This window comes from Triturus cristatus, chromosome 4_2 (genome assembly GCF_964204655.1).
Source record: "Triturus cristatus chromosome 4_2, aTriCri1.1, whole genome shotgun sequence".
In the NCBI taxonomy this organism is placed as follows: domain Eukaryota; kingdom Metazoa; phylum Chordata; class Amphibia; order Caudata; family Salamandridae; genus Triturus; species Triturus cristatus.
In genome coordinates this window covers 73958726-74030814 of record NC_140586.1, presented here as the reverse complement: position 1 = coordinate 74030814, position 72089 = coordinate 73958726, and the positions used below count along the sequence as shown (strand labels likewise).

General features: G+C 47.9%; 1 protein-coding gene across 4 annotated transcripts; it reads left to right on the top strand.

Annotated features, from left to right (window-relative positions):
* Positions 1-15857: 15857 nt before the first annotated feature.
* ELOF1 (elongation factor 1) lies at positions 15858-35992 on the top strand. 4 transcript variants are annotated; one of them, XM_085600578.1, is made up of 4 exons: positions 15858-15995; positions 16166-16290; positions 34061-34131; positions 34708-35992. In XM_085600578.1, exons 2-4 carry the CDS (start codon positions 16175-16177, stop codon positions 34770-34772), a joined length of 252 nt encoding a protein of 83 aa, XP_085456704.1. In that variant the 5' UTR covers positions 15858-15995; positions 16166-16174; the 3' UTR covers positions 34773-35992. The 4 variants fall into 4 exon arrangements, with proteins under 4 accessions (XP_085456704.1, XP_085456705.1, XP_085456706.1 ...); XM_085600579.1 differs by having other exon boundaries at positions 15860-15995; positions 16169-16290; XM_085600580.1 differs by having other exon boundaries at positions 15865-15982.
* Positions 35993-72089: the final 36097 nt, after the last annotated feature.

The following is a 72089-nucleotide window of genomic DNA, read 5'->3' as shown; positions in this document are numbered from 1 at the left end:
CTTCGGGCTAAGTCTCAGAGGAATGTAAAGCAGCTTGTTTTACCTTATAATCTCTTGAATTACCACATGAAAGGACACCACACAGGTATATAGATCAAATATATATGTATTTATTACTAGACACACTCTACCAATCTCTTTATGAGATTAGAAGCCAGATACACATTCAAATGTCAACGTTTCACAATAAATTAAGCACAAATATGGCTGGAGCCCTAGGGGCGTACCAGACCATATACTAAAAAAATGGTATAAGGATGTCGACTTGCAAAATGACAAGGCCTAGGGCCTGGGGAATCGCTGGGGCTTCACTACTGCAGTGTTAGCAGGTAGGTAACAGGCCCACGGGAGACGCGTGCAGTGTGTGAACACAGCTGTGGGTTCCCTATTGATTATAATGGTGCAAGTCGTGGTTGGATTTTTAAAGTTCTAGGGTACTTCGAGGAAGTGTACAAGCAAGCCACTTACAAGGTAAGTACTTTGAGGGCCAACACACACTAGGGCACCGTAGTGCATGAGTTACCTCACCCAGGGAAGCCAGGTGCATAGGTGTCTTTTGGTGTCGGGTCGCGTCGCTGTTTTGTATGGAGTCCAAAGAAGACTTGCTGCTTGCGTCAACTGAAGAAGTGTCCGGTGGAATCCAAGGGTGGATTCAAGATGGAGTCGACCTGAAAATTGAAGGGACAGTGTTAGACCTGTCAGCCCTTTGGGTGGTCCCTCCTCATCATTATTTATTTTGTCCCACTTTTGCCTCAAACCCTGTTTGAATTTTTCCTTTTTGGGAACCACCAGACTTTTTCGTGTTGCTGCAGATTCAGGGAGCCATTTTAGCTACCCCTGAAACTTCTGTCTGAGGGCCTGGAGCACAAAATGGTGGCCACCTGTGACATCACCAGCATCCACGGGAACCTACCAGCACCTTCCAGAACATTCCAGAACTCTGTGACAGTTGGAGGCGGTTTAGAATGTTGGGAGGTTAAGACAGAGTGTTGGCAGTTGGAGCTGGCAGTTGGCACCTGACTGGTGAAGAGAGAGGAGCACAACAGTGAAGGAGGAAGGAGTGAAGCAGCAGGGGTGGAAACTTGTGCCTGGAGTGGGGTCCATAAACCCACCCTTGATACTTGTCCCTACTGATGGATCCCAGCCTATAGCCCTGTGTGGGAAGAAGACAGAAGAAAACCATCCTAAGGACCTGGACAGCAGGAACAGGCCTTAGAACCAAGAAAACAGCAAGATTCTGACCTGAGAACTGGTTTCCCTGGAGTCCGGCGTCGAGTAGCCTGAAGACCTGGAGCCCGAGGTGGAGAAGCGGCGCTGACTGAAGTAGCAGACGTCGTACCCGGAGCCGCCTGAGGTCGTGAGAGGGTGCCGACGGGGGTCGAGAGGAATACCAGAGGTCGAGGAGGAAGTGAACCGAGGTCGAGCGAGCGGCGTCATCGGAGGAGTGAAGTCCGCCCTCCGGAGTCGTCGGAGACCGAGGTAGAGGTGAACCGGAGGTCGGGAGTGAGGATCGCACTCCGGAGTCGCCCGGAACCTGAGAGGAGGAGCACCGGAGGTCGGGGGTGAGGATCGCACCCCGGAGTCGCCGGAAGTCGACATCGAGGCCAGGCCGGCCGACGTCATCGGAGTCGAGAGCGCCATCGGACCGGAGCCGCCCGAAGTCGACATCGTGAAGAAACTGCCCGACGCCGTCGAATCGGAGGCCGGGATCGAACCGAGGCCACCGACATCGGACCGGAACCGCCTACCGGCGTCGACAAAGAACTGACATTGTGCCGAGGCCGCCGAGACCGAACCGGAACCGCCTCACGGCGTCGACACGACTCCAGCGGCGTCGGAACATCAGAAAAAGGGCAGTAAGTGGAGTAGAGGGCGCCTAAGGCCCTGTGGAGACCTGAGAGACTGCTCTAAGGGGCTAGGGAGGTGCTGAAACCCACCTGACTGTGCCTGGGGTGAACTGGGACTAACCTAGAGAGGTTGTGTGGAGAAGGAAAGCCAGGGCACTGGTATTCCCCCCTTTGATCTACCTCAGTTTAGGCCTCAGCCTTGTCCCAGCCAGGGAGTAGCCCCCCTCAAGCCTTCCACAACCCTACAAGCTGTGCCTGGGCCAAATCAGCCCTTAAGAATTGAAGTGTCATCTGATTACATGAGTGTTGCTGTATACTTTTAATTATTTATTGGGGGTACTGTATTTATTGAATTTTTACCTATTTATTGCTGCACTATATTTATAGGTCCACAGGACTTGATGGTGTACAATATTTATTGGTACAGTATTTATTGCCTCAAAGTATTTAATTGTCTGTATATATTGCACTTGTATTTATGCCCTGTTATTTATGATCACCCCTATTTATTTCATCAAACAGCCAGTATTTATTTGACCTGCACTATTTAAATTTGTATATTGTGATTGTCTTATTTATTTTTCCAATCAGCAACTAAGAGAAAAAGATAAAGAAGAATATTTTCATAATGTTTACGGTGTAGAGTCGTTTTTGGAACGGATGCACGCATGGTTATTGTATGGGTATATTGTATGCTTAGCACTGTGCCTGTTTCCTGACCACTCGAGCCAAGCTACCCCATTGTGTTGGGAAGGTCCACCGCCACCCTTTCAGAGTGGGAGTGTGGTTTTCCAACATAATTTGGTGTTCAGTGGTGGGATAGAGCTGTGCCTACATATACTCAACAATAACTGTGGGTAGTCCATAGGCCTACACCGGGAGTTTTCTCAAAGCGGCCTTCCTAATTGTGGGTTTTTGTTTTTTCCAAATTTACTCTGGTGGTGGGAGGAGGTATTATTAAAGGTACCCCCCTGCATTGTTACTGCACAAAACCTGTCCTCTAACCTGAGTGGGCAAGATGGAGTTTGTACTAGAGAATCTAGAAACGTACACTGTGGCCCAACTCAGGGAGTTTTGCCAGCGGGAGGGGGTGTACTGTCCCCCAGGAGCAAAGAAGGGTGCACTCCAAACCAGCTTAAGGGCTTGGGGGGAGGCACGCCGAGAAAGCAAGGCTGAGGAGGAAGACAGGGATGGAGAGCCTGACCCCGAGGGGGCTGAGATGTACCAACCTGAGGTGGGGAACCTGTCAGCAGGGCCCAGGACACTTTCTAGGAAGGGCAGCACTGTCTCTAGCGGGGGCTTATCCAGCGTGGAGTTAGCAGATCGGAGAGAGAAAAGACAGCTCACATGGGATTTAGCAAAGCTGGAGAAGGAGAAGGAGGAACAGAGGTTGGCTCATGAGACGGAGAAAGAGAGGATGGCTCATGAGATAAGACTGAAAGAGATAGAGCTTCAGATCTTAAGAATTGGGGCACCAACTGTTCCTAATGGTGGCAGCCAAAACCAAGAGGTCACCAGGGAATCCAAACCTTACCTGCCAAAGGACATAGTAGCTAGCTATGGGGCGGGTGACGACATCGCCAAGTGGCTAGCAGCCTATGAGGTCTCGTTGAGGGCCCATGGGGTTCCAGTGAAGTATTGGGGAGGAGGATTGTATAGGTACATGCCTCCAGCTGGTAGGGATGCTTTATTGGCCCTCGAAGAGGATGAGCAGACCCACTACCCCACCATGAAACTGGCGCTCATCAGAAAGTTTGGACTAACACCTGAAAAGTACAGACAGAAGTTCAGGGGTAGTCACAAACTGGGCACACAGAATTGGGTGGACTTCCTGGACTATGCAAAGAAGGCACTGGAAGGTTGGATTCAGGGCAGTGAAGTAAGGAACTACGAGGAGCTGTTTGACCTAGTACTGAAGGAACACCTACTCGAGAAATGTTTCCCTGAACTGCGGCAACACCTGGTGGATAGCAAGCTGACCAGCCCCCGGAAGCTTGCTGAGGAGGCGGACATTTGGGCTAGTACCCGGGTGTCCACAAGGGGGACTGGAGGGGATACTCAAAAGGCCGGACAGGGCGCCCCCCAGAAGAAAGAAGGAGGGGAAAAGAAAAAGGAGTTCTCCAAAGGCCCCCAAAATAACTTCCAAGGGAAGGGAACAGGATTCACCTCTAAGGCTAACCCACCCAGAAACCCTAATCCTGGCCAGAGTCAGCAGCCAAGGGTTGTCCATTGCTATGAGTGCGGTGGCGTTGGACACTATAAAGGAGATCCGAAGTGTCAGAAACGATCACCCCCTCCCACTGGAGGAAAGCCCCCCGGAGTAGCTAGTGTAGTGCTCGGGGAGGAGATGCCCTTAACTAAGGGAAGGGAGTGGGCGGGTGTCACTTTAGTGTCCCTGGGAGAACGGGAGATGGTTCCTAAGATCCAGGTGCCCGCAAATACCGCAAAGTATGGGCAGTGGATCACCATCAACGGCCAAAGAGGGGAGGCTCTGAGAGACACAGGAGCCAGTATGACTATGGTGCGTAGCCAGCTGGTGTCTCCAGAGCAGGTAATTCCCGATGTACTCCACCCAGCCGCGATGGCTGACGGCAGAACAGGTCACTATCCAGTGGCCGAGGTTCCCTTTGAATGGGGGGGGGTTGCAGGTTCACTTCGAGTTGCCGTAAGCCCTGCCGTGCCAGTCGATTGTCTGCTGGGCAATGACATGGAGCACAACGCTTGGAAGGAGGTGGAATACCGGACTCATACCGAGATGCTGGGTACACCTGACTGGGCCTGTGTTAGCACAAGGTCCGTGACTACCCGAAGAGGGAGTTCATTCCGGCTGGAGCCTGGAACAAAGGCCCAGCCAGCTGCCAGTCAAGGGAAGAACCGAGGACAGGAGGAGCCTGCCTCGGCGTCTCCACCCCGTAGGACGGATAGGCCACCGGAGGTGGTGGACCAGGAGTCTGCGGAGGGGGACGTTACCAACCTGGAGGACCTACCCATCCCGGCCGAGTGGCACGTGGAGGGAGGCCCGTCCAGGGAGGAATTCTGCCAGGGCCAGAGGGAGTGCCCTACCCTTGAGGGGCTGAGGCGACAGGCCGAAGCCCAGGCAGCAGGGAACGTTGAAGGGAACTACAGTGTTTACTGGGAGGATGGCCTCCTCTACAGTGAACCCAAGGCACCCCTACATGGATCGTCACGAGCCTTGGTAGTTCCTCAATGTTATCGAGCCTTCCTTTTGGAGTTGGCTCACGAGATACCATTGGCAGGACACCTGGGGCAAGACAAGACCTTCGCCCGTCTTGTCCCACACTTTTATTGGCCTCAGATGAAAGTGTCGTCCGATACCTACTGCCGGACATGTGTGTCTTGCCAAGCCAGTGGGAAAACAGGAGTGAAGCTGAAAGCTCCCCTGGAACCACTTCCTGTCGTTAGCACCCCCTTTGAAAGGGTGGGCATCGACATTGTGGGTCCATTAGATCCGCCAACTACAGCTGGTCACAGGTTTATCCTGGTTCTGGTGGATCATGCCACACGGTACCCAGAGGCAATACCTCTGAGGACCATAACGGCACCTGTTGTGGCAAGGGCCCTGATGGGAATCTTTACCCGAGTGGGTTTTCCCAAGGAAGTTGTGTCCGACAGGGGGACCAACTTCATGTCAGCATATATGCGGGCAATGTGGAAGGAGTGTGGAGTGACCTACCGGTTCACGACTCCTTACCACCCCCAGACCAATGGTCTGGTGGAGAGGTTTAACAAAACCTTGAAAGGCATGATCAGAAGTCTGCCTGAAAGCCTGCGGAGGAAATGGGACGTCCTCCTACCCTGTTTACTTTTTTCTTACAGGGAAGTGCCACAGAAGGGAGTGGGCTTCAGCCCCTTCGAGCTTCTGTATGGGCACCCTGTACGTGGACCTCTTAACCTGGTGAGAGACGGATGGGAAAGAACTCCCAGAAAGCTCCCCCAGGATGTGGTGAGCTACATGCTGGCCTTCCGGAGCCAAATGGCTAAGTTGTGGAAGCAAGCTTCTGACAACCTGGAAGCCAGCCAAGCAGTGATGAAGGCGTGGTATGACCACAACGCTCACCCGGTGGAGTTGGAGCCTGGCCAGAAGGTGTGGGTGATCGAACCCGGAGAGCTTAGTGCCCTCCAGGATCGCTGGTCAGGACCCTTTGAGGTGTTGGAGAAGAAGGGTAAGGCTACCTACTTGGTGGACCTGAAGACCCCTCGTCAGCCCCTGCGGGTGCTGCATGCCAACCGCCTCAAACCCCACCACGAGAGGCCCGAAGTCATCTTGATGATGGTGACTGACGGAGGAGAGGACGTGGAAAGCGAGCCTCTCCCTGATCTGTTTGCGTCTCAAGAAAAGGATGGGTCGGTGGAGGGAGTGATTCTCTCCCCATCTCTAACTCCTGAACAGCAGGAGGACTGTCGCCAGGTCCTGGGGCAGTACTCTTCGTTGTTCTCCCTTGTCCCGGGTAGGACTCACCTGTGCGTCCATGACGTGGACACAGGGGACAGCCCACCTGTGAAGTCCAAGATCTACCGGATGTCAGACAAGGTGAAGGCCAGCATTCATAGTGAAGTCACTAAGATGCTGGAGCTAGGAGTGATTGAACCTTCTAGCAGCCCCTGGTCTAGTCCGGTGGTGTTAGTACCGAAAGCTGCACCACCGGGTGCCCAACCAGAACTGAGGTTCTGTGTGGACTACCGGGGACTGAATTCAGTGACAAAGACTGATGCACATCCGATCCCTAGGGCGGATGAATTGATTGACCGGCTGGGAGCTGCCCAATATCTAAGTACCTTTGACCTTACTTCAGGGTACTGGCAGATCTCGTTGACTGATGGAGCAAGGGAAAGGTCAGCCTTCTCCACGCCCAATGGCCACTACCAGTTCTGTGTGATGCCCTTTGGGCTCAAGAACGCACCTGCCACGTTTCAGCGCCTGGTAAACCAGATCCTCACCGGAATGGAGAGTTTCTCTGCTGCTTATCTGGATGACATAGCCGTCTTCAGTAACAGCTGGGAGGATCACTTGCGTCACCTGCAAGCTGTTCTCCAGGCCCTGAGACAAGCTGGATTGACGATCAAGGCCAGCAAGTGCCAGATCGGGCAGGGGTCGGTAGTGTACCTTGGACACTTGGTGGGTAGGGGAACGGTGCAACCCCTCCAGGCGAAGATCGAGGCCATCATGGCCTGGGAACCCCCCAAGACACAGACTGAGGTCCGAGCATTTTTGGGCCTCACGGGATACTATCGCCGCTTCGTGAAGGGGTACGGTACCATCGTAGCCCCTCTCACGGAGCTCACGTCCAAGAAACAACCTCGACGGGTAGTCTGGACGGAGGCTTGTCAGCAAGCCTTTGAGAGATTGAAGAAAGCCATGTGCGAGGCCCCGGTCTTAAGGGCCCCAGACTTTTCCAAGGAGTTCATTGTCCAGACAGATGCATCAGAACATGGCATTGGGGCAGTGTTATCGCAACTCAACGAAGAGGGTCTGGATCAACCCGTGGTCTTCCTATCCCGGAGACTACTTCCCAGGGAACAGAAGTGGAGTGCAATAGAGCGTGAAGCCTTTGCAGTGGTATGGGCTCTGAAGAAGTTGCGGCCATACCTGTTTGGCTCGCACTTCCTAGTTCAGACCGACCACAGACCCCTTCGTTGGCTGATGCAAATGAAGGGGGAGAATCCCAAGTTGTTGAGGTGGTCTATTTCCCTACAGGGGATGGACTTTCAGGTGGAACATCGGCCTGGAGTGGACCACGCCAATGCAGACGGTCTCTCAAGGTATTTCCGCCTTAGTGATGAGAACTCCCAAGGGGTTGGGTAGCTCTCCCCACTTTCAGCTGGGGGGGACGCGTGTTAGACCTGTCAGCCCTTTGGGTGGTCCCTCCTCATCATTATTTATTTTGTCCCACTTTTGCCTCAAACCCTGTTTGAATTTTTCCTTTTTGGGAACCACCAGACTTTTTCGTGTTGCTGCAGATTCAGGGAGCCATTTTAGCTACCCCTGAAACTTCTGTCTGAGGGCCTGGAGCACAAAATGGTGGCCACCTGTGACATCACCAGCATCCACGGGAACCTACCAGCACCTTCCAGAACATTCCAGAACTCTGTGACAGTTGGAGGCGGTTTAGAATGTTGGGAGGTTAAGACAGAGTGTTGGCAGTTGGAGCTGGCAGTTGGCACCTGACTGGTGAAGAGAGAGGAGCACAACAGTGAAGGAGGAAGGAGTGAAGCAGCAGGGGTGGAAACTTGTGCCTGGAGTGGGGTCCATAAACCCACCCTTGATACTTGTCCCTACTGATGGATCCCAGCCTATAGCCCTGTGTGGGAAGAAGACAGAAGAAAACCATCCTAAGGACCTGGACAGCAGGAACAGGCCTTAGAACCAAGAAAACAGCAAGATTCTGACCTGAGAACTGGTTTCCCTGGAGTCCGGCGTCGAGTAGCCTGAAGACCTGGAGCCCGAGGTGGAGAAGCGGCGCTGACTGAAGTAGCAGACGTCGTACCCGGAGCCGCCTGAGGTCGTGAGAGGGCGCCGACGGGGGTCGAGAGGAATACCAGAGGTCGAGGAGGAAGTGAACCGAGGTCGAGCGAGCGGCGTCATCGGAGGAGTGAAGTCCGCCCTCCGGAGTCGTCGGAGACCGAGGTAGAGGTGAACCGGAGGTCGGGAGTGAGGATCGCACTCCGGAGTCGCCCGGAACCTGAGAGGAGGAGCACCGGAGGTCGGGGGTGAGGATCGCACCCCGGAGTCGCCGGAAGTCGACATCGAGGCCAGGCCGGCCGACGTCATCGGAGTCGAGAGCGCCATCGGACCGGAGCCGCCCGAAGTCGACATCGTGAAGAAACTGCCCGACGCCGTCGAATCGGAGGCCGGGATCGAACCGAGGCCACCGACATCGGACCGGAACCGCCTACCGGCGTCGACAAAGAACTGACATTGTGCCGAGGCCGCCGAGACCGAACCGGAACCGCCTCACGGCGTCGACACGACTCCAGCGGCGTCGGAACATCAGAAAAAGGGCAGTAAGTGGAGTAGAGGGCGCCTAAGGCCCTGTGGAGACCTGAGAGACTGCTCTAAGGGGCTAGGGAGGTGCTGAAACCCACCTGACTGTGCCTGGGGTGAACTGGGACTAACCTAGAGAGGTTGTGTGGAGAAGGAAAGCCAGGGCACTGGTATTCCCCCCTTTGATCTACCTCAGTTTAGGCCTCAGCCTTGTCCCAGCCAGGGAGTAGCCCCCCTCAAGCCTTCCACAACCCTACAAGCTGTGCCTGGGCCAAATCAGCCCTTAAGAATTGAAGTGTCATCTGATTACATGAGTGTTGCTGTATACTTTTAATTATTTATTGGGGGTACTGTATTTATTGAATTTTTACCTATTTATTGCTGCACTATATTTATAGGTCCACAGGACTTGATGGTGTACAATATTTATTGGTACAGTATTTATTGCCTCAAAGTATTTAATTGTCTGTATATATTGCACTTGTATTTATGCCCTGTTATTTATGATCACCCCTATTTATTTCATCAAACAGCCAGTATTTATTTGACCTGCACTATTTAAATTTGTATATTGTGATTGTCTTATTTATTTTTCCAATCAGCAACTAAGAGAAAAAGATAAAGAAGAATATTTTCATAATTTTTACGGTGTAGAGTCGTTTTTGGAACGGATGCACGCATGGTTATTGTATGGGTATATTGTATGCTTAGCACTGTGCCTGTTTCCTGACCACTCGAGCCAAGCTACCCCATTGTGTTGGGAAGGTCCACCGCCACCCTTTCAGAGTGGGAGTGTGGTTTTCCAACAGACAGTGTTCAAAGTCACTTGCCAGTGACCGGTGGCCAGGAAGATGGCTGACCACGGATGTCGGGTGATTTCAGGTCGTCGATGGTGTTTTGACTCTTCGCTCACGAGGTCCAGGAGAGTTTGACGATGACCAGCAGCTGGATTCGGAGTGTCCCACGACGTCTGCGGCTGATGGCGGTGTCGGCAACCGGATTGGAGCCAACAAGCCTTGGCAAGTGCAAGTCTCGTGTAGACTGAAGAAAGTCGATGGTGCAGACCAGCAAGGTCTGAGGGACTCAGCCAGCGAGGGTGAGTGAGGGCAGGCCTGGAGCAACCAGGGGAGCCCTTTTAGTCGATAAGAAAGTCTTCGGGTGACCCACAAGCCAACGGGCAAGGGATCGCGAAGGCGCCTCTTCAGGAAATGCTTCACAGGAGCCCATGGTCAGTGGAGATGGGGTAAGCCTCTGATTTTCGCTGCAAAACCTGCTGGAGGCTTGGGCCACAAATGATTCCAATGCACAAGTCCGTAGGACGTTGCGAAGGGTTTGCACTCGACAATGGTGCACGGTCCACGGGTATTGCTGTTCCTCGTCACTCGTGGGCTCCACTCGCCACAGCTCTGCTGGGGACTCACAATGGCCATCGAGAAGTCAGGAAATCCACTTCCGGGGCAGCAGGGACTTCGAACTCCGGCGGGAGCGGGAAAGTTTGCAACCGTTGATTAAGGTTTTTGGTGCCTGCCAAGCAGGGGAGTCACTCCTTGACTCCAAGGGAGATTCTTCTGTCTTCCAAAGGTACTGGAACGTCGAAGGGCCAGGATTCTTCTTTGTAGAGCGTCGTCCAGGGTTATCTGATTTGCAATGGCAAAGCTTGCTATCTTCTAGTGAAGATAGGGGAGGGACTAGCCCTATGACCACTCCTCTACGAGGGTCAGGGGAGGGGGTGGTTAGACCCACTTCCCTTTGTCCAGTTTTGCGCCAGAGCAGGGACAGGTAGCCCCTGAACCGGTTTGAGCTGGCATATGCACAGAGGAGCCTACTGCTCCCCCAGTGCAGGACTTCAAAGCACTCTAGGAGTGCACCCACCCAGCCCCAATACACTAAATCCTGTCTGGAAGGTGGTGACGCCTCCCTGTGACAGGATGCCTTTTGTTGGGCTTCCTCCACTGCGAGTTTCAGTCAGCAGCAGGAGGGCCGCCCAGTGTCTGTGCTGGTGGCATCCATTTTGTGATGCCAGGGCTCTATAGGATTTCTATCGTTTTACATGTCGTCCCCTCTAGAAGGGTGGGATCATGCTCCCACATCATGGACTGATGTGGGGGTATGATTCCAAGTTGTTTGACACCTAACACGACATGTTTTGATGCAGTCATTTCAAATTTAACATTTTAATGCACTTAAGAGTATATGGTTTAACCGCATCCACAAACAGCCACAGAGAATAGACTCTGGTAGCTGCAGAGGGGCCCTGCTCAGGCAGAGGCACCCCTTCACATTGTAAACCAAGCACCCTGCCCTCATGATTGATAGGGCCTTCCATAGGGGTGGCTGATAGGTTTATATGTGTGTGTATGGTGAGATATAGAAACCTATATCTCAGTGAGGAGTGCTAACACAACCTCACACAGGCTGCAGTAGCAGGCCTGTGGTGTCAGATTGAGAATGCTTCCCAGGGGTGGCATAAGACATGCTTCAGCCCCTGGTAGGCCTGTGAAGTACCTATGCCCTAGGTACCATATACTAGGGGCTCATAAGGTACCACAGTATCCGATCACTAGTGCATCTAATATGCACACCAAGTCGTTTAGAGAGAACAGAGAGACTGGGGCCCTGATTAGCAGGGACCCAGCCTGACTATAGCCAGAAACAGATTATGTAAACACTGGCCACTGCACGCAACCTTTCCCAGAATGCTTTTGATGTGCACAGGCTCAATAAAGTGTCCTTGTGTAATGTAACTAGTGCTCATGTAAAGCGAATAAACTTTACAGTATTGAACACAGTGGCTACATTGCTCTACAACATACCTTAAAAACATTGGCAATAGCTCTGGCTAAACACGGAAACAAGCATCCTAGGACTGATTTCGGGGTTTCAGCCCTCATCAGCCAGGATAGCTTGACTCCAGTGGCATGGAGAGCACGGGACCCATGTCTGGGCATACCCGTCCCACTTGGGTGACAAATGCAAAAAGAACGTGGGTCCTGGGCTCACTGTGCCACTGGAATCAAGCTATCCTGGCTGAAGAGGGGTGAAACCCCCTAACCAGTCCTAGGATGCTTGTTTCCGGTCCAGGGAGGACCTGGCTTGGCAGTTCGGACTGGACTGTTCCCATGAGACACAGGGTCAAGACTGATTTGCATCTGGCCAGGTCTAAACTGGGGTGGCATGGTGAGCAAAAGGATGATGGATTTAACACAGATCTTTTGACTGGGGGTGAATGTTTTGATTTGTTCTGCATTCTGTCCATCAATTGTGTGTCTTCTGCTTATTAATTTATTAGGCAGCTGGCAAGATGAGGCCTCTCACATCCTGGGAGACTCGGCTCCGGTACAAGTGTGACAGAGAAGCCCTGGAGTAGATTGATGCTACTTGATTGATTGCCAGCGAGGAGCAGGGAGGCCCAGACATTTACACAATATGCTTATCATTTACCTAGGATAGTCAGACGTACACACTGCGACCTTTACTTTACTATTCGTGCCCATTGCTGAGAGCAGACACACAGCCTCATTCACAGCACTTTGTAGCATTGCTGAGTGCAGGCATGAGGCACAGACACTGACTCTAAACGAAAGGCTGATTTCATGTTGTACACAGTACAAGATAACATACAGGAAGAGATTACTGTATGGAAATGCGCTGCACACCTAGATTATATTCAGTTAACACTTAGTTATTTTTAGCATTTGTTCAATCTACGTAAACTGCTCTTCATTGCTTAATTCTGCTCGCGAGTGTCTCTCATAGCCGTTGAATTGTCATTCATATTTACACCGAATTTATAAAAATGTCACACATAACAATCTGAATCCTTGGCAGCTATGCAGCTGAAAGTGAGGTATAATTCCAAATTGTACGCTTAGATCTATTGCTTTATCCATTTCGAACATCTATCTACTTTGCGACTCGTCGCTCTGTAAACAAGCATTGGCATAGCCAATAGGTATCGCCTTTGGGACCTTATAAGTGTTTAGCCATGCAACACTTGATGTTGTTGCACCAAGGATATTGTACTTGATAACTAAACACTTATAAGGTCCCAAAGGGGAGACCTATTGGCTATGCTAATGCTTGTTTTTTTTTTTAAAGGACAAGCAGTGCTATCAGGCTCCGGCTGCCACTCAGTCCAGCGCATCCCATGTAGACGCTGAAGCCATCTTTGAATGGTTTTAAAACCAATTCAAAAGCGGTCGCCAGTGTATGTGAATCCCTATCTCAACTGTGAGACTGTTCTCCTGCTTCCCAATTCTATTAAATACAAATTATGTAAAAAGAACATCCCTTTCTGAGCTGCACGGCTCATTCTACCCACGTTTCACATGCAGATATGAAATACTGATGGGTTGGGTTTCCCGGAATTCAACTGGTTGAGAGGTAGAGAGGTGTCGAGAGGTGGAGGTGTAGAGAGAGGTAGAGAGCGAGGTAGAAAGAGAGGTAGAGAGGTGTAAAGAGGTAGAGGTAGAGAGGGAGAGGTAGAGGTGGAGAGGTAGAGCGAGAGGTAGAGAGAGATAGAGATCTAGAGAGCGATAGAGAGATAGGTAGAGCGAGAGAGAGGTAGGGGGTAGAGGTAGAGAGAGGTAGAAAGGTAGAGAGGCAGAAAGGTAGAGAGAGGTAGAGCGGTAGAGAGAGAGATAGAGAGGTTGAGAAAGAGGTAGAGAGAGAGGTGTAGAGAGAGGTAGAGAGCGAGAGGCAGAGAGAGAGAGGTAGAGGTAGAGAGAGAGGTAGAAAGGTAGAGAGAGAGAGAGGTAGAGCGGTAGAGAGAGAGAGGTAGAGAGCGAGAGAGAGAGGTAGAGAAGTAGAGGGAGAGAGGTAGAGAGAGAGAGAGGTAGAAAGGTAGAGGTAGAGAGAGAGAGAGGTAGAAATGTGTTCATTGATTAGAATAGGCCTGGCAAACAGTAAGCTGAAGATTGTATTTTGAGGTTTATTTATTTTGCGTTTTTTGCAGTGCCACATGACTTAGGCCATTGAATAGGGTGATGCTGCATTAAAAAACGACCTTCATATTTATAGACAGTCAGGGTTAGGAACTTTGAGGTTTTGCTATAGTTTCTGACTGTGATTTTCTATAATACACCGGTTTGAACGTTGAACTTCATTAGCTGTGTAAACTTGCTAGTGATATTCCATCTGAAACCGGTCTTCACACCACCCCTTGAGTAAACCTTGACTGCTCGGTCGCCAGTTCCAAATGAGAGCCAAGGAAATCATGAGTACAATATCGAGAACCCAGAAGCCGTAGAGAGAACATGACAGCAGCCTTTGGTATTGCAAGGTCCTCCCTAGAACAACAGGATCTGGATGGACAACCCGACTGACAGGAGGGATTAAGAAGCGAAAGAGAGGAGACAGAGGAAGGAAGAAAGTGAGAGGAGGGAATAAGAATAAAATAAAAGAGGTAATGGAGACGGTAAGAAGAGGTGGGTAGAGTCAGGAAGGGAGGAAGGGGAAATGGAAGGAAGAAAGGGTGCAGAGATAAAGCATGAAGTTGTGAATGGCTGGAGAAGAGGAGGAATATGCAGAAGGCGAGATCGTGGAGTGAAAGAAGACTGGTTGACGAAGGACAAAATAAGAGGGAGGGTGGGAGGAGAATCGAGGACAAGGAGTGATGGAGAGAGTGGGGAAATGGAAAGAACGGGTGAAGAGGAGGGAAGGAAAGCGTGAGGGGAGCAAAGGAGTGCAGGCGAGAAAGATGACAAAAGAGGAAGAGTAGGGGAGAGGCAGGGCAGTATAAAGGGTGATTGCGTGAAGAAAGGGGGTGACCAAATAAAGATGGGAAGAGAGACATGGCTGTAGAAAGCAAAACATGTTATGACGCTTGAAAGTGTAACCAGTGATCGAAGCGCATTAAACAAGCACAAGCGAGGCAGGCTGCCGGCAGCAGGGGGAGGAGCGCGCGGCAGCAGGGGGGAGGAGAGGGCTGTGCGATTCCCTTGCGAGAGCGATAATTGCTACCATATGGCGGCGCTCGATCCCGCAAGGGAATCACCACACGTGCACACGTTGCCATTGAAGGAAATGGAACGCGTGCACTTTTTAGCCTGAAAAAGGCCCTCGATGGCTCTTTCCTATGCAGCGCATGCGCGGGCGAGACCTAAGAACTCCAGGGTTTATTTACAGGCCCCTTGTGGTGCCAGTACGTCACTTTAAAATGGCGAAAAAGTGACTTATCGGCGGCTCAAACATACATGCCAACCCTCCCGATTCAGGCTGGAGACTACCGATTTCAAGGCTAGTCTCCCGCCTGAAAGCAAAAACCGGAGTCCTCGGGGGTTTCAGCTGACAGGGCTTGGTATTGTGTAAGGTGCTAATTCTTCCAGCAATAGTCAGAGTGGAGATGCAGGGGCTCTAGAAGGGGTGAAAAACCAACAGAGCCTCATTAACAAGCCAATGGTCTTTTAAAGACCTGTGAAGTACTTGGGGGGGCGGGGGGGGGGCTGCGTGAGTGCCCGTGAAGGGGGGGGGGGGTGTATGCACTGCCTGCACCCTGCCAGGTCAGTGCACAACACTTACTTGCATCACCCTCTCTCCGCCTGCCGTGGCGCTCCATGCTTCTGAAAGGTAAGAAAAAAACGTGTATTTGCGTTTCAAATGTCCGATCCTGCAGCAGCACACTTCCAAAGCCCATACATAACAGTAACCCGATTCAAGGCCCCATTCTCCCGATTTTCTTTTTTAAATCTCCCACTTTGCTCTTCTGAAATGTTGGCATCTATGCTCAAAGGGCTTGTAGAATAGCCCGCCCGCCGCCTCGAAGTGACACTGAGTTACTCCATTTCTTATTTATTTATTGAGTTCTGGGCGGCACAGGGCCGATTTGAACATTACACGAAATAGAATTCGGATCTTTCGCGACCTTTCTTCCGCCCCTTGCATTGGGCCACAGCCAATCACGTGTTAGTTACTTGAACCACTCACAGGGCATATTGAAATAAGCTGCTCAGCTGCCCTTCAGCCAATCGGATCTCAGAGACAACACAATCCGCGGCTCGCCTTTCGGCCAATAGATGACTCCGCGAATAGTGCTCGTGGTCTTTGCGATGTTCTCTGTTTCCGGTTCCTGTCTCGCGTCGTACGGAACGTGGACTTGTTGTTTTTGGAGTCCCGGTGGCGAAGAAAATCACACGTGAGGCCCAGAGGTGCGTCGTCGTGAAGAGAAAGAGTGTTTTGTTTTGAGACACGGTGATGCGTTTGAGAGTGTGTGGAGAAACTGAGGCAGTAAAGCTTTAAAGTGTTTTGATAAGGGAGTGTTGTTGGCGTGGGGAGGGAAGGGGTGGCTTGTTTGATTTATTTCTGGGTTTTTTCTCAGTAGGTCAAGATGGGTCGCCGTAAATCAAAACGAAAACCCCCTCCCAAGAAGAAGATGACCGGGAATTTGGATACTCAGTTTACCTGTCCCTTTTGTAACCACGAGAAGTCCTGCGACGTAAAAATGTAAGAAGGTGGGAATTCTTTTAAATGTAACCGGGCCAGTGAATGTTTCATGTTCAGCCACTGACTGCTGCCTATAGAGACTTGTTCACAGAATGAGGCAATGAAGAGCGTCTCTAAGACCAGCTCTCAACATTTGACCCACCCATTCTATGTTTGTTTGACTTGTGTTTGTATGGGGCGAAAATGCATATGCATTAGGATGTTTTCAAATGTTTTTGTGCAAGGCCACAAAATACACATATAATTTCCCATGTGTGGGATTATTGTTTCGTCTAGCAGTGTAAGGTCGCCAACAGCACTTTAAATGCCTACGGTTTCTGAAGTTTGAAAGCAATGCGTAAATGTGGCGACTGTGCTGCCCACTTAGGTTACATTCTAGGCTTTCTACTTTCAACAAGAAGATGGTATCGCCAACTTATATTTCTTTAAGAAAGATGCATTCTTTTTAAGGATAGTTATGTCAGTGTATACCGTCTATATTCAAGGCTGCAGTCCTTGCTATCTTTTAGGCACCAGATTGCTTTGGCTAGAGTGCCTGATGCTTACGTTATGAAGCATAATGTTGTTGATGAACAACTGATTAACTGCCTAAACAGCCGAGGCTTATGAAAGTCTGTGTCTTAGCGAGCGAACCTTTATTCGCATATACATTTTGTAATTTTTCACAAATGTAGATTAGCCAGAAGGAATGGTCCCAGGTAAAAGAAATATTCAGCACTTTTATTGAGTGATCACTCGCACGCAGTGTGTGAAAGCTTATAAGGAACTGCACAGGTTAAAATGTCCCAGTTAATTTGATCCATGGCATCTATCTAGATACATATGCAATATTTAAATAAACATGATGCAATATGGATTCATATCATCATTGCATGATTACAGTAGCAGAGTAGTTGGTGCTGCATTACAACTCAGTCAGTATGTAGTATTATGCATGCACCCGGGAGAGATCAAGGATGCGTTTGTTAATTTACCACTGTAGATATATTTTCACTTTAACGGAGAAAACAATACTTTATTGTTACAGCAGTTGTAATTGAATGTAGCAGTAGTTGTAATGGAATATAACAGCAGTTGGCCCCTTCACATCACTATAGATAGAAAAAGAAAAACACACCCAAATTAAATTTCGGAGGCAGGAGAGACAAGTGTTTGGTGCTATTTTCTTATGTGAAATCCAAAGCCAATCTGTTATATATTACAGAAGCGGTTTATTAAAATATTCAGGCTTCCAGCCACTGTGCACAAAATAACCTAACAAGACACGTCATTCTCTCTAAGTGCTGTAATTGGTCCGAGGGTAACATGATCCATCTAACAAGAGCACTAGTGAGAATGTTCCTTTTTTGCTCGCCTCTCGGACCTCGATATCTGGTTAACAAAAACTCACTACTATATGTGTCGCACAGCTAACAAATAATTCTCTGCCGTCCTTGGTCAAAAGGTGCAAGTTTCATCTAGGCTAGCAAATGAATGGGTGTGGCCACTGTTGAAGAAGGATTCTTTGTGGAGAGAGCGAAGGGGCCTTTGCTAAAGCTGTATCTGTGCTCTACAATTTCTGACGTCTCCTCTTGTGCGCCTCTGGGTCTTAGGACTGCATATGATATCAAGGCTTCTGACGTGCAGAGAAGGTCAAAGGTGTCGGTGAGAGCAATTACCCTTTAACAAGCCTCTAACAATTGCCGCAGTGAGACTTGAGAGGGAGTGGGGGCTGTTCGACACCGAATGGAGCAGATGAAGTCTGTTGTGATGTACAGCTCCATCCAGTATCCTTGACCTCATGGTGACAATCACAGTGCCTGTCATAATACCGGGCGTGAGCGGGGCGTGGCATGGAACTACCATACCTTTCTCTGTGAGGTTGAGAAGGCAATACTTTAACACATAAGTAAGTCTGCCTATCACACAGCAGAAGGTTTGGCAGAGGCTAAAGTTAGATATAACCTTACTCTCTAAAGTGGTAGCTTGGTCGAGTAGTAAGGCAGTATCAGAGAACAGTGTCAAGCATTTCTTGTACACACTCAGTCAGCAAATGGTCTCTCACACTCCATAACTGAACTCTAGGCCAATGGTTTATATAAAAAATGTGTTTTATTTTAGAACCAACAATAGGTATTAAAATACTTTCTCAAGATGAGAGGCTTTAGTTAAATACTTTTGCAATGTGCAATTGACTTTTGTAGATAGTTACAGGTTGTTGCAATAGGCAACACCATTTTCAAACACAATAATACATTGAGCTCAATGGAAGCTTTAAGTTATTTGCAATAGATTACTTTCAGGATTACTTTTCTAACTCCAGGACTGGATTCTAGATTCAGTCCAGGGACAGTTCTTGGAAACAGGTGAGTAAAGTCGACTTAGTTACTGTTGTGATTTTTAGGCAATATTTTGCTATTTTAAAAGTTGACACTTAAAAGAAATTTCATAGAACACAGTGAATGATTCCCTATGGGAGAAAATTCAAGTTACAGGTAAAGTATGTTCTCGTTACTTTAGTAATCCAGTACTGGGCTCCTAGGCTCAGTACTGGGACCTCAATCTAAAACAGGTAAGCAATTACGTTTTCAGAGTTGGTACGATTTTTAAAGAATATTTGTAGTTTGCAAAATTCGACAGAATAAATTTCACAGAAAAACAGTCAATGATTTCCTATGGAAGAAAATTGGGTTAATGGTACGTACGGTTGTGAGTACTTTTCAGGGTCAGTGCTGGGCACCAAGATCCAGCACTGTGATCTCTCCTAATAGCAGGTGAGTATTTTCTTTTCCGTTACTCTGTTTGATTTTAGGTGAATATTTTAAGTTTTATGAACTCCACACTTAGAAGAAACCAGTCAATGTTACCCTATGGAGGAACATTGGGTTATCGGCTTTTGGGTAAGTACTCGACTGGCAGAGTTAAGGTTCTGGGCACACTCTGGGGTCTCCCAGGGTCAGGTAACTACAGTTGTTACACCCTCAGCGGCACAGGGGCAGCCGGGTGCAGAGTGAATTAGGCCCAATGTTATCCTATGTGAGGCAGGGGGACCTTGGTTGGTGGCTGTTGACTAGCAGGACACGCGGCTGTGGGAGCTGGGCTCCTGGTCACTTGCTCAGGGCAAATGGGGAAGTAGATAGGTGTAGAGGTTACACTGTCAGGCCACTCGGGCGGCTGGGCGCAGGGTGCTTTTGAGCCTTCGGGCGCTCAATGGATTTCAGTGGGAAAGCTCCTGGTTGAACAAAGGCTGCATGCTCGGGGACGAAGATTCTTCAGGTGCCACCACCACATCGAGAGGTAAGTTGGGTAGTTGGAGGATTGATAGGTACCCAGGAGTTGGGCACAGTGGGCTGCCGGGTGCAGGGGTGCCTTTTGGTGTTGGGAAATCTTACCCTCTGATAGCGGTTGGGGGGGGGGGGGTACCTGGTTCTGAGGCTGCAGGCGTTGTTAGGAGCATCAAGGTGAGTCCTTGGGTGCAGGATTCGGGGTCACAGTCGCCGGTGGGATGTCCTAGGGAGTCTTCGTTCACTCTGGCACAGGCCAGGTTTGGCGGGTGCAGAGTGTGCAGGGTTTGCCGTTCCGGGCTGATGCCAGGGGTTAGAAGCTGGTTTTGAGCAGAGCCTCTGCTCATGGGAGTCCCAGGTGCTTAGAGCCAAAAGGTAGCCAGGTCCTCTGGGGTTTGTGAGGTTGCTGGCCACAAGAGGTGCCGGGATGTAGCAGGTTCGAGGGTCGACAGGCCGGTAGGGCTGGGGCCAAAGCAGTTGGTGTCTTCCTCTTCTTAGCAGCTACACGGCAGGGCTTCTTTCTTCTTGCTCTTCTTTGTTTTTCGGAAACTGGAATCTCAGGAAGGAAGGTTAAGGGTGCCCCTAAATACTAGAATTAGGGACGTTACAGGTAGGTAAAGGGCAGGGACCAATGTGTCCCTGCCCTGGGGTGGGTACACCCCCTATCCTGCCACACTCTGTGGGAGTGGGGCAGTAGCCTAGTTCTGATTGGGCAGGGCTTCCCATCTTGAAGATGGTGAGTACCCGGAGATGTGCTTCACCTCACCTCCCCCAACTGAGGGGTGGGGATGGCACGCTGGCACATCCCCTGTCCTTATTTGGGGTTTCCGGCCAGTCTTCCCGCCAGAGTGGGGGTTAGAACCGGTGGGGGCCAGTTTGTTGGGGAAACTCACAGAGGTGGCATGCCTTTGAATCTTCCCCCTGTCCATCCTGGGGGAGGAGACCTAGCACCTTGCCCAGGATGTGCATTGTTGCAGGCCCAGGAGAGCGGGGGCTCTCCTGCCCAGGGGTCCAGCAACATGTCTGCTGTGTGGCAGCCTCCCTGACCAGACGTGGATTGTAGGTTAGGTTTCAGGGGGCATCTCTAAGATGCCCTCTGTGGGGGCTTTGTACATTAAATCCCACACTGGCATCAGTGCGGGTTTAATGTGCTGAGAAGTTTGATACCAAACTTCTCAGTGTTGCCATTATGGTGCTGTGGAGTTCGTGTTTGACGACCTCTCAGCACCATGTACTCTTAAATGGCAGCATTGCACTTAGTGCCCAGGAATGGACCTGGGTACTGTAGGGGCACAGGGCTCATGCTCCTGTACCCACACCACTGGCATAGGGCACCCAGCTAGAGGGGTGGCTGATGTATGCCAGTGTAGGTGGTGGGCATGGCACACAGGGATGTGTGCTATGTTGACTCTGTTTTGTCTTGTACCCAGACACTCAGCCTGCAAGGGCAGTGTGTGGGTGGTAGGGTACAGGGCCTCTAAGGGTGGCACAATGAGTGCTGCAGCCCTTAGAGGCCTTCCCTGGTCACAAGGCCCTGAGTACCATTTACCAGGGGCTGACATGTGGCCTGCGTTTGCCAATTTGGGTTTGATTTTTTTAGGGAAGGAACATAGTCCCTGGGCACCTGATCGGCAAGAGTCCAAGGTACACTCAAAGTACATTCAGCAATTCAGCAAAAAGTGGGGGCATACCATGCAAGAAAGATGGCACTTTCTCACAATTACTCAACGTGCTTAACTTGTAGGTATACAGGGATATGTATACCTACGAGTTTATCACGTTCAAGTAAAAGTCAGTTGGGATCCACTAGAAGGTCTTGCGGAGGGTGTTGAAGCAGCTGGAGGTGACGGAGTTGACTTGTTGGTGCATGGTGAGAGATGTCGAGTACGATGACGAGGTTCTTGGCGTGGTCTGAGTGGGGTAGCTGGGCGTCCGAGGGCGGTCGTCCACCAGGTGCTGTTCCATGCAGAAGGGGTGGTGACGAGGACTTCTGTCTTCTCGGCGTTGAGCTTCAGGCAGCTGTTGGTCATCCAGACTGCGACGTCTTGCATTCTTTTCTGGAAGTTGAGTTTGGCAGTAATGGGGTCTTTGGTGAGGATGAGCTGGCTGTCCTCGGCGTAGGATACGATATTGAGGCCGTGTTGTCGGATGATGGCTGCGAGGGGGGCCATGTAGATGTTGAAGAGGGTGGGGTTCAGGGATGAACCCTGTGTGACTCCGCAGGTCATTTTCGTGGGGTTGGAGAGGAAGGGTGGAACTCTGATCCTTTGGCTTCTTCCGGTGAGGATTGATCGGATCCAGTCCAGGGCTGTTCCTTGTATGCCTGCGTGGTGTAGTCTATGCCTGCGTCGTGTAGTCTGGCGACTAGTGTGCGGTGGGAGATGGTGTCGAAGGCCGCTGATAGGTCTTGTAGGATGAGGGCTGCGGAGTGGCCTTGGTCCAGGAGGGTGAGAATGTCTGTGGCGGCAAGTAGGGCGGTCTCTGGTGTGGTTGCTTTGGAATCCAGATTGGGAACGGGTTGAGGATGGTGTTCTCTTCAATGAATCGTCCGTTTCCTGTTGACTGTTTTCTCTGCAACTTTGGCTGCATATGGGGAGGAGTGAGATGGGCCGCTAGTTCTTGAGGCCGTTTGGGTCAGCTGTGGGCTTCTTGAGCAGGGGTCTAATGCGTGCTTCCAGTCGTCTGGGAAGGTGCCAGTTTTGAAGGTGGTTTTGATGGTGCGGTGTAGTTCGGGTGCGATGGCGGCCGCAGCTCTGTGGTAGATGTGAGGGGGGGGGCAGGGGTCGGTGGTGGCCCCCATGTGGATGCTTTTCATGGTCGAGGCGGTGTCTTCAGCCGTGATCGGTGTCCAGTTGGAGATGGTGGGCTGGCTGGAGTTTCTGTGGGCGGGTGTGTCTGTGGCGACTGGTGGATGGTCGATGAAGTTGTAGAGGTTTTTGATCTTGAGGTGGAAATAGGATCCAAGCTTGTTGCAGAGGTCTTGTGCTGGGGTGATGTCTGTGGCTCCGCTGCGTGGGTTGTTGAATTCTTGAATGACACTGAAAAGTTCCTTGGAATTGGCCAGGACTTTCTTCTGGATGAAGTTCCTCTTGGTGGCTCTAATCTGGTTGTGGTAGTCATGGCGTCCTTGTAGGTGGTGTGGTTTTCGGCTGTCTTGGTTTTTCTCCAGGCATCTGCAAGTGTGTCTGGCTTTTTGGAGAGCAGTGGTGGGTGAACCAGGCGGCTTTCCTGGGGTTGTGTAGCGGGGCGAGCTCGTCTGCGCAGTTGGAGAACCAGGTGTGGAGTTCTCTGGCTGCGTCGTTCGCGTCGGGTGCCCAGGTGTGGTTGTCTCGGGTGAGGGTGGAGTTAAGTTGCTAGTCGGTAACCATGCTCCAGTTTCTTTGTAGTGGGTGTGGGGCTGGTTTGGGTGCCTTCGGTTTGTTGATGGCGAAGTGTATGCAGTGGTGGTCGGTCCATGGCGGCTGCATTGTGTGGCTGAATTGGATGCGGTTTCCTGCTGCGAAGATGGGGTCGAGGGTGTGTCCTGCTCTGTGGGTTGGTGTGTTGACAAGTTGTGTAAGTCCGATGCTGGCTAGGTTGTCACGTAGGATAGTGGAGTTGGGGTCGTCGAGGTGGAAGTTCTTGTCTCCAATGAGTGTGTAGTTTGTTGAGGTGGCGGCGTGGGGTGTGATGAAGTCGGTGATGGTGGCGAAGGGTGTCCGGGGGTCTGTAGAAGAGAGTTCCTCGGAGAGTGGCTTTGGGGATGGTCTGGATCTGGAAGTGCAGGTGTTCGGCGGAGGGGAAGGTTTCGCTGGAGGTGGTGAGGCGGACTGTGCTCTTGTGGGAGATGGCGAGGCCCTCTTCTGGGTGGTTGGGGCGGTCTTCCCTCTGGATCTTGTATCCGTCTGGGATGGCGGTGCTGATGTCGGGGGTGGAGGATGCATTGGTCCAGGTCTCCGTGAAGAAAACTATGCCGGGCGAGAGATTAGAGTAGGTTCCAGATTTCCATAGCATGTTTGTGTACGGAGCGTATGTTGAGGAGGATGCATTTTAGGGTGTCGCTGGTGCAGGCGTCTGCGGTGTTGGAGGCTGGGGTGGGGGTGAGGGTCTGGCGGCAGTGGAGGCAGGCGAAATGGCCATTGGTCGTGTCCGGCGAGGCCTGTTGGCATTCTCGAAGTCTTCCAGGGTTGAGTGCGAGGAGGGTGGTGGTGTCGTAGCAATGGGTAGTGGGATGTCCAGGGTTCCTGGCACTGGGCGCAGACGGGTTTGCCTGCGGCTGCCATCAAGTAGGGGAGGTGGAAGAGAGGAGAGGCTGGGATGCGAGGGAATGGGGAGGGGGGGGGAGAGGGGCGGCGGCGAAAGGAACAGGCTGGCACGAAAAAATAAAAACAGTGGTGGAATTAGAGCAAGACACAGATGGGCACAATAACAGTGGCACAACAGGGGAAAAATAAGAAAAAACCGTGGAGAAAGGTTACGTGGTTGCAGACAGCCTGGTCTCAGTTGGAGCGGGCAGCAGGCGCGGGAGTGAGCAGCAGCCTCGAACCTCCCAAGGAGGAGGTTGGGGTCTGGAGGCAAGAGACGGCACAGCAGAGCTGCGGGTAGAGAGTGGACCTAGACTAAGAATCAAATTCTCATTGTAAAAACCATAACAGTACAGTGATGTTATGTCTACTGCTGTCACTCTACAAGCCCAACATCTCTTCGCTACTTCTGCTACACACCCCTGTATCTCTTCACTATTGTATCTCTACATTCTCAGCGACTTAACTGCACTATTTCTTTATAGTCCGGATATCTTCAGTATCGCCACCATGCATGTATCTAATAACTGCTATCTCTCTACAGAAAGCTTTCCTTAACTAGTAGCAAGTTCTTAGTACCGAAAAGCTTGGAGGCACCTGCTCCATAGCCTCCATATTTTCTTTCTAATTTCTGAACAGACCCTGCATCTAGCCACTATCTTATTTAGTTAGTCTTGACATCTCTTCACTGCCCAGTATTTCTACAGACCCTGCATCTCTTCTCAGCCACATAGCTCACATGTTGTCAGGTTAGTGAATAGGGGCACAGGGAGAATGTGATGTCACCAAGGTCAGATAGTTTGCTAAAGTAGGATTAGCAGTACTATATGCTCCAAATGCTATAACTTAACCCCCATATTATATTTTGGTGTCTAGACCATGTGACTAGCAGCTGCTGGGCCCACTAATATTATGTACAGTTTTATTTTATGACTATTTCCTTGCAGCTTTCAGATTACCTCCAAATACTCCAAGTCCTGAGAAAGAAGGAAATGCCGGGATACACTTGAAAAGTGTTTAAAAGTGTACCGTTTGGCCAATGGAAGAGGTTTGGATTTAAAAAAAAAGTTTTAATTTTATTTAAAGGTTCCACAGATTCAGGTTGACACGCCATACCACAACTGGGTGGCAGGATTACGGACAACCCTTTCCCAGAATGAAACCCTCAAAATGCTCTCCGTGACTCCAGGCCTCCCTTACCCAGCAAACCTCTTGTAATGTGCCCATCTGTCACTCTACATTCAGTCTCCTACTTTAGCTCCACAGCATTTCTAATTAGCTTCAGCATTCCTGCACAAATGATGTTTAAATTAAGAAGCGTTCTCTCCCCCCCCCCTCCTCTAATTGTTTTGTTGGGACTATTTTCAGACTGATTTTGAAACGAAACGCGAGAGAACTTCAGAAGTTGATGGGGCACTCCACAAACCCAACCCCCACACTGACTACCACCAGACTATTATTTGACTATCATCACTCATATCAGAATGTTGCTGTTAATTGTTTACTGACAATACACTGCCAGGTATGGTTTTTTTTTAATTCTTTTTTTTTTTTATATCCTGGGCTCTACTATGCGATTGATCAGTGTCTGGAAGCAGCACTTGCTGCTGTTTCCTGAACACCCAACATGTTTTTATTTTTTAAAGTTCAAAGCCTAACAGACAGCGCAGCTCTCCGGTTGATAAAGAATTCTTGGGGATATTCTGAAATTTGACCTAGGAATGCATTTTGCCCCCTGCTTACTATTGGCTTTGTGGTTTCTAACTCACATTTGTTTGCTTTCTATGTGCGGTCTCTGTTTCAGGCTGTTCAGCATATCTTACTCAATGGATCTTTATTCTGCTATATATAATCTACTGGCAGTCGCCAGTAGATAGTTAGAGTTACAACCTAGTTTCCATAGGAATTCTATTTTGAATAACTTTTGCGCCGGTTGACGAATCCTTGCGAAATTTTCAAAACGAATGGGGTGCTCCGTTCAGCTCCTACCCTGAAAGTCTCGGGGTGATTCGTCAAGCGGGGGCCGAGAAAAAGGGGGGTCCCAAAACGCGTTTTCCCCATGCATTTTTCCATAGGACCTTTAGTCGCAGCTACAGCCCGAACGGCTGAACAGAATTACGTGAAATTTGGCAGAGGTAGCCATAAGGTCAAGGAAGTGCCTTTTGCAGGTCTGGTGTAAATCTGTTCAGTATTTCCTGAGAAAATAGCATTTAAAAGCATATCAATATCTATACGCGCGCACCGTGTGCGCACAGTGCGCGCACCCTGCCGTGCGCGAGCGCAATTCTGATTGGTTGTTAGATGTCGGTAAACATTCGAATCGGTCGAAACCAGGAAGTGTCTGCCGCCATTTTGTCTCTCGCAGTCTGAGGGAGTGAAAAAAAAAAGGTGGAGAACGTGAAAAGGGGGCAGAGTGGACAGTTCCTGACCCCCTAGCCTTGGTCAGGGGGTCACAGAAGGACACCCCCCCCCCCCCCGGGCGAATTTTTTTTTTTTTAAATCGCGAGGTGTGCGCACGGCTAACCGTGGGTGCTCGGTGCGCAAACCGCACCGAGCGCCCACAGCGCGCGCACGGTGAAAAACCTGAAAAACATAAAAATAAATACATAACTTAGCATTTAAAAAACCGTACAAATTCACTGAAAAAACCATAGGTTTCACAAACGTTATAGTTACGAATTAGCATTTAAAAAACCTTGCAAATTCACTTATGAAACCATAGGTTTCACACGTTATAGTTAGCTGGACATTTCACTCGTAAAAAACCAATGAAATTCCCCTGTTATAGTTAGTGCAGGCAACTATAACTCACGCAACCGCAATCCTCTGCTGATGACGTCAGATATTACATCACTGATGACATGTGTCTTTATGAAAAATAAATATTTGTAATATATGTATAGCTAAAGATTAATGGAAGAAGACCTGGGTAAATAAGTGTCTAAATACAGTGATGTAATATCTGACGTCATCAGCAGAGGATTGCGGTCGCGTGAGTTATAGTTGCCTGCACTAACTATAACGGGGGAATTTCATTGGTTTTTTATGAGTGAAATGTCCAGCTAACTAAAACATGTGTGAAACCTATGGTTTTTTAAGTGAATTTGCAAGGTTTTTTAAATGCTAATTCGTAACTATAACGTGTGTAAAACCTATGGTTTTTTCAGTGAATATATATATATATATATATATATATATATATATATATATATATCCATAAGAGCAAACAAAAAAATAATATTCATCTGTACCATTTCTAGAAGTAAAAATCTTTACATATCTTAATACATTGAATACATTGCTCACTGTTAGATCTGGAATCTTTTTCGCGTGTTTTCCCCAGTCTTTTTGCCTCAGACCTCCTGATTTGACTATGTGTTGCATTTTGTTTTTCTTGGTGTAAAAACTCTGGGCACTTTACCACTGCTGACCAGTGCTAAAGTGCAAGTGCTTCATGTCTAAAATGTAATAGTATTTGATTTCTCCATGATTGGCATACATGATTTACTAGTAACTTCCTAGTACAGTGCACCATGTGTGCTAACGGCCTGTAAATCAAATGCTGCTAGTGGGTCCGCAGCATTGATTGTGCTACTCACATGAGTAGCCCTGCAAACGTGTCTCAGGCCTGCCACTGCAGCGTCTGTGTGTGCAGTTTTACACTGCCATTTCGACCTGGCAAGTGCACCCACTTGCAAGGCCTAAGCCTTCCCTTTTTATTACATGTAAGGCAACCCTAAGGAGTTCCCAAGGTAGCCCCGTCGGCAGGGGGCTGTGAATCTAAAAGGTAGGTCATGTACTATTGTGTTTTATGTGTCTTGGTAGACAAAAACTCCTTATTTAGTTTTTTACTACAGTAAGACCTATCTCTCCCATAGGTTAGCATTACCTTGTAACATCTTGCAAGTGTATCTTCCAATTGGAAGCTGATAGAGAATTGGAGTTTAAGATCTCTGGACTCACAATTTAAAAATGCATCCATTAGTGAAGTTGGTTTTTAAATTGCATGTCCGAAAAGGCCACTTTTAGAAATGTACAACACACAGGGTTGGGCTCTTATATTCCGTTTGGCTGAGCCACCTAAAAATCCAACAAACACCAATGCCAAAACTGGCTCTCCTTTGAAATCTACAATTAATCCAAGACTGTTATATTCGATAAAAGTGGTCACTTTAATCTTTTTGCAACACCTAACCAACACTTTCATTATTTTTTGTCACACATAGAAAACCATATACAATTGGTCAACAAAATCAGTACACACAAGTGCATACATATAAGTAGTACTCAACACAAAAAAACATGAATACAATACATTAGTAGGTCAGTGCTTATTTTACAATGTCCAGAGCACAACCTAAAGGGGAATGTATTTGAATACCCTTATAAAACAAATTAATAAAGTTCAGCTGCTCACTAATTTTATGGACAATGAGCCTCTGCCTACACGAAATTTTTTCACCAGGTTTAGATCTTTCACTACACTAATTGTTAATTCCCTGAAATTCGACGTGGGAGAGCTTTGAAAAAAGTTTCCATGGAATGCTGCACAGGGTAATTTCAAAAGGTGAGGAATCCACAGGAAGATGCTGTATCCACCAGAAAAATGGTTACCGAAGGTAACTTGTTCGTCTTTCCTGTGGAGCATAGCCCGTTTACTGTATTCTTCCATGAGTGCTTGCTTTCTGTAAACAGACCTTTTTATATTTTGTTTTTATCTTGACGCATGTGCCCTGCATTCATAGGCTGAGGTCAGATGTGAGGCTCTGTCTTTCGAGAAATCTGTGTTTCTCTGACTTCAAAGTGAGAGGCTTTATGTGACAATCTAGGGTGTGAAATGAAAGGCTTTTTTTCTAGCACACAACAGAATGTTAATGTCTGCAAATGAACTGTGCAAATATTTCAGAATACATCCGAATTAGGAAAGCAGAAATGAAGATTATTTTTGTAATTCTGAAGTGTGGTCTAAACCTATATTTTAATACAATGAAAACCAATCCGTGCATTAGTTGAAGCCATTTCCACACATCGTTTATGCGCTTTATAGTTTTTAGAAAAACTATGTCTGTGCAAATGCAATGGTCCTTTCAATTAAAAATGTGTTGTCTGTAATGGCAGTGCGCTACCACACCATGTACACTCCACTCTACACTCCTAACTTGCTGAAAACCAGCCATTCTGGTGTGCAACATGGTGAAAACACATTGGCAAAACAAATGGCTCTTGCGACCTATTGACCGTTCCAATGCTTGTTCATCATGATCAGCTTTGACTTGTTATTGAGTGGAGGCTAACGGACTGTAGCCCTACTTGGTTAGCGTTTACTCCCTAGTTACTGTAAACATCAGACATTCATGTATTTACAAAAAATAAAACTGGAGGAAAGACTTCGGACTACAAGTTCAGGGCTGCCTGGTCGGCATTGAGCAGACTGTGGGTAAGTCATAAGAGCTAAGAAACCGATTACAGTTGTTATCCGGTAAGTGCATCAAGCAGACAGATTTTATTGGAATCCTGTCTTCGACACATAGAGTAATAACTATTGTTTCTACTCTTATCTATGTACCCACACTCTGGGCACCAGCACCATTGTATCTATGTCTCGGTTTACCTTTTCGTGGTGCTCGGGCAGGCAGGTGAGCAGCACGTCGCGCTAGACCAGAGGTCTTCAAACTTTTGGATGCCGAGACCCCCCTGTCAACATTTTGAGGTGTAAGGACCCCTCCTGACAAATTTCTAAACCTGCTGACTAAATTGTGTAGGGTGAAAATGTAAATGAGGTTATGTGATGCAGCGTACTTTGGGATAGCATTGCTTCATTATTTAGACATTTGTTACACACAGTAACACTGTGGGGAGATTTCACCCAATCAGTACCCATTTATAACCAAAATATAGCAATTATCATCCGCAAGATTTCTAGTCAACCTTTGAGAAGGGCCTTCCACTCTGCAGGAATACGTGCTGCCACATTAGAAGCTCACCTGCCCCTGGCCGAGAGAAGCAGGGGTCCCTTAAAACCCTGGCAGTTTTGTGCAGAGTTAAACAGTTTACCCATGCAGCTTTCCTCTCACCCCTCCCTTCCATCCCTCTCTCCTCTCCTAACCCCGGATCCCTCTCTCACTTTGCAGGCTATTTTCTGTCACCCCTTTTTACAACTTCTGAATTCTCCCCATTCAACCTCTCACTTCACCTTTAATCACCTCTTGCCATTCTGTCCTTTCACTGCCCTCATCTCTAACAGTCTCTCACATTTATCTCATGGCCTCTCTGGCGCCGTCACCTCCCGTGCCCCTCAGCACTTCTCATTCACCTCGTCTCTCCATTCAAATTTTTGTCTATTTGTATCTTACACCTCTCCAGTCCCCCCCCCCCCCCCCCCCCCATTCCTCTTTCACATCTCCCCTTTGTTCTAACAGAAGCCCTCCCCTTTGGATCACACTCACTTCTTGCGTGTCCACACTTCTCTTTGGCACTTCACATTTCTCCTCATCCCTGACCTCTTCAATCAAATTCTCTCACTCCCTTGCTGTCCTCTCTCATCCTCTCATCACCAAGCATACGGGTCGGACCCGTGTGCTCCTATCGGCATATGCCACTCTGCTTATTGTTCCCTAATTCAAGAAGGCATGAGTTATCTGTCTCGCGGTTTTGATGCAGGCCGCGCAGTTATGGAACGTGCACCCTCCTTTGCTTCGCTCCACCAAGAATCTATTATCCTTAGCCCCAGGACATCTTTTGGTAACAGTAGTGCATTGCAGATGTAAATAATAGGCAGAAGCAGGGGAGCCACTAGACCAGAACTTCAGGGGGGGCTAACACTCCCAGTCAGGGCTGGTCCTAACACTGGTCGCACCCGGTGCAACAGTCTTTTTTGTTGCCCCACCCCCGTTTCCTCCTTGTCCATGAATTCCTTCACTGCCACTCACCAACAATGCACCACATCTCTCTATAGCACCTTTCTGGCAAACATTTCATTTTTTTATAGCACTACTCATAGTTTACTCACACATTTCTGTGATCGGCATGGTACATATTCTTTGTAGCAGGCACATTAACCCTCTGCACTGTGTGGGTGACAAGAGTGCCCATGTGAGTGCACGGTGAGCGATGCAACAGTGTGAGAGTAGGGTAAGAGGAGTGACTGCAGGGTGAGTGAGGTGGCGTATGAATTTGGGTGCGGATGCAAGTTCAGAATGGGACGAATGAATGTATGATTACTGAAGGGCTTGTTTGAGTGAGTTGCATATTGAGTAGTGAGGGGGGACAGGTGAGTGAAGTGTCACATGAGTGCAGGGTAAGTAGTGTGCTTGTGTGACTGCAGGGTGAGGTATAGGGTGAACAACGCAAGTGCATTGTGAGTGCAAAGTGATCACTGTGAGTGCAGGGTGAGCGTGAAAGTGAAGGGCGAGAATGAGGAATGAGTTGTCTGAATGCGGGTGCATTCCCAGACACTTGAAGTAAGTCAGCCTGTTATTGACGGCGGCGTAGAGTTTAAGATCTAAGTTAAAGTATTGCGGCATTAATTGGGGATCGAGGGTGAAGGAAATAATGTGCTGATCCTGCAACAAACTTCCAGCCCTATGTTTAGGGTTGCCAGCTGATTATTTTGATGGCCCAGTCGGTACAAAAAAAGCAGTCCCTTAAAGCGGTATTTTCAGTACTTATCTGTGCATACTTCGAACAGCAAATATAAATAGAAAGCACTTTTAATTGTGTTCTAGGGCTGCCTCAATGATCCATGACTGATAATTAAAGAGAACAAAGACAGGAAAGTCATATAACGAACGCATACATACTTTATTTCTAAGTTTATTTAGTACCAAGAGGAGGTCTTTGCAGGCTCTTTAAACACATGGCAGGCATTTTTCTTTTGGCAAACCTACTTTGTATTCCTTTCCATGAAATGCATTCTCACACTACAGCAGGAAATGTAAAAGACAAAGTAAGGAATAGGCTGAGTGGGGACCCAGGGGGTACTGGAACCAGGGATAAAACCTAAGCCTCTGTAACCAGTTTGCAAAGGCATGTAAAAATGCAAATGGTCTTTAAAGACCTGTGAAAAACAGGGGGGTGCCGGAGATAAGACTCCAGACACTGCCCAGCTGAGCCCCCAGCAGCTCGAGTTTCACTGCAGCAGCCCGGACTGAAACACAGGACGGGGAAAGACGGAGGGGGGGGGGGGGCTGAAGCCCTTGGGCCTGGGCAGAAGTGTGACTGGGAAGGTGCGACCCCCTTTGCATCACTTCACGGCCCCCCTGGGGGTCGCACCCCACAGTTTGAAGACCCCTGCCGTAGACGGACAAAAAGAAAGGAGGGCCACGTAGATGGAGCTCAAGTTAAAGTACAGGCTCAGGATGGTGCTGTGGGGATGAAGTCAGCAGAACTCTGTGACCCTTAAATTTGTCACATTAACTGGTGTTATTGCTGCAGGATTGAGCAGCCTCATGAGGGCAGGTCAGAAGGTCACAGCAGGGCCGTCGTTGGTAGCACTTCACTCCAATGACAAAGCTGTGTATAGTGTGGTGAAAGGCATCACAGAAACATGCAGGTGCTGTCTGTTCTGTTATGTCACTGGTGCCTTGCCTGGGTGATAGGCCGTAGTTTGGGCGTTGTGGTATGAAGACTACCGTGAAGAGCATAGCCCTCCAACCTTTTTTAAGAGTCCTTTGTTTACTACATTCTATTAGGACATATGAGCCCAGATAGCTTGTTCACATTTTAGGTGCAGTTTGCAGAAAAAGGTGGTCTGTATTTGAAAGATGCCGATACAGTAGGTCTTTTTTTTTCCACTAGAAAGGGAAGCGCCTTTTTTTTGTGTGTTAATTACGAACTTGGTGATATTTTAGAGATCTCGGTTTGGCACAGTAGGAAACATTGGTCTAGCCTTTTAACCCCTTAACTGGGACGCAAGTGCGGGAGAATTAAAGAGTGGGCTAGGCTGCGTCGGCCAACGGACGTGCGCAGCACCAGGGAGGTAGTGCTTGCGTTGGCCGATGCAAGCACCGAAAAGGTTAAATACTTCTGTGCAGCTACGTCTCTCCTAAACAGTGTACATGTGTGATTATTGTTCCCGTTAATATGTATATCAAATATATATATATATATATCACTGTATGAGACTTGGATGTATGTACCTGTTCCACAAAGATTATTCTTTTAACCAAAGTCATTTGATTTTTTATAAGTGGATCAGGAAGTTCAGATATTTCCCAAATAGGCGTTTAGTTGAATGGATAATCGTAATATAGGCTTTTAGTTAAATGGATAATCTCAGAGATACTTTTTCTTAGATAATTGCTGCTGTTGTAATATTAAATGCTACTTGGTTACAATTAAAATCCACAAAATATTTATGTGGAATGTATGTTTACTTGACTTTCATTTTAAAACTGGTCTTGGAGCATTTGTATTATCACAAGACGCTGCTCTCAATGTAACTCGTAATTTTATTAACTGTTAGCATTTTTATTTAAAACAAGTTCTCAATGTTTTCCTCAAATATCAAACTGCTTGTTTAATGCTTACTAATCACATTGGCTTTGGATAGTTTAATGTTACATTATTGTGCATTGTTTTAAAGTTTCCATTTTCTTTACACTGTGCTATATCGTACGGTGAAGAATCTCTACGCTCTTATTTGCCACATGTTCATTCACGTTTTAGTTTCTGTTGGGCTCCAACTGAGCATGCCAAACCTACTTGGCCAGTCCTGTCTCTTCATCAATGCGGTGTCCCTTTTCCAGAGTCTTAAAGTCTACCTTTTATAAAGCTTTTAAATATGCCTTTGCATGTGTGGAGATCAGAGCTCTGCTTGGAAGTATCGAGTAACTCGCTGCCTTCTCCAGGTCACCTTAAGATCTGCTTTTGTCACCTCTTTAGTTGTAGACTTCAAAGTCTCACTTTACTTTAAAGGTATGTCTCTCCACTTTGCGACTTTTGTAATGGCATTGAAGAAATATTGGCTTCTTAGATCCTTAGCTTTTTGAATGCCTACTGATGCTTATTCAGAATGCCTCCCTAGCCTGTAATTGGCATACCCTGTATCCTGATAGATGATGTATGTTTTTCTGGTCAGTTAAGCTGTCTGGTTTTTTTCAACCTAATTTGAAAACCTGGATTCTCTTCGGAAAACAACTTCATCACAGTCCATGTTCTTAATGGGACAACCACTGCAATAACTTCAGTCTTTCATTTCCTCTTACCCGTTTTTCTTTCTTTCAGGGATCGAGCTCGAAATACAGGGGTGATTTCCTGTACCGTGTGTCTAGAAGAATTTCAAACTCCCATAACTTGTATCCTTTGTCAGGGTTGATGGAGGTGGGGGCACCCCATTTAAGAGTGGTTGGTATTTTGGAATTATATATTGTGTTGTGTGTATTCTTAGTTGTGTACTTTGGTGCATTTGAATCATAGAATATATTTAGGAAGAGGAAAGGGATCCCAATGGTTTAGTGTTGAAAAGCATGAACTGTTTCTTCTTCCCAAACTAGAATTACAGGTACCTTTGTGCTTGCATAGCTGAGGGGGCTAGAGTCCAGGACAGAGTCAGTAGGGAGAGCTGTGCGAGTCTCTGGGCTGGAATAGCAGGTACTACTTTACATCTGGAATGAGGTGCAATATAGCGGACAAGTTCTGCGTTGGCGTAGGCAGTTACTTGTCTAGAATGAGTATTGAAAGAAATTTAAGAGTGGAGTAGGGCACTGCTGGGCTATATTGATGTACTTTTTGTATTTGCGATGTATGCTCCTTTTACAAATGTCCTTTCCTCCTCTCTTCTGTCTATTTAACTGCTGCTCCTATTTTGGACACTGCCTTTGAGTTGCCTTCTCAAGTGATCACTTGTATTTTCCTTGACATAAGGCTGTCAGATCTCTCGGAAGCAGTGGATGTATACAGTGATTGGATAGATGCATGTGAAGCAGCCAATCAGTAGCATTGGTGCGGCGGCTCCCTGCAGATTTTGAGCTCTTTCCCCAAACTGTTGGCGTCTTGACTGATTCAACAAGCCAATGGCCAAGTTGAATGCTGCAACTCTTCATGTTTGTTGAGTTGACTTTTTCGGGGAGTTTGATGAACATCCTTGTGCTCCTTGGTAGTTTTGTCAATAGAAGGGTAAGAACAGAGTTCTTGCTGATGAGAGCAGTCGCATTAAAAACATTCCACTAGTGCTGAAAGACACAATTTTCACCAAGTAGTTGGTTGTGTTCAAAAATTGTAAATAAACAGTGTAACGCATACTAAAAAGGATTGCTGTCTAGCAGCTTTTTAGATGTCTGTCCTGTCAGTTCTCAGGCACGAGACCCTTTGTCGGTCCTTGTTTTTTCACACCCACTACCGAAGCATTCTTAAGCATTCAGTTAATTCCTCTTGAGCCAACAACCGCCCCCCCCCCCCCCCCCCCCCCCAAACAATTTCTGGATATGGAATCTTCTTGCCTCACTTGTAACTGTTAGTCATGGCTTGCTTTTGTGTGTTAACTACACTAGTGTGGTAGGTTGTGATAAAGCAGTATCGCATCTGGTTTATCAGGCTACTTTAACCCCCAAACCTCTTCTGTATGCGACTGCTTCCACAACAGTGCAACTCTGAAAGGGATGTTTGTTGCCCACTTGCATTGGGGAGTTAAGGGATGTCCATTCTCTCCCTCTCCAATTGCGCCCCTATGGGTTCAACCCTATCATGGTTTCTGCCTGCCCGTGAGCAACCATCTGATGCAAATATTTTTTTGTTGAATGTCATGTAAAAAAATAAATCCGGATTTCCCCATGTGTAGGAGGAATCTACGCCAAATATGTGATTAAAATTCCAAAATGATTGCTGGAACATCAAAAACCCCTTGCAGTAACATGGCACCGACTGCAGTTATTTTTTTTCCTTCATTTTTAATTCATTTGAACTCAAACTGATGTGATCCTTCATGGGTGGTGACCAATATTAATAAATATACTATAGTCAGATGCTTTTCCTCTGTCACGGTCTTAAACCAGAATAGGATTTGATTGAAGTGTATGGTATTTTAGAATACCACCGTATCGGAAAACCAGAGGCTACAACTGTATTTTGTTCAGTTTTTCTTACAAGTTGGAAGAGGCTGTTTAGTTGGGGTTGAAGTAAAGTTTGTCTGAACTGTTCATTAAACAACATTAACATGGAGTCTCTGTATCAACAATCTTCCTTCTTAAAGCCCTTAATGGTTTTTGGAACCTGCAATCGAGGTTTGCTTGCAGGAGTATAATTTATTCCCCACTTGTTTTTACTTGAATTTTGTGTGCAGCACTGGTTCAATGAGTGAAAGCTGGGGTGATGAGTTATGCCTGGTACAGTAGGAACAAGGTAAAGTGCATGGCAGCACCATCAAGGAAGAAATAACCACTAGTTACATCTATTTGTAATTGAATAACACATTGTGAAAAAATGGGTGAATGGTTGGGGTGGGTGGGCTCTTCTCCAGCTACAACCACAGTCCTTGTTAAGATGAACCATATAACTTATTAAATTAACCTGTGCTTTAATGATTTGGTAGATTGGCACAAAAGCAGTCCGGTTTAATTTAGAGGCACTGTTAAATATATATGCCACACAAACAGTAATAAAGTGAAAACATAACAGAAGAGTGATCTCGCACCAATTTAGAAAAATAGAGTACAATTTATTAAATGAAATGACAAAACAAATGAAACACAATTCATAGATACAGAGATATGCAAATTTAAAAGTTTGATTCAAAGTGGCACCAAGAAGCAGAGCGCGTTAACTGTCGGTGGTTGGTCGTGTTAACCTGGGACAAAGCCGCACTTTCAGGCCGACTGGGATAAAGCACGGACTTGATACAAGGAGCCAGTTAGTCTCACTGACAAAGTTAGCTTCTTAACATCCAGCACACACAAACACACGGACAGTGGACCAATTCTCCTACAGAGGCACCAACTTCAGTAATAAAACCAGTACAATATTAAACCAGTCTGTGTGCACGCTTTGAAAGTGTCCTCTGTCCAAAAGCACCACCCTTAGGCTCAGGGTAAAATACAAATTCAAACAACATCAGAGCTGCACCACATATCCAATCATGTTTGAGCAAATCAAAACTTCAGTCTGTATTGAAAAATATATAATATTGCTTCTTTATTAATTCCTTTGTGATACCACAGCCAACGCGTTTTGTTATCTAGATAGAACTTCTTCAGGGCTGCAATTTAAAAAGACACATATAAACAACATATAACAGAACCGAACACATACAAATAATTACATTAACATTGTACATAACATGATACTTGTATGCAACAATACAAATTGTATAATCTCATATAAGGCAATATTCCTACCTGCTGCACCCAGATCCTGTTGTTTACTGTCTGGGCCCAATACACATTCCTGATAGGGGAGCAATTAACAGTCCTAGGCAGCTAGAAACTACTAGAATACCTCAGAAAACTTAGGGGTGGAAAATGACCTTTTTCTAAAAGAGGCAGTTTCAAAATTACAATCTAAAATCCAGCCTTACTATTAAGAAGATTTTCAATTACAATTTGTGTCCGAATTTGACATTTCTACCTTTTCCCCGTACAAAAGTTATGTAATAACGTAACCCAATATTATACTATGTGAGAGATAGGTGTCTGAGTAATAAATTTTTTGGAGCATTTTACACACCCTATTGAAAACACCCTATTTTATCAATATAAAGCACCCTGCCCTCTGGGCTGCTTAGGGCCTGCTTTAGGGGTGGCTTTTATGTGTTAAAAGGGAATGTTTAGGGATGGCAAAAGGCTTGTGGCAGGGCGATTGGCAGTTTAAAACTGACCTACAGGCTGCGATACCAGGCTTGAGACAAGTTTTAAAAGGCTACTTTTAGTGGGTGACACAAGTGCTGCTGTCCACTAGTAGCATTTAATTAGCAGGACTTGGTTACCCGTGGTACCAATCCGGTATAAGCCAATTGTACCATGTTTAAAAGACTGCACAAGCAATTTACAAGGAAGGTAAAATATTGTTGTTTATGATTAAAGTTAGAATGATAACTTTCTGCTCCTTTTTGAATGCCTGGAGCAAAGGGTTGGTGTGTACTGAGAGGCAAATATATTTTTGAGTGCTTCCTGTGAAAGAAACACGTAAATAATTGCAATCTGTGGCCTTTTGACTTGTAACAGTGAGATAATTTAACTTTTGTTTCAAGATGCTAACGCTACTGTTGGACCCAAAACTAAACACCAAGTACAGGCCTTCAGAGGTCGGTGTAGTGAAGCAAAGCAGTCCAATAATTATTCAGAGGTGGTGTGTGGCTAGAGTCTCAGAACTCACTCAAGTCCATAAGTTAATGAATCCTTGCCCAGCCAGTGCTTTTGCTTAAAAAAAGGTACTTCACAGCTAAGTACTAAACATGCAATGCAGATGGCAAACAGACTGACTGTGACAGTTTGTGTGTGGGTGGGTAGGGGGGTAGCCAGTCCTAATTGTAGACTACTCCCCTTTTTATAATAAGTGATCTGACAAGACCATTGCAAAGCACATTAAGCTGACTCAAAGGCTTGGGGCATTGATACAATCTTTCCAGGCTGTAGATGCAACAATACTAAAGCGATTATGAAATGGCTGTGTCTAAGCTACTTGCATTATGTTCCTCTGCGTTATTGGAAAGCAAAGAAAAAAAAGGAACAAAATACTTTCTCAACAGAGTAGTGGGTGTGTATGTATAATCCATAATATCGCATCTACTTTAAAAGTAGAGACCAACTAGTTGGTTACCTTAAATTCAACATCAAAAAGTGCATTAATTTTCACTATCTTTGAATCGCCGCAAGGCCACTTCTGCTTTCCTTCTTCCTGGAGGTCTGTAAATGGAATACCATAAATTTAGTATAAATAACATATTTTATTTACTGTGCTGTTAAACTTCTGAAGTACACTATGAAGTGCTGTATAAAACATGTGTGCTGTAGATGCACGTACTTTGCATACTCCTGCCATCTAGTGTTGGGTCCAGATGTTTGCAAGTTGTTTTTCTTTGAAGAAGTCTTTCCTAGTCACGAGGTAAGGTGACTCCTCCTTTTGGTGACAGTGCGCATTGTCATCGACTCCATAAGGTTGTTTTTTTTTTCCCGCCATCTGGTTCAGAGGTGTGTTGCTGCGCTTTGGTTCGAAACCATTCTCCCGTTCCTTTCAACGCGCAATACTCTACCCTTGACGGTAATGTTTTTGTATGCGTTTCCCACTTCTTTGCGTATTGTTTTGGAATCTACTGATCGATGGGAAAGCTTTATGGACGGCCTTCGGGCCTAACCGCTTCGGTTCAGTTCTCTGCCGATAGATCAGAAACCATTCAGATTCGGTCCTCCGTGTCACACGAAGTATCCATGCACTGACTTACACAAAGTGTGTTACTAGTGCTAGTCTCCAGAGCACAAAGAAAAACACCAACACTTGCAAATCGTTTTGATGAAAGAAAGCTCTTTGCTATAGTCAGGCTCGACGCCTAGAGAGGAGATACAGCATTGAAGCATCGAACACATGCCGGACATTTTCGGTGAAGAATCTGGTCAGAAAGATGTTGGTGCATCAGCGGCAGAGTAGGAAGAAGCCTTCTCGGTACAAGACTCCGAATCGGAGCTTGGAATAGACCTAGACGCCGAAGAACTGCCGCAGGGACATGGTGACGGGAGTACAGAAGACCCCTTGCCCCCACGAACATGCCGAAGCCTTAAGCTTTTTGTGGGCAACACCTATGCCTTCTTGCTGAGGTCGAACCGAGGCAACGTTTGACGCCTGCCTTCAGGCTCTGCTCTGAAATTAATCACGCAGTCAAGCCTTCCGGCTCAGTTCCGAGTCTTCAAAACTCCTCCTCAGAACCAAAACTTTCTGGCTCCAAACACAAAACTGGCTCGGAGCCGAAAGCCTTGCAGAAATCGAAACAGCCTTTGGAACCGGTGCTCTCTGCTGCGATTGCTGTGCTGGAGGCTGGGGCTGGTGAATGTGAGGCGGCATGGCAGAGTGCACGGAGGACGCTACGCTGCTGTGGGGCTCCAGAATCGCCTGAACACATCGGGACTGCGAGGACCGGGGAGCATTGCGCTCCGCTAATCAGGCTCACCTGCTCCTCTTCCCGTTGACCATCTCGCCCACGCCACGCCTCGCGGCCCCCGCTGCGCGGGTGCCGCTCGAATTCTCCTTCAACATTTAAAAACTCGGCTTGTGCAACGAAGGTTGGGTTTCCCTTCTGTTCCCTGTGCAAGGACGCTACGCTGCTGTGGGGCTCCAGAATCGCCTGAACACATCGGGACTGCGAGGACCGGGGAGCATTGCGCTCCGCTAATCAGGCTCACCTGCTCCTCTTCCTAACGACCCGCCCCTCTCTTATTATTTAACCATGTCCACGTGAATCCGCAGCGCGGATCGCAGCGCGGGCGAAGCCCGGGCCCGTTGTAGCCCGTTCGAGACCGAGAGAGACCGGACCGGGCTACCCCTCTGTTACCTACGGCTCCAGCGCGTATGGGCTTATTACATGTCATTTTTACTGCATGTGGTTGTATCGTTTATATTGTTTTGTGGAGGACATATCGCTGCTAATCAGAGTAATTGCGCACTGTGTTGCATCCTAACTAAGCATGGCAGCTAAAGCATTCTCACTGGTACATTAGATCAATTCATAGTTAGAGCCAACTCGGTGATTGACCAGGGCATTGTCCTTATGGAGCGCAGAGTGTCGCAGGATCTGGCCCTAGCAAGAAGATCTTCCTTGGGCCTCCTTGCATCTGCACGTACCCCAAATGGCACTGGTAGCAATGCCCTTCCTCTTACTCAATTCATTGATGAGACTTCAAGCAGTGAAGCTTCTAGTGACAATGAACCCGGGGTCAACTCTAGAACTACATCCCCCCCCAGTGACTAGGTCGGGACCGATCCTAAGGGAAAAAAGGGCCACTAAGGTAGGGCTGTCCACAAACTCTAAGCCAAAATCCATCAGGCAAGTTCGCTCTAAGCCAGGGGGAGCTAAATCTGCACATCATGGTGCAGTTTTGGTGGCCGACTCGTTGGCTAGAGATGGTCAGGGCAGCTGCTCCCTCCCTCCAGCTTCGTGTTCCTCGTTTAAGTCTCCCGGGGATCATTCAGCCCAGGCATCAGCTCCTCCTGCATTGGTGACACAGCCACAAGAGGATGTAGTAGTACCGCAACAACTAGATCTAATGCTGCGCGCGCTATTGGCACCCCTGGAATCCAGGTTGGAGGGAATAGCGTCCCTTATTACCAAGCTTGAACAAGGAATTAAGGAACACACTGAGGGTGCTAACAATAACAAAGTATTCCCCGCATGCTTTTGCAATTGCCACTGTCCCACCATAGCCGGGGCTCTACCAGTCCCGGCGGCCCACTGCGCAGCTCCACGGCTACCATCTGTCCCGAAAGCTACATCACTGGCAATTCCAGCCACACTTAACGCTCCCTCACTAGAACATCATGAAGCTAGGTCTCTTACTGACCACCACGCAGACAGTAACACCTTGGGAGAGGCCACTTTGGGTAATATTAGTGACAATATGAGGACAGTGAGAAAGCGAACCCAGGATAAGGCTAATAGGATGACTTCTAGAATAGACTTGCCCCCGGAAGCTAGCCCTTATATGGTTGTCCTAACAGGGGTTCCTGAAATGAATGATAATAGTATTGAGGAGTTCTCGAACCTAAAAAACAAGGCAATCCACTGGCTCTCAAACCACAGGCCCCTGCCACCGCAGGTTAATTGTGAGGTCATTATGGTTAGAAGGGTGGGGTGGGTAGGGCACACTCCTAAAAACTTAACTGGCGATTGTGTCATAGTTAACTTCCGGGACGCAAGGATAGCAGACTACATCTGCAACTGGAAAAAACCACGCTTAGACACCACTATTGCGGTTCGCCCCCGCTCCTACTTCTACCCAAATGATCGTATGAGAATAGAAGAGAGCGGTTGGACATATATTCCGCATTTACAAAGGGGATGTGCTGGGAAATCAAGGCATCTGCCTTCTGAGGCAGACTGGGCTTATCCTGTCTGTTCAAACAGGTTTAGCTGCCTCGACCAGGTCGATTGACTGGCCAAGCCAACCCAGGTAGCTCAGGATTCTATGGGGGATAGTATTTTAGGTTTAGAGCCCTCTGGGCTGCATGACGAAGGGAATTTGACTCTTGACACCATGGGGTGCACCACTAGTACAGGGGAGACTAGTCTCAGCAGTATTAATGGCAATCCCCAAGCGTACTCCCTGCAGTTTTTTGCTTCCCTTCCAATGCCAGCCACCTCCCATAGTGCTATTCTCACCCTTATAGGGGGAACTGATCCCCCCCCAGAAGAGTAGCATTTCCTCTGTATTAGATCCCCCATCCCAGCACACACCTCGCCACCAACATATGAACTTACTGTCATGGAATGTGGCAGGCTTAGCAAATAAGATGGCATGTCCTGAATGGGGCTCTTTTGTGGACGCTGCTGATGTGGTTCTATTGCAGGAGACCTGGGCCAGGGAGGTGGTTCATAGAGCCGGGTTTGCTTCCTTTAACATCGCAGCTCGGTGGGGAGGCAAGGGCCGCCCCTCTGGTGGCCTGACAACATGGATAGGTGTACACCTGGGTTGTAGTCTGGATTTGATCCAGACCAATTCGGATGACATCCTTTGTGTCCAACTGTCCTGGCCCAACTCATATAAGCTGGCAGTTGTGAATGTATATTCACGCCCTACTGCTATGACTAAGGAATCTAACACCGTAGGGGAACTATCATCTTTCCTGGAATCTTTGGACCATGATGTTAACTGTGTGATCGCAGGAGATTTTAATTGCCACTTTGAGCCCCTCCCAGGGCTGGGTGAGGGGGCATTGCAGGAAGAAGATGAGTTTTGGGGTATCCCACAGTGTAGGTCCACCTATGCAAAGGCATGGACCCCACTGGCTATCCAGGTCATGACTCTAACCTTGCAGTTTTCAGTTAGGGCGGTTAATGGCCGAATGCCTTCGGACATCCCATCCAAATGCACCTATAATAAAAAAGACCATGAATCCCATCTGGACTATTTTATGGTCCAGACTAGGTTATGGTCCAAAATTATAGATTTGGAGGTCATGAATAGATCAGATAGCGATCATAACGCCCTACTGATGAGAATGGAAATGCCAAACTCTGCTATAGCCCATACGGAACCAACCGCCGATCTAGGATTGGTTCTTACCAATAATAGGAGGAGGGTTAAGTGGGAAACCCTATGTGAAAGGCGAGATGCACTGCCAAGCTTATACTTATCTATTCTCCCCCTGCTCAAGATGGCAAGTGAGATCTGGTACAAAGGGCAGTCTGAGGATAAAACTGCACGCTTCCTCACTGTGCACCGGGAATTAGTTGATACCCTTGCAGGCTTTTTAAACCCCATAGTTCCCGACAGGAAACCAAGGACTACCCAGCCCTCCTGGTATAATGCCGTATGCAGGAGTGCTAAAACTGCCTTGATTAATGCTATTAAAACTGGCAGTGATAAGCTAACAATCTGCTCACTTAGAGTTGCCCACAAACAAGTCTTAAAACAGGCAAGGATAGATTGGGATTGGGAGAGATGGGAAAGTTTATCATCAGCCCTTGCTAATAAGGAATTGAACAGATTCTGGGCCATTGTGAATTCTGGGTGCGCGGAACCCCGCAATGCAATCGAAGCTAATCTTGACCCGGGGGTGTGGGAATCCCATTTTAAAACCTTGTACGCTGCCACCTCTGATTTAGATCTCTTGCCTTTTCGGCTTCCGTCTGCGGGGGATGCCGAAGCCTTGGACTTCACTGTAGATGATGTTTCGATTGCCATAGGGAAACTGGCACTGGGTAAAGCACCGGGCATAGATAAGATACCCGGGGATTTACTCAAAGATCAGCTTAAGATATGGGCACCGTACCTTTGTGCACTTTTTAACTCAATTTTGCACGGCACGGAGGTCCCTGATTCGTGGCTGGGAGCGGAAATTGTACCGATATATAAGAAGGGTGCTCCCTTGCTCCCCGTTAATTATAGGCCTATCAGCCTCATTGACGTCCCCCAAAAAATAATGGCAAGACTTATTTTAGATCGCTTGCAGGACTGGATCAATGAGAATGATATCCTTTCTCCCTATCAGGCTGGCTTCAGAAGCAAAACATCTACCATGGATCAGATCTTCCGCCTAGTAATGTTGTATTGGAAGACTGTGGCGTTGGAGGGTGGCAGTCTCCACATGGTATTTGTTGATTTACGCTCTGCGTTTGACACTGTTCCTAGGGGCAAACTTTGGGCTGTTTTACGCGATCTAGGTGTACCCATCTCCCTATTGGGTATATTGGTGAGGTTACATACCGAGAATTTTGCCCAGGTCAGGTGTGCAAGAGGAGGTGTACTGTCTGACAGGTTTGCTGTAAACAAGGGAGTCAGGCAAGGGTGTGTCTTGGCCCCTACCCTCTTCTGTATTTACGTGAATGGACTGATTGCCAGCCTGGACGCAGTCCCTAACAACGATGCACCCAGGTTGGCAGGTAGGAAAGTAGCAGCCATAATGTTTGCGGATGACACCCTGCTCCTTTCCAAAACACCAATGGGCATTCAACGTATATTGGAGGGATTCAGCAACTTCTGTAGGGAGCACGGACTACAGATCAATGTAGATAAGACCAAATACATGATTTTTAATCCCCCAACACACACTAGGCCACCACCTACCCTTGACTCAGTTGCACTTGAGAGAGTTCACCTTTCAATATCTTGGTGTTACCCTAGGTGAAAAGCTTTCCTGGGGCCCACATCTTGCAAAATCCCAACTTAAACTGACCCAAATATCTGGGGGAATATTAAAGATGACAAACGCCTCTACTTTTAAACCCATCAGCCCTAGTCTTGAAATCTACAAGATGAGGGCCAGAGCGGCTGCACTATACGGAGGGGAACTATGGGGGCACGTTACTAGACCAGGATTGTCTAAAGTTGAGAATAACTTCCTGAGACAACTGCTCGCGCTCCCCCAAAGTACACCCCTACTACCGTTGAGGCTTGACTTAGGTATTCTTCCCATCCAGGAGGAACTAGCTATCAAACCTCTCAGGTTCTGGAGGAGGATCTGGCTGACCCCTGAGTTGGAGCAGTATAAAACAGAGCTCCAAGAAATACTGAGATTAGGTAGGGCAGCACATATCCCCTGGCTTTCCTATATCAAAGATGAATTTATGAACATGGGTCTTGCAGATATGTGGGTGAACCCAGCAATAGCTTGCAGAGAGATCTCAGGGAAAACATTCACTGAGTTATATCGATTTCGATGCTCTAATGCGTGGCTCCATGATTCAAAGAATGGTACCATGGTGAAAGCATTCATTGAGATCAAATCTGTTTATTCATTTGAAGATTTCATGGATGTAATTTTCCCTGTTATGGCTAGGAAGCTATATATACAATGGAGGTTTGGTGCACTTCCCCTAGCGTGTTTAACAAGCAAATGGTACCCGACTAGGTCCTCACATTGTATTGGCTGTGGTATGAGTAAAGAGGATGAAAGCCACATCCTTTTTTTCTGCCCTCTTTATACCAGAGCGAGGCAGAATTGGATTGTACCTATCTGTAGGAATCTTGGATTTAGGAAATGTTCCGACGCACTAAGGGTTTTTAAGACTGAAACGGCAGGTCACATTGTATTTGCCTTAGCCAAGTATCTGCATGCTTTCTGGATTAAAAGGAGTTTTATACTATCTAATACCGCCTAGTAGCCGGGCATGTTTTCTGCTTGTGTAAACTCAGTTCCTGATACAATGCTGTGTCTTAACACTAATATTAACACTGACATTGATTTACATTTCTGATTTGCATTGTCTGTCATTTTAGGTGCTCTTTTTTAATATTGTAATTTTAATGTGTATAATTTGCTGTGTACTCTTTTATGGCTGAAATATTGCCGAAATAAAGATTTAAAGAAGAAGAAATCTTCCATACCGAAAGGCCAGCCCACGCCAACACCAAAGGAGTCTGTGCCGAAAACAAAAGATGCTACTATGGGGCTGGATTTGGAAATTGGTACACCAAAAAAGATCCTTAGCGAAAGAAACTGTATATAAACCCTGAAACAGGCCGTATTCATACCAAACTGCCTTAAACACAAGCTTCCTGATAAAGACACTCATAAGATTCCTTTAAAAAGGAATTCTGTTGCTACCAGTCCTTTTCATCCACCATCACCTCCGCCATCCTCTTCTCCACCTGCAAATCACACCTCTGGATTCTCCACAATCTCACCATTATGATATTGATGATGAGGGTACACATTTACCAATTGATTCATGGATGGATTACACAATTGATCCTCCTGCAGATAATGACCCTGATCTTTACCCTGCCAAACCATCTCCTCCAGATGACAATGTTTCTTACCAAGAACTCATTTCCAGGGCTGCACATATCACGGGTTGGCATTGCACAAAGAATCAATAGAAGAGGATTTTTTGTTTGAAACTTTAGGGTCCACACACAGGTCGTCGCAAACACTTCCTATGCTAAAGGCATGATGAGACACGCTGATGAATTTGCACGCATCCTAAATCCTAGGGTTGACAAAGTATAAAGCCTCCCCAACAGATCCAGTATTTATCAAAGGCTAGTTGCCATCGGATTCACTTGTAGTGTCTAATGCTTGTAAGCAAGCTAATTCCGGAACATCAGGAGACACTCCTTCACCAGATAGTCAAAGTTAATTGACATTTTTGGTAAGCGCGTAGCTACTCAGGCTGCCAGTCACTGGTGCATTGCAAATATGCAGGGACTATTAGCCAGGTATGACGGAGCACACTGGGATGAAATTAAACAATTGCGCCAATATCTCCCACATGATCATAAACAAAAAGCTCAAGATTTGGTTAATGAAGGGGAAATTAATTTCCAGTTCCTCCGTAATGTGTGCTCTAGATGCTGCTGATGCTTCCGCTAGAGAAATCCACACTAGCATTTTGCTTAGGAGACATACATGGTTGAAAATCTCAGGGTTTAAACCCAAGGTTCAACAATTCATTTTAAACGCACCATTTGATAAACCTATTTTTGGACCTGAGGTAGATCAGGCTCTAGAAAAAAATGGGAAAAAGACACTAAATCCGTGGGAGCACTTCAGTCCCATTCTAACAGGGGTTCCTTTCGTCGTTCCTTTTACCGAGCAGGGTCAAACCACACAATCAGAACAAAATACCTCAAATTACAAGAGTAATAACCAGTCCTCTACCTCGAGGCTTTTTTAGAGGTGGTTTAAAGGGAACCACTCCAATGGTAGAGGTAAGTGAAACACACCTTGTAACACCCGTTCCCCTAATAGGCAGCGGCTTTCCCACGCCCACCCCCCACCCACCCACCACCATACCACACCTGTCGAGGGACAACTTCAACAATTTCTCCCCATTTGGCATTCTATAACAACCGACAAATGGGTGATTGGAATTATCCAACATGGTATTGCCTGGAGCTTACCACCAATACTCCAAACATTCCACCTCGTTTTCACAAACTGTCTTCAGACCACTTGTACTTGCTCTAGGAGGAAGTGCAATCTCTTACTAAATGGAGCCATAGAACCAGTTCCATTCCAGTGGTTTACTCTGTGTTTTTTGATTCCCAAAAAGGACGGATCTTTAAGATCTATTGTAGATCTCAGAGAGTTAAACCGATATATACTGTCAGAACATTTTCACATGGTGACCCTTCAACAACCACTTCCACTCTTACAGAAAGATTTTGTCTACTCTAGACCTAAAAGAGTCATACATTCGTATTCCAATTCATCCAGCTCATTGCAAATACCTCCGATTTTTGATAGCAGGCAAGCACTACCAATTCAAAGTACTTCCGTTTGGAGTGACCACAGCGCCCAGAGTATTTACAAAATGACTGGCGGTAGTCCTAGCTCACCTCAGGACACAACATAGTCACGTCTTCCCTAGACGACTGGCTCATGAAAGCCATTACTCACCAAAACTGTCTGCGACACACTCCAATCACAATAGACCAACTTCGTCAACTAGGTTTTACTATCGATGCACAAAAGTCGCACCTGGACCCTTTACAGGCGCAAACTTACCTAGGAGCCACTCTAAACACAGCCAAAGCTGTAGCCTCTCCCAGTGCAGTCAGGATTCAAAACATTGTCTACCAAACTTCAGTTTCAATCCAACCACACGTTACCAGCTGGAGTATTCATGCAAATGCTGGGAATAATGGCATCTTGCATAGCAATTGTACCTCGTGCAAGACTTCACATGCGTCCCCTACAATTAACTGATCTAGTGTTGGTAGACTGGCGCACCCATCGCTCTCTGCAGTGGAGGAACCCACAAAATTTATCAAAAGTACGGCATTTCATTGACCCTATTTCACAGATCGGGCTCACAGCAGACACATCTATAACAGGTTGGGGTGCCCATCTCCAGAGTTGGACAATACAGGGCCTCTGGAGCCACAGGCACAAAAGTCTACACATCAGCTATCTAGAGCTTCTAGCAATCTTCCTAGCGCTTAAAGCTTTTCACACTCACCTAATGGGCAAAGCTGTACTAGTCTGGGCGGACAACATGATAGCAATGTACTATGCAAAAACAGGGTGGGACGCACACTCTTCAGCTGTCACGGCTTGCTCAAGCCATTTGCAAGTGTGCAGTACATCACAAGATATATCTTCTGGCAGAACACCTCCCAGGAGCAAACAACCAGATTGCTGACCTCAGCAGAAAGAGAGAGCAAATTCACAAATGGAACTTCATCCCCAAGTTCTCCTTCTTGTTTCCAACAATGGCATGTTCGCCACAGCCGAAAACGCAACGTTCTAAAGATTCTGCTCCAGGTTCCCACTCCCGTTCTCGAAGGGCAATGCTCTATGGATGAACTGGTGTCTTGCTTCGCCTTTCAGATAATACAGAATCTTCCACACGGTAGCTCAAACCCACACACGGCGAAGCAGGAGACATAACACAAAACAAACACCTTTAGAAAAGGGATTTCTTTTACAAAATGCAAAGACTGTCTTTTTAGAATAAGGCTTCGGGTTTTATTTGACACAATGCTCTCTAACAGGCTTTCCCAGATGCCAAATGCAGAACATTCAAATATATATATTTATATGCATGCAATAATAACACTTGGTAAATGCATCAGTGAAATGCATGAATAATACAATGAATAAACAAGCAGCACAATATGAGGCAAGACTCGAGCAAAAATAATATGCTGGCCGTTCTGCAAGAGACCAGAAATATATATACACACTAGATACGTCAAATTATTACTTTGGATGTGCACCTCACTCAGTCACACATCACAAAGAAAACACCTCAAATGACCACAGCCACTGGGACCACACATCACAATGGCACTGGTCAAAAACAAATCACCTCACCCGATCGTTCACTCGACATCCTTGCCAATTATCGCTAGGGGGCCTATTCACAGCTGGCTTGGACTCTTGACCGTAACTCAAGTTCCGTTTGTCTTACAGCAGTATGTCTACTCTGTAAGTGAGCACCCAACTCAACTGTCAACAAACCCCAGCTTTATAGTCTCAAAACGCACACTAGAAGGTTTGAGAAACCTTCCCCCCCCCCCCCCCCCCCTGTGTCAAAGGAATCTTACTAGGACTGGCTATAGCTTCCAAGCAAGCATTCCAAGGCAGGAAGGAGTTCCCACGTTCACTCTACAGTCTCGCATGTTCCTACCTTTATCTTGACGAAGCTCACAAAAGCCTTCCAGGGTATATTAAATAATCTCTCACAAAAACAATCCTTGAACGTGATTAACCCAAACAACTTGCAAGCGTGGCTGTGCCTGCAGATAAAGCTCAAGCCAGGCACAGTCAGAATTCAGGGTGACATGAGGCCATGTCAAAAGCCAATAGTAAGAACTTAATAATACTACCAATGTACAACACAATGCACACTTGTGCACCACTGCTTATAGCATCACATACTTCATGTCTCAATGTACAACACAGTGCACATTTGTGCACCAGTGCTCACGGCACCACTTCGAGACCAAAAAGCACATTCCACGCCTCTCTCTCCCTCATGCTTTCAAATGGACATCCCACACGTCCTGTTCTTGGCAAGGCTGTTCTACTCAGTGACTGCTCCCAGAGTAAAAGAAATAAACCTTTAAGAGAAGCAAGGCATGTTCAGGACATTCAGGCTAGGATAAAAAAAAACATCAAAGTCACTTAAAATAATGGTAGTCAAAGGTCATCACAGGCTGTCGGACCACAGAGTACCTCTAGCACTACAACAGGTCGGGGATATTTGCCTATGCTTTTCCGCCTCTTCCACTCATTCTGTATGTGGTTCGAAGGCTGAGACAAACATCCCTCACTGATTCTAGTAGATCCCACATGGGCCCGTCAACCATGGTACGCCGCGCTGTTGAAGCTATCTCTGGTTCCACATCAAAAGCTGCACATCACCTCCAGCCTCCTCACACAGAACCATGGAGACATCAGATATCCAAATACCAAGGAACTGAATTTAACCATCTGGTTCCTGAAATCATAGTTTGGTTATTTAAATCTACCACCAGACTGTATGAACATTCTAAAAGAACCAAGAAAGACTACCACCAGAGCTTGCTACTCAGCAAAGTGGAAAAGATGTATCTACTGCAATAACAAAATAAACCCACTATATGCTTCTATACAAAACGTTTGTTACCTGTTACAGCAAACTGGACTCAACCCAAACCATGTTACTTGTTAAACTTACAGCAAACTGGACTAGCGTACACATCTATTCGTTTGCACCAGTTGCGTATCTGCAGAACAGGCACATAAAAAATCTGTTACTTGTTACACTTGCAGCAAACTGGACTAGCATGTACATCTATTCGTTTGCACCTTGCAGACAGCCTAGTTTCAATTACAGCTCTACAACCACTCTTTTCAACTTGTATTTGGAACCGCACTGAAATTATGAAACTGACTAGCATACAGTATCATATTGATGTATGTGGATGATAGTCAACTGTATAAACATTTCTTCACTGCCCAACAGTGGTTATCTCACAACCACCTTATGTTGAATACACTCAAAACTAAATTCCTCTTGTTTACTCTCCTCCCCCCAATCATACTGCACCCATTCAGGACTGGCTCAATTAACTAACAGCCCTCAACTGCACCCCACATGTTAGCTCCACTAGACCACTTGACCCTAACCCTTGACAAATGCCTGACTATGCATGATCATCTCAGTGCAACAACAAGAGAAGCCAATCACCAACTCTGCACATTAGAAAAAATCAAACCCTTCCTACCGCCTACTGGCCTGCAACAAGCTGTCCAATCCCTAGTTCTTTCCTTTTTAGACTGGGATTGCGACCCTGGCTGGGCGACCCAAAGCTAAATGTGTCCCTCTAAACTTTGCTGCCAGACTCATCACAGGCTCAAAGCGTGGCCACTCAACTGGCTTTTCCTCAATGCAAGGATCAGGTATAGGATAGCCAGCTTGACGCACAAAGTGCTGCATCGGAACAAGCCCACTTACTTGGCAAATAAACTTGAACTATCGTGTGGGAATCGCGGCCAAAGAAGATCAAACACTCTACTGCTGAAACCACCAAAGTTCGAAAAGAAGAAACCCTACAACGGCGCCGTCTCCGGTCTTGCTCTGAGAATATGAAACGCTCTCCCGCCAGAAATCCGAACGAACCCCCCGACCTCTGTATTTTAAATAAGTCAAAGGCTTGCTCCTGAATAGCTACATACAACACTAGTACTGTAGCCTCACAAACTATTGGAATTGACCTTACAACCCTGCCTTATCTACTATGCAGTCTGTTAACTGTTTATATGTATGTTTTGTCTCCAATCTGCTTCTGCTGTATACAGTAGCTGTAGTTATCCAGTATTGGATCTTGCTTGAATCAGAATAGTAAGCCGTGGTGTAGGTCACTTGGGTACCCTTAGCGGATGGAGGTTAAAGGTAATAAACATTAATAAAAACACATAAAGCAAAATGTGTATGTGTGTGTGTATATATATATATCTACTGGATACACGCAGTTACAGGTAAGTAACTTATATTCTTATCTATTATGTTTTCCTGTTCCAGCTTAACCGCTCGGATACCCTGCCAGGTCATGTCATTTCAGATAAGTAATTAATAGGGGTGTAGAATTTAACAAAATATTTAATTGTCCATGGGGCAGGTTGCTTCATAAATGTACTTGTCCTGTAACAAAATCCTCTGGTCCCTGTGGTGCCATGTAGTGCGGCGACAAATCATGGAAAAAGTCTCATTATATAAGAGCTCTGATCTAGCCTCTCTGATTATTCCTGGGCTCATACCATAGTAGTGTTTGAATACTTGCATTTCCTTCATGTTGCCACGTTTCTGCAGATCTATATACTAGGACTGAAGGTAGTGGTAAGCAATAGTTCCAGGGTTTGAGTGCCCTTTTGAGTCTGTGCAAACCTACTAACATGCATGTTTTAAGGGTTTTCATCAACTCTTCTCTAATCTTTTCCCATGCTGAGAAATGTTGGAAATTCGCTCCTAACAATGGCAGACGTAAACCTTCTTCCAGAGTTGGGAAAAAGTGGTTGGAGGTTTTCGTATGAGCAAATCTACACATGCATATTTGTTGATGCTAAAATTCAGTTCACAAATATTTTCTAGGAGTACCATTTCTTGTCCTACTTCTGTAAATTCTTCTGAATTCAGGAAAGCAGTATAGCTGCACTTAATTCAGGGATATATACCATGGGTGCACTTTTGAGACTTTCTTTAACAATTGGGACCCTAATTAGGTCTGGCGTTGACCATGACCTTTTGCGCTTATTAAAAGTCTGTCTCTCTCTGTATCGGCTGGCTTTACTGTTAGTGACAGCATTCTCCTCTTTCACAAGGAGCAGATCAGCACACAAAGTAGTTTGGTTCAGTGCCAGTAACTACTGTGGCAGCGTGAGGTTTTTGAGACCTAATTTTTTTATGCTTTTGCCTATGTTTGTTATAATGGCGAGGTTCCAGCAGCTCCCACACCAATAAGGTTTTACAAAAACCATGCCAAATCAAGTCACACATTGACAAAACTAAAAACCTGACCACCAATTTCAGACCTACTGGCTTTGCCAATGCTTGTTTATTTTTCTTTCCCATATTCTTATTGAAACTGGTTACACTGATTTTCCATTATGAATATTTTTGGGAAATACTAGCATGCATCAACACATTACTAAAGGATGCTGCACAGAAATGGTACCTGATATTTTACAGTAGTTTAGCGAAATGTTTTTTTCCTACTTTCATTTTTTTATGAACATTTTATTTCGAAAACAAAGAATCCTCAATCTTGCTTTCATACTTCTGCAAATATTTGCATCAAATCAGGGCTTTCTGGGAGCATTATCCATAGCCTCATATTGGTAAACTTTAAAAACGTGTGTACACATTCTTATACTGGAACCACTGTCATTAGTGCAGTCAGACCTTAAAAAATTTACTTAGAGCGTTCACCCTAATAATAAAGGCTTTCAATTAATGAACCATAAATACAAGTTTGAACAGCATTAGCATATGGACAAAAATAGTACATGAACTGCAGACAATGCCTTTCCCTGATCCATAATGTGGTACTGCAAACAGGCAGCCAAAGGTGTTTGTGCTTCAGGGGGGTTGGGCCTACTTCTACCCAGGACAAAATACACTCGAAAACTTGTTGCCTTTGACCCCACACCATATGTCCTGGGCTTCGGACTATAGGAATTCCACATCCCTGAATAAAATAGACGCCATGTCTAGAACTGACTGGGAAATGTCTTTGTGATCATGGCCAGATTGGTGAAATAGTGACACAAAATGAGCATATATCGCTGCATGGTCTTTGCTTTGTGATTATGCTTATTTACAGAATGTGTACTTTTACCAAACTGTAGGAATCCGTAAGGACATGCAACTTTCTAGATTTTTTTAAAACTGTTGAATGATGTTGCTTTAGTGCTGGAATTATGCTTGTTGTTCCAATTGCAAACTTGCACAAACACCTAATGAATCATAGTTATGTTATGTTATGTTATTTTTTGGTATTTTTATAGCGCACAGCTGCCCCAGCAAAGGGGCGTCCTGGCGCTTTGACAGATGCTATAACATAACACACAATAAGAGAAAAGAAATTAACTAGATACCGGGAACAGGAAGGTTTTAATCGCCTGCCTAAAGGTGAGCAGATCTTCAAGAGCTCGAATGTGTACAGGGAGCGAGTTCCATAGGCCTGCCGCTAGCACCCTAAAGGAGCGGCCACCCATTCTGCTCAACTTGAAGCGTGGACAGATGGCCAGATGAAGCCCCTCCGATCTCAAGGATCTCGAAGGCATATAGGGCGTAAGAAGAGGAACAAGTGCCGGCGGCGAAAAAGATTTCAGAATTTTAAAGGCCAGGCACAGCGCCTTGAACTTAATTCGCTGTCTGACCGGGAGCCAGTGCAAGGCCGTGATGGTACCAGACACTGAACAGTGTCTGGGAAGGCCCACAATGGCTCGTGCCGCGGCGTTTTGTACTCTTTGGAGCCTAGAGGCCTCCGCTTGATTCACCCCTAACAGCAATGAGCTGCCGTAGTCCAGCCGAGAAAGTATTGAGGCCTGGACTACAAGCTGTCTGGTAGGGGGATCAAAATACTTTAAGACCGGCCTAGTACCACGCAAAATTCCGTAGCACGTGGCAGCCACCTTCTTGGTGTGATCTCTGAAGGTCAGCGCAGAATCTACCCATACTCCTAAATTTCTCACTCCAGCGGCTGGAATAGGAGTGACACCAAGCTCCGATGGCCACCACTGATTTCCCCATAACTCCGCGTGCTTCCCTAGAACCAACACCTCCGTTTTGGTGGCATTCAACTGAAGGCAGTTGGTGCGAAGCCAGCCGGCTACTGCCAAGAGACCCGCACGGAATCTGGGGGCCTCCACCTCAGGGTCTTCACTAAGTGTCACCGCTAGCTGTGTGTCGTCCGCATATGAGGCCATCGTGAGACCCCACTGTTTGACGACACCAGCCAACGGTTTCACATAGAGGTTGAACATTGTCGGGCTCAACGAAGATCCCTGTGGTACCCCGAGCTCCAAAGCCATATTGCCATATTGTTCCTGCACTTTGGGTAAATTCCAGGTGTCTTTCAAGGTCTTAATTTGTCATTTTCACAGTCTGAGCCTTTGCAGATTTCTAGCCAATATTTGTGTTGCATCTGTATGCAAATGTTGCATGTCCAACAGCTCATATGTACTTGCAAGTTTGCTACATATGGTGCTGAAGCTCCCATCCTGTTCGCTCACCTGCTGTCTAGTGTTCCATGCAAATGGTGGTGTTTTTTTCTTTGCGTTTTATTTCAAGATCACTTTAGTCACCTCCTCTGAAACCCCAAAAAACATATTAGGACAATGGTGGGCAAAAACAATCTTAGAAGAATGTTTGGATGTACCTTTGACAGCCCTGGGAACCATCGCTGTATAGATGCAGAGTAGAAGTTTGACCTGAGACACTAAAAAAACAACTGTCAAATGTGAGTCTTTCATGTGGTCATCAGCTGCTTCAACAGAGCCTGCTAATGACTTGGCTTCTCTGAAGCATAGTCAGATCATTAAGCCTAGGGCCAGGTCTTTCTAGAAGGACTTGTGTATGGGGAAGATAAGAGGAGCCCATCTTCAAAAAAAAATCCTCAGCTAGTCTGTTCCCATAGTATGACCAGCATCATGTCGTTAATCTCTGTATCATGAGAGACCTCGATGGATTCACCTAGTTTGCTTTTAAAACCTTTCAGTGCAAGAAGACCATTCGGCACCAAAGGGTTAGCTGACAGGTGCATTGTAAGATACAGCGTCAAGAGTCTCTTGTCCTGTTATGAAGTCAAAAGAACTCAGCGAAAGGAAAGGATTTCCAATTGCGGAGGAACTCAACTGATAAGATCTTGACCTCAGTCACAGGCCTGCACTCTTCCCGGCAGCTCCATTTGCGCCGCCGCTGAGCCCCCAGCCTGGGTGTTCGAGGCTGCTCTTGCCCGCCTGCCGCATCGCGGTAACTGTGGACTCTGCATATATTGTCTTTCGTTTGCCCATTATTGTTTTTCTCTTGCCCATTATTGTGCTTTTGTTTGCCCCGTTCTCTTGTGTTTTTCTCCACTCTCATCCCTGTACCTTCAGCTGCATCGCGGTAACTGTTGACTCTGCGTGGATTGTTTCTCTTGCCCATTATAGTTTTACTCTTTATTGTGCATCTGTTCCTGTTCTCTTGTGTTTTCTCCACTGAATCATCCACTGTACTTACTGTACCCACTGCCCCTCCCCACGCAGTTCCCTTCTCCCTGATTCCCGCTGCTGCTGACCTGCTGCCCCTCCACCTCCCCTCGCCCGTTTCCCGCTTCCCAGCTGTGTCCCTCCTCTCCCTTACAGAATGCTGACCGCCGAAGGCAAGCCCGTCTGCGCGTGTCCCGACCATCGCCAGGAACCCTGGCTCTCCAGTGGCCCACCGATATGACGCCGCCACCCTCCTCGCTCTCAACGCCAGAAGAAACCCAGACTGCTAAAACTCCTCACCGACCTCCACCCACGGACCTTTCTCCTGCAGACCCTGCCATCGCTCCTTCACCATCTACAGCGCCCCCACGTCCGCCGCAGGCCCACGGGACGCCTGGGACACTGAAGGCCTGACGTGCACCCTCCTCAACGTGCACTCCCTCTACAGACACGTCTTAGAGATCTTGGACCTGATCACGCCCGACGTCGCCTTCTTCACAGAAACCTGGACCAACATCACCTCCGGTCCCGACATCGCCACCGCCATCCCAGACGGGTACAAGATCCATTGGAAGGACCGCCCACACTGCCCAGGTGGAGGACTCTCCATTGCACACAAGACCTCCCTCTGACTCTCCACCTCTAGCAGGAGTGACCCCCCACTCCAACACAGAACACCTCCACTTCTAGATCCAGACCTCCTTCAGGACCACGCTCCGCGGCACCCTCACCTACAGACCCCCGGGACCCCGGTCCCCTGCCACAACTTGACAACCACTCCAACCTCGGACTGAAGCAGTTATTCGACACCTCCAAGCACTGAGCAGGACACAACCTCGACCCCATCTTCGTAGGAGGGTTTAACGTTCGCATCAGCCACACCACCCAGCCCCCCTGGACCGACCACCACTGCGTACATTTCACATTCAACACCACCACTGCACCCAAACTGGCAGCACACCTGCCACGAAGGAACTGGAGCAAAATCACAGAGAAGCACCTCAACCCCACCCTTCTCCTAGACCTCCACCACGACCAACGTCAACTCCGCAGCCAAGGAACTCCATTGATGGATCTCCAGATGTGCCGACAATAACGCCCCCGCAACACTGCCAAACACCCCCTGTGGGCCACCTGGTTCACCACCGAACTCCAAGTTTCCAGGCGCACCCACTGAGGCCTCAAGAAAATATGGCGAAGCCGGAAAACCACAAAGACCTAAACAACTATAGGAGCGGCCTGAAGGAATACCATCAGCTCATAAGGGACACCAAACGGACCTTCATCAAGAACAAACTCTACACCAAACCAGCGAACGTCAGGTAACTCTTCAACATCACACAGCAATTTACCAAAACCCCCAGCGAGGCCACGGACGTCACACCATCCCAGGAACTCTGTAACAAGCTCAGCACCTACTTCCATCAGAAGATCAAGACCCTCTACGACCACTTCAGCGACCAGACGCCGTTCACCACTCCATCCCCCTCCGCTCACCACCAGCCGACCGTCACCACCTGGACCCCCGCCACGGTGTAACTCATCACCACGACTATGATGAAAACCAGGTCTGGAGGCCCCACGGACCCCTGCCCACCCCACATCTACCAGAAGGCCGCCGCCATCGCCCCCGAACTAGGACGGACCATCAACGCCTCCCTCCAAGCCGGCACTTTCCCTGGCGACTGGAAGCAGGCAGAAGTCCAGCCCCTCCTCAAGAAGCCCACAGCCAACCCTACAGACCTGAAGAACTACTGTCCCATCTCCCTGCTGCCGTTCGCCGGCAAAGTCATAAATGCCCAGCTAACTGCAGTTATCGAAGAGCACTCCATCCTAGCCGCCTCCCAGTCCGGATTCCACAGCACCGAGACCGCCCTCCTCGCAGCCTCTGACGACATCCGCATGCTACTCGACCAGGGACACACCGCGTCTCTCATCCTGCTAGACCTCTCCGCGGCTTTCGACACCGTCGCACCCCACATCCTTGCAGCCAGACTGCGCTACGCTGGGATTCAAGGAACCGCCCTCAACTGGATCCGATCACTTCTCTCCGGCAGAACCCAGAGGATTAGACCCCTCCCCCTGACCCCCCCCCCCCCCTTCATCTCTGAACCCACAGAGATCAACTGCGGAGTACCACAGAGATCATCGCTCAGCCCCACGCTCTTCAACATCTATATGGCACTCCTCGCTACCATCGTCAGACAGCATAGGCTCAACATAGTATCTTACGCCGATGACACCCAACTCATCCTCTCCCTCACGAAGGATCCCGAAGACACCAGGCTCAGCTTCCGGGAAGGAATGAGGAAGCTCGGGGCATGGATGAGGGACAGTTGCCTGAAGCTCAACACTGAGAAAACTGAGGTCTTCATCCTGGGACCCTCGACCTCCGCCTGGGACGACACATGGTGGTCCTCCACTCTCGGGAGTCCTCCCACCCCGACAGACCACGCTCGGAACCTCTGCATCATCCTTGACTCCTCAACACAACACGCCAGATCAAAGTTGTCTCCGCATCCTCTGAAAGACCTTCAAATGAATCCCCCCCCCCAACACAGAAAAACCGTCACCCACGCACTCATAACCAGCAGACTGGACTATGGAAACGCCTTCTATGTCGGCAACAACAGGACCCTTCTACACAAGCTCCAAACCATCCAGAACGCCACAGCCAGACTCTTCTTTGGGACCCCACGGCAGGAAAGCATGATGCAACACCTTTGAGACCTACACTGGCTCCCGGTCGAGAAGAGAATAACCTACAAGCTTCTCACCCACGCCTACAGATCCCTCCACAACATCGGACCCAAATACCTCAATGATAGAGGCTGTTTCCACGCACCCCAAAGAGCTCGCCGATTCGCCGACCTTGCCCTAGCAGAGACACCCCGCATTCGCAGAAGCAGAACAATAGGAAGGGCCTTCTACATCGCAGCCAAAACCAGAAACGAGCTCCCGGTCAGCATCCGATGCTCCCCTAACCTGCACATCTTCAGGAAGGACCTCAAGACCTTGCTCTTTGACTGAGCTGGAGCTGCCTACCACCCCACCCCCTTGAGACCCTCTCGGGTGAGTAGCACGCTTTATAAACCCCATGATTGAGTGTGTCCAGAATACGTTCGATTAATGGCTCTGACTTCAAATTCCAATCTTCTCCAGGGCCCTCTGGGAAACCTGCACTGAGGACAAAGATTATGTTTAGGATTTCAATACAACACCTTTTGCTTCAGTTTTGATTTGTCCTCAGTGGTTTGATCTTGAACAGAGCTTTGGCTTGGAAAGGCCCAAAGAGAGCCATGTCTTCAGTCCCAAGCCGCCCTGAAAAGGTTTCGATAACCACTGCCCAATATTCCTAAAGTAGCTGTTCCACAAGGTATTTTCCTGTGCTGGAATCTGCTTGTACCCTTGAGCCCAAAACACTACAGCTGTGTGTGCTTCGACAGAGACTTTAAAGCTGACCTCAAGGCCAGCCTTGCCCTAAACTCCAGGCAAACCACCCTTGGAAGAAAATTGTAGCAAGCAGTACTATGTACAGCAGAGGACAAACTACAAAGATCTGTTATCTGTCCACATTATGACACAATCTCGTCAACTGATCAAAAATGGGTCGCCTCACGTCTGAGGAGGCAGTTTTAGAAAAACGTAGGGTTAATCCTGTTCCTAAAAATGGAGCCTTGCGTGTCCACAACATCAGCATTTCAACAGTTTATAGGTGCAGATTCAAGCCAAGATTACACTACATATCAGTCAGACTTGAATCATGACCCAATGCCAGCAGGTGAGTCGACTGTTGGCATGACTATAATGTTCACTACCCAGATGACCCATCGTTTGATCCATGTGTGGTCATGGCATCTTCACCTGACAACTCAAATGCATACTATGCTGTGCCAGTCCACCACATGTTGAAGCTTCCTGTATTGGAAGAGGGGAACTTCCTAATTGAAACACTATCATAGACGGAAAGCCAGTGTAACTTTTGTGAGTGCTGAATTGCATACAGACTAAAAGGTGATTACAAGGGAGACCTTCAAATTGAGGGTTGTCTCTCCCAGTGTAGGAAAAAGTATAATGATGCATATCAAAAGCTCATTTATATTAAAGGTTGTGTCCAACTGGATTCAATGGTTGTACATACATCACTCAACATTTGGTGAGGTGTTGGGGGTTCCATTTCATCTGACCATGCAAGAAAATTGACCCTTTAGGGAAGTAAGTAGCTGTGGGGCCTGCAATGCAATGGTGCATTCTTTCGACCTGCTCAAGATATCACAGATTTAAGTCAGAAGGGATGGAGGAGCAAGAGGGAAAAAAACCTTCCTGATGCTTATAATAATTGAGGGAAGGAGATCATTCAGGCCTTGAACGCATATTCTAAACTTGATTTATGTCCACTGCCACTATTTTAGTAGTTACTACAGATTCATTTAACCCCTTCAGCGCTGCGCGGATTCCCCCGCGGTGCTGAAGGGTTCGAGCGTGGGCGGGGCCATGACGGAACGGTTCCGTCATGAGCACAGCTCAACCGATGCTCATGACGGAATCGTTCCGTCATGAGCATGGAAGGGGTTAAATAAGCCATTATCATTCTACATCCGTTGTGTATATAATTTAATTAGTCCACCAGGAACCATTATTCCATATTACCTTTGTTAGGAATTCAGCTGTCACTGACACCCTCTTAAGGAGATCGAGGCAGTTAACATTTTGCTATTTCCATTGGAAACTACCCATGCAGATATTGTTTAAGCTTAGTTACTGTTCATCAAAATGAACTGTGTCCATTGGCATGCTCCCTTGAGCAGCTTTGGGCGCTAACCCAGCAAGAGGCGAGATTAAGGCTCTGTTATTATTGCTTTTAAAAAGTGCAAAAATGTGTTTTAAGTGTTCAAGGGTTGTCGATCTTGAGGGTGGGCAGCAGGCATATGGTGCCTGCTACTTGGTTCTTCTAAACAGCCACACAATGAACCAGACCACAAGGCTCTCAAGGAAGACCACCCAGACTCATCAAGGAATCCAGCATCTAGGAGTGTTCTGTCGTAAAGATCCGAAGGCCATCCTCTATTTTGTGCAGGCCAAAACTCCATTTTCGCTTGGTCATTGGCTTGTCTAGCTTGCACTTAAATGCTGTCTGTCCTTATTTTCAAGAACCTGTGAAGGTGTCGAGTCATGCAGGTAGTGACATCGATAAGACTCCTAATGCTTCATCAGTTTGGGGAAAACATTTTGTTATCTGTGCTTCAAGGTCAGCTAACCGCGATCACACAAACAATTTGGATTTGACATGTGTTTACCATATTTGTTTATACTAATGCTTCGAAGACTAGCATATTGATGCACAACGGTTCTGTCAGCAATTCCTCAAGAAATCTATGCATCAGATAAGATCAGTGGAGAACAGTATAATAGGCTGATCAACTGGCCATCCCGCCTTATGCGGAGAGCGGATACCGAGCCTAGTCTGATAAAAAGCCTAGTCCGAGAGGAGCTGAGCTTAACTGATGTTTTTCTTTTGAGGGAACACACTTTCCCGGCCACTGATAACTACAACTTACTCCAGTATTGGAACATTCATAGATTCCCATGCTTTAATCATTCCCCGTCGCCAAGATGGGAGTCCCCGGTATATATAAAAAAAACAGTGATACAAATCATTACAAATAGAAACTACGCCAAGTCCCATTCTAGTTTTGTAACATATCCACCTAATTTTGTTAAAGGGACCAAACAAACTCAACGACCAATCAGTCTAGTTACAGCGAGGTGTTTCAGGGAAAACAAGACAGTGGCGCACAAGCAGGTTACCAAAATAGTGTAAGGAGTAGTGAAGAACTGATGCTTCACGGTGCCACCAGTACAGAGGTGGACCCCAAACTTCTGAAATAGTTATGAGCCAAAGGCCCAAAACTGTGTAAACATAAAACAAATACTGGGCACACGTAATGGATAAACAGTTGATACAATAATGAAAATTATCTGGAAGTCGACACCGGTAGTTCCATTAAAGCAGTTTATGTGAGAGATATTCGTAAGAAAAGCAACAACGCCAGCCGACACGTGTTTCGTCAACAGGTCAATGCCCGTGACTCTACAGGGCTGGAAATAATATAATGTGACAAAATCATGATGTGAGAAAATAAATATAACACATCTTAGAATAGTGTGGTGACATACATGACACCCAAATGACAGTGAAAACCCTCGTAAGACCTGTACCAGGAGAGGAGCCAAAAACAGAGGGAGTAGCCCAGTGAATTCCAGTACTGTGTGGTAAACACGGTAGCAATGGGGATCTAGACAGAAACATCGTCATGAGGAGAGAAGGGCACCAATGGGTAGATTAGTCATGTTGCGCAAACAACAATCTGAAAGAACACCAGAGAGCAAGAGCATTAGAAGTGAGAGTGTAAGAGTGGAAAACAAATAATAGTGCGCGCACGATAGATTAAAAAGGCACTTAAAGCAAAAATGCAGAGCACATGAGAATCGCATGTAGACAAAACCTGTTATGGTATCTGTGAGAAGTTGGCCTGATGTATGATGTCACTAGTTCTAGTGTACACCTTATATCAGTCCAAACAACCCTTATGGTGATTGGTTGTAAAGTCAACCTTATAAACCAGCTATCCTAGTGGTAGCATGGACAAGAGCAGTCTTAGGCTAAATTCTGAATGGCATGTGAAGCCAGCTGTTATACCATTTGTAACCCCTTGAATACCAAATAAAAGGACACCACAACAGATATATATATATATAAAATAAAGTGTATTTATTCTAGTCAAACCCTCAGCACTCTTTATGAGATTCGAGGTAAGTACAACACAGTCTTATTCAAGCATACATTGTCACACAGGTAAGTAATACAGTTAGGCCCTAGGGGCCACGCAAACCATATACTAAAGAAGTGGTATAAGGACCACTGTCACGGAAATAGGATAGGCCTAGGCCTAGGGAATCGCTGGCGCTACACTACACTACCAAAGGTTAGGAAGTGGGAGGCCCACGGGATTCAGGTGCAGAGTGGAAACACTCACGAGTAATGCGTATAATCGATAGAAATAGTACAGTTTAGGACTTCTCTGGAGTAGCTAGGAAGTCGAGACTGGAAAACTAGACACTACGATAGTCAATACCCTGATGAGCACCGGAGTACCCAAGTTACCTAGCCTACGGGCTGCGGGTGCATAGGTGTGAAGTTGCGTCGGGTTTCGTCGTCGACTCCTATGGATGCCTGAAGGAAAGATGCTGACAGGCAGTCAGTGAAGAGTGTCCGGTGGATCCCAATCCTGGGATCAAGAAGGAAGGATACCTGCAAGCAGAAGGGACAGAGTCTGGGTCACTAGCCAGTGACCACGTGGAACCAGGAAGGAACCAGGCGATGTTGTGAAGATGCAGGTGAAGAGGTGAAGCTTGTCGCAGCAGCCACGGGTACCAGGAGACGTCGAGGACGACCAGGACCAGGAGGCGAGCTGTCCCACGAAGGCTCTTGCTGTCGGCGTCGTCGAAGTTGAACTAGGACTCACCAAGCCTTGGCAAGCGGAACCCACGCAGAATGGAGGACTTGCTTCTGGTTCAGACCAGGAAGGTCTGGGGTGCTTCTCCTTTTCAGAAGAGCAGGAGCCAGTCTGGAGGAGCCAAACCAGCAGTCGAAAGTTACAGGTGTGTCGTCGCAAAGGTTACTAGCCAACGGGCCAGTGACCGGACAGACGCGGCAAGCAGGAAAATGCAAAAGGGCCCCACGCAGGACTCGTGGAGTGTGGGGGGCTGATCTTCGGTGCAGATGATGCTTGGGGTTAAGGCTTCTCAATCCCCGCTGCACAACTTCGATGGTGCCTCAGAAGCTGCGCTGGAAGGTACTCGCCACTTTTCCCAGGTAGCCGGTCCCACGTCTCTCGTCGCCTCCACGGATCTCAGCTCGGCTGTGGATGTGGATCAGGGTCGGAGAAGTCTGGAAGTCAAGGCTGTGCTCGGGCTCTGCAGTCGGTCCCACGTAGAACTTTAGCAAAGTAAAGGGTAAGTCTCTTGATGGTGCCTGTTTGCACAGGGTAGCCACTCCTTGGCCACAAGGGAGATTCTTCAGTCTTCTTCTTTCGTTGAATGTCGAAGGTCCAGAGTTTCTGTTCAAGTTGCAGGTTCAGGATAATCTAATCTCCTGGGGCCCAGCTACCACACTTATACTAATCTGGGGGGCTGGGTTGCCTGCTAGGTCACGCCTTATGGGTGGAACCTGGGAGGGGGGTGGTTACACCCCCTTCCCTTTGTCCAGTTTCGCGCCAGGACTGGGGCTGGAGTGCCCCAGCACCGGTTTGAACTGGACTATGCATGGGACACCTTGTGTGCCCCAGGCAGTGTCTCGTTTCTTTCATCCCTCCCTGCCCCAATACACTAAGGCCTGTCTGGGGTGGTGCTCGCACCTCCCAAGGCAGGAAACCTATTGTCCAAGCCCCCCGTGCCGGGATCACTCCCAGCAGCAGGAGGTCAGACTTGTGTCGTGCCAGCAGCATCCATTTTGTGATGCTGGGGCTCTGGTTAACTTTAACCGGGTAAGTAGGTTTCAACATGTCTTCTCCCTCTAGAAGGGAGGGATAATATCCTCATCCCCAGAAATGGGATGGGGGTATTATTCCAAAGTGTTAGACACCTTACACGACATGTTTTGATAAAGCCAAACCATAGTTACCATAACCGTTTAAGATTATAAGGCACTTTAAGAGTATATGGTAGGCTATATCATAGAACAGCTATAAGGACATGGTTCCGAAAGCTGCAGACAGGCTCAGCTCATGCTAGAGCACCATCTCACATGTTACCAAGCACTCTGCCTCCAGGATTGTTAAGGCCTGCCATAGGAGTGGCTGATAGGTACACATGTGTCTATATATAAGGTAGGTATAGGAATACTACACCTAAGCAAGGGGTTATTACACGACCTTGCCCCAGCTGAGTGATCACCCAGTTGTGTCATAATGGAAGGCCAGGCCAGGGGTGGCACAATACATGCTGCAGCCCCTGGTAGGCCTAGGATACACCTATGCCCTGGGTACCTAAGGTACACTGTACAAGGGCCAATAAGGTGATCCTATCCAATTGGGTTATGCACCTAAAGTACATAGTATTAATTTAGAGAGAGAACAGCAGGGCTGTGGGTCTGATTAGCAGGCCCACAGCCACATCTAAGTCGAAAACCAGTAAAGCAAAAGCAAAAAGTGGGGGTGAACATAGAAAGCAGACCCTACTCTCCTACACAACCACCCCCCCCCCCCAACTTAGGGACATTAAACTAACCTTGACCAGTTGAGTCTTCATGTTCTAAGCTGAAATATCTGGAGAGTCCATCTAGATTGGCATGGTCAGTCCCAGGTCTATGTTCCACTGTGAAGTCCATCCCCTGTAGGGAAATGGACCACCTGAGAAGTTTGGGATTTTCACCCTTCATCTGATTTAGCCACAAGAGGGGCTTATGGTCTGTCTGAATCTTGAAGTGAGTGCCAAACAAGTATGGATTCAGCTTCTTCAGGGCCCAAACCACAGCAAAGGCGTCCCTCTCAATAGCTGACCAACGTTTCTCTCTAGGGGTCAGCCTTCTACTTATAAAAGCAATGGGCTGGTCTTGACCATCTATATTCAGTTGTGAAAGAACAGCTCCCACACCTAACTCAGAAGCATCTGTCTGGACAATGAACTCTTTGGAGTAGTCTGGACTTTTCAGAATAGGTGCACTGCACATGGCCTGCTTCAGGTCATCAAATGCTTTTTGACAGCTTACTGTCCACTGAACTTTCTTTGGCATTTTCTTGGAGGTCAAGTCATTAAGTGGTGTCACAATGGACCCATAGTTCTTAACAAACTTTCTGTAGTACCCAGTCAGGCCCAAGACAGCTCTGACCTGAGTCTGGGTAGTTGGAGGAGTCCAGTCCTTTATGGTCTGGATCTTGCTCTCCAGTGGTTGAACCTGACCCCCACCAACTAGGTGGCCCAGGTACACAACCTTGCTCTGCCCTATCTGGCACTTAGTTGGCTTGATAGTGAGGCCTGCCTTTTGCAGGGCCTCTAAAACATTCCTCAGGTGGACCAGGTGATCCTCCCAGGTGGAGCTAAAGACAGCAATATCATCAAGATAAGCTGCACAGTAGTCATCCAACCCAGTAAGGACTTGATTCACCAACCTTTGGAAAGTGGCAGGTGCATTCTTCAAACCAAAGGGCATTACCACAAATTGATAATGTCCTCCTGGGGTCGAGAAAGCAGTTTTGGCCTTTGCATTCTCAGCTAGTCTGATTTGCCAGTAGCCTGTTGTCAGGTCAAATGTGCTCAAAAACTTAGCAGCTGCCAGTCTGTCAATGAGCTCATCTGCCCTAGGTATTGGGTGGGCATCTGTCCTAGTGACAGCATTGAGACCTCTGTAGTCCACGCAAAACCTCATCTCTCTCTTACCATCTTGGGTGGAGGTTTTGGCACAAGAACTACAGGACTAGCCCAAGGGCTCTCTGAAGGTTCAATGACTCCCAGCTCCAACATCTTTTGTACCTCAACTTTTATGCAGTCCCTGACATGGTCAGTGTTAGACCTGTCAGCCCTTTGGGTGGTCCCTCCTCCTCATCATTATTTATTTTGTCCCACTTTTGCCTCAAACCCTGTTATACTTTCTCCTTTTTGGGAACCACCAGACTTTTTAGTGTTGATGCAGGGTCAGGGAGCCATTTTCCCTACCCCTGGAACTTCTGTCTGAGGGCCTGAGACACAAAATGGTGGCCACCTGTGACATCATCAGAACCCACTGGAGATTTCTGGAACCTTCTGCAACATTCTAGAACCTTGTGACAGAGGGAGAGGCAGTTTAGAATGTTGGGAGGCCATCTCAGAGTGGCAGTTGGCACTTGACTAGAGAGGAGAGAGGACAGAGATTCAGAAGGAGGAAGGAGTGAGGCAGCAGGGGTGGAAACCAGTGCTTGGAGTGGGGCCCAGAAACCCACCCTTGATGCTAGTCCCTACTGACCAAGCCCAGCCTAGAGCCCTGTGTGGGACCAAGACCAGAAAAACCATCTTAAGGACCTAAATATTGTGAAGAGGCCTTAAAGAAGAAGACCAGCAAGTTCCTGACCTGTACAGCAGTGTCCTCCTGGAGTCCTGACGTCGAGAAGCCTGGAGACCTGGAGCACGAGGTGGAGAAGCGGCGCTGACTGAAAGCAGACGTTGTACCCGGAGCCGCCAGAGGTCGATAGAGGGCACCGACGGAGGTCGTGGAGTCACCGGAGGTCGAGTAGGAAGTCACTCGAGGTGAGGCGTCGACGGGGGAGTGAAGTCCGCCCTCCGGAGTCGCCGGAAACCAAGGTGAAGCGCGCAGGAGGTCGGGAGTGGAGATCGCACTCCGGAGTCGCCTGAGGTCGAGGTGAAGCGCGCAGGAGGTCGGGAGTGGAGATCGCACTCCGGAGTCGCCGGAACCCGAGGTGGAGCCGACGGAGGTCGGGAGTGGAGGTCGCACTCCGGAGACACCCGGAAGCGGGGAGACCGTGACCCTGTGACGCCGGAACACGACATCGAGCCAAGGCCGCCCAGCGACATCGATCCGGAGCCGCCTCACGGCACCGACCCGGCGTCAAGTAAAACAGATCGACGCGACATCGAACCGAGGCCGCCCAGCGACATCGAACCGGAACCGCCAGACGGCATTGACACAGCGTCAAGTGGAACAGATCGACGCGACATCGAACCGGAGCCGTCCAGCGACGTCGACCCGGCGCCGAGCGGAGCCGATCTTCGTGAAAAGGGCAGTAAGTGGTAGAAAGGGCATCTGAGGCCCTGTAGAGCCCTAAAAGACCATTCTAGGGGCTAGAGGGGTGTTAGAACCAGCCTGGGAGTGCCAGGGGTGAACTGAGACTGGTGTAGTGACCTCTGTGAGGGGTTGTGTATTGTGGGGGAGCCAGATCCATAGGTTACCCTTATTCTACCTCAGTTCAGGCCCAGCCTTGACCAATCTAGGTGGGACACCCCCCATGTCATCCAAATGACCACAAGCTGTACTTGGGCATAGTGAAACCAGACTACCTCATAAATGTGATCTGATTTGCAATTTTTATTGATTGCTTATATTATTTATTGAAGGCGTTTTATTTATGGTCTGACTGTATTTATTCCTGCATAGTATTTATTGTCTGACAGTATTTAATTGCCCTCTGTATTTATTGCACCTATATTTATTCCGTGTTTATTTATGACCTGATCCTATTTATTGAAACCCCACTGTGGTATTATTTATTTGACCTGCTCTTTTGAGGAAAATCTTATTGTATTGTATTGTATTTATTTTATGAAACCTGCAACTAAGAGAAAAAGATAAAGACAAGCTACTTACTTTCATAATTTTTACGGTGTAGTGTCGTTTTTGGAACGGATGAACGCATGGTTATTGTGAGGGTGTGACGTACGCTTAGCACGGTGCCTGACCCCCGACCGCTCGAGCCAAGCTACCACCGTGTTGGGAACCTGGTGACTGCTAACCCGGTTGCCCGGTTTCCAACATAAAATTGGTGTTCAGTGGTGGGATTGAGCTGTGCTTGCGTCTACTCGACAATAACTGAGGGTAGTCCATAGGCCTACACCGGGAGTTTTCTCCAAGCGGACTTCCTAATTTTGAGTTTTGTTTTTTCCAAATTTACTTCTGGTGGTGGGAGGAGGTATTATAAAAGGTACCCCCCTGCATAGATTCTGTAAGCAACTGTCTTCTATTCTGAGTGGGCAAAATGGAGTTTGTACTAGAGGATGTGGAAACTTATACTGTGGCCCAACTCAGAGAGTTTTGTGAGCGAGAGGGGGTGTTTTGTCCCCAAGGTGCAAAGAAGGGTGAACTCCAGACCAGCTTGAGGCCTTGGGGGGAGGCACGGCGAGAAAGTAAGGTTGAGAAGGAGGATAGGGATGGAGAGCCTGACAGCGAGGGGGCTGGTTTGTACCAACCTTAGGTGGGGGACCTAGTAGTGGGGACCAGAACACCTTCAAGGAAGGGCAGCAGTGTCTCTAGCCACGGCTTATTAGAAGCAGAATTCACTGACCGGAGGGAGAAAAGACAGCTCACATGGGATTTGGCGAAGCTGGAGAATAAAAAAGAGGAACGGAGGATGGCTCACGAGTTGAGGCTCAGGGAGATAGATCTCCAGATCCTACGGGTCGGGGCACACACTGTTCGTAGTGGTGGCAGCGAAGAAAGAGGAGTCACCAAGGAATCCAAACCCTATTTGCCAAAAGACATAGTAGCTAGTTATAGTGCAGGTGATGATATCGCCAAGTGGCTAGCAGCCTATGAGATCTCATTAAGAGTCCATGGGGTTCCAGAGAAGTATTGGGGAGGGGGATTGTACAAATACATGCCTCCAGCTGGTAGGGATACATTATTGGCCCTGGAGCAGGATGAGCAGACCCACTACCCCACCATGAAAGTGGCGCTCGTGAAGAAGTTTGGACTAACACCCGAGAAGTATAGGCAGAAGTTCCGGGGTAGCCACAAACTGGGCACACAGAATTGGGTGGATTTCCTGGACTATGCAAAGAAGGCATTAGAGGGCTGGATACAAGGCAGTGAGGTGAGGGACTACGAGGGGTTGTTTGATTTGATGTTGAAGGAACACCTGCTCGAAAAATGTTTCCCTGAACTGCGTCAACACCTGGTGGATAGCAAGCTGACCAATCCCCGGAAGCTTGCTGAGGAGGCGGACATTTGGGCTAGTACCCGGGTGTCCACAAGGGGGACCGGAGGGGACTCTCAAAAGACCGGACAGGGCGCCCCCCAGAAGAAAGAGGGAGGGGAAAAGAAAACGGAGTTCTCTAAAGGCCCCCAAAATAGTTCCCAAGGGAAGGGAACAGGATTCACCCCTAGGGCTAACCCACCCAGAAACCCTAATCCTGGCCAGAGTCAGCAGCCAAGGGTTGTCCATTGCTACGAGTGCGGTGGTGTCGGACACTATAAGGGAGATGCGAAGTGCCCGAAGAGACCACCCCCTCCCATCGGAGGAAAGACCCCCGGAGTAGCTAGTGTAGTGCTCGGGGAGGAGATGCCCTTAGGTAAGGGAAGGGAGTGGGCGGGTGTCACTTTAGTGTCCCTGGGAGAACGGGAGATGGTTCCTAAGATCCAGGTGCCCGCAAATACCACAAAGTATGGGCAGTGGGTCACCATCAACGGCCAAAGAGGGGAGGCTCTGAGAGACACAGGAGCCAGTATGACTATGGTACGTAGCCAACTGGTGTCTCCAGAGCAGGTGATTCCCCATGTACTCCACCCCGCCGCGATGGCTGACGGCAGAATGGGCCACTATCCGGTGGCCGAGGTTCCATTTGAATGGGAAGGGGTTGCAGGGTTACTTCGAGTTGCCGTAAGCCCTGCCGTGCCAGTCGATTGTCTGCTGGGGAATGACATGGAGCATAATGCCTGGAAGGAGGTGGAATACCGGACTCATGCTGAGATGCTGGGTACACCTGACTGGGCCTGTGTCAGCACAAGGTCTGCGACTACCCGGAGGGGGAGTTCGTTTAGGCGGGAGCCTGGAACAAAGGCACCGCCGGCTGCCAATCAAGGGAAGAACCGAGGACAGGAGGAGCCTGCCTCGGCATCCGCGCCCCGTGTGACGGATAGGCCACCGGAGGTGGTGGACCAGGAGTCCGCGGAGGGGGATGTTACCCAACTGGAGAACCTACCCATCCCGGCCGAGTGGCACGTGGAGGGAGGGCCGACCAGGGAGGAATTCTGCAAGGGCCAGAAGGAGTGTCCTACCCTTGAGGGACTGAGGCGACAGGCCGAAGCCCAGGCAGCAGGGAATGTTGAGGGGAACTATAATATTTACTGGGAGGATGGCCTCCTCTACAGTGAACCCAAGGCGCCCATGCACGGATCGTCACGGGCCTTGGTTGTCCCTCAACGTTACCGAGCCTTCCTTCTGGAATTGGCTCATGAGATCCCCTTGGCAGGACACCTGGGGCAAGACAAGACCTTTGCCCGTCTTGTCCCCCACTTTTATTGGCCTCAGATGAAAGTGTCGTCCGACACCTACTGCCGGACGTGTGTGTCTTGTCAAGCCAGTGGGAAAACAGGGGTGAAGCTGAAAGCTCCCCTGGAACCACTTCCTGTCGTTAGCACCCCCTTTGAAAGGGTGGGCATCGACATTGTGGGTCCGTTAGATCCGCCTACTACAGCTGGTCACCGGTTTATCCTGGTTTTGGTGGATCATGCCACACGGTACCCAGAGGCTATACCTCTGAGGACCATTACTGCACCTGTTGTGGCTAGGGCCCTGATGGAAATCTTTACCCGAGTGGGTTTTCCCAAGGAAGTTGTGTCCGACAGGGGGACCAACTTCATGTCAGCATACATGCGGGCGATGTGGAAGGAGTGTGGAGTGACCTACCGGTTCACCACTCCTTATCACCCCCAGACCAATGGTCTGGTGGAGAGGTTCAACAAAACCTTGAAAGGCATGATCAGAAGTCTGCCTGAAAGCCTGCGGAGGAAATGGGACGTCCTCCTACCCTGTCTATTGTTTTCCTACAGGGAAGTGCCACAGAAGGGAGTGGGCTTCAGCCCCTTCGAGCTTTTGTATGGGCACCCTGTGCGTGGACCTCTCAGCCTGGTGAGAGACGGATGGGAAAGAACTCCCAGAAAGCTTCCCCAGGACGTGGTGAGCTACATGCTGGCCTTCCGGAGCCAAATGGCTAAGTTGTGGAAGCAAGCTTCTGACAACTTGGAAGCCAGCCAAGCAGTGATGAAGGCGTGGTATGACCACAATGCTCACCCGGTGGAGTTGGAGCCTGGCCAGAAGGTGTGGGTGATCGAACCAGGAGAGCTTAGCGCCCTCCAGGATCGCTGGTCAGGACCCTTTGAGGTGTTGGAGAAGAAGGGTAAGGCTACCTACTTGGTGGACCTGAAGACCCCTCGTCAGCCCCTACGGGTGCTGCATGCCAACCGCCTCAAACCCCACCATGAGAGGCCCGAAGTCCTATTGTTAAT

Coding starts and splice junctions, on each gene's coding strand:
- ELOF1 (XM_085600578.1), top strand. CDS start 16,175: ATGGGTCGCCGTAAATCAAAACGAAAACCCCCTCCCAAGAAGAAGATG. Junction 16,291..34,060: donor AAGTCCTGCGACGTAAAAAT/GTAAGAAGGTGG, acceptor TCTTTCTTTCAG/GGATCGAGCTCGAAATACAG. Junction 34,132..34,707: donor ATTTCAAACTCCCATAACTT/GTATCCTTTGTC, acceptor TAAGGCTGTCAG/ATCTCTCGGAAGCAGTGGAT.